A 72089-nucleotide genomic window follows, 5' to 3' on the forward strand; every position below is an offset into this window, starting at 1 on the left:
ATCTAACTGATTTGGATATATATATGTGCATTGTGTATTGTGTATTGTGTCTCTGTCAGTGCAAATATTCCCTTTACTTAGTAGCAAAATACTAGTTAGTTTTGAACTGACATACTACAAAAATAGCAGCTATTGCATAAACTAGTTAGTTTTAAGAGTTTGTTTGTTGTGGCACTAAGGCAAATGATCTGAAAATAAAATTGATCATTTGTGATCAAGGAAACTCCTATTCTCATGGGAACAAAATGCAAAGCTAGGAAAGGAAAAAAGGTTGCCGATAAAAACTACTTCATTATCTTCATTCTAATTTTTCTGTTGATGAATTTAAAAAGAAAATTCATATAAACCTTTTTAATTTCTTCCTCGGTGATTCTTCCATCTGCATCTTTATCAACCCTGCATTATTCCAAATGAAGGTTAACATACTTAATGGTGGGAATTAAAGAAAATACCAACCAATTTCTTTTCCTAGTTCTAAAATTAAGTAAAGAGGTAATGAATTAGTTACATATCAAAGACGGTTCTGAGCCTGGAATCAAAACTCTGGTCAGAAATCTGGTCCCAAAAGTCCTTCAATTGAGCCTTATTAATTGAATCCCCATGGATATCCCTCCTCCTAGCCAAAGAATCAAAAAGTACAACAGCATGCCTCAGATTCCTTGCTCATCCCTAAATACAAACAATTCAACAAATTTGAACCATAGTTATCCAAATACTTCCTAAAAGAAAACTACTCAGAACAAGTCCTTATTTCACTCACTCACACACACACACACAAATAATTTCACAAACACTTAGAAAGCAACAACAAAAAAATAGTACAGATTTGTTATGAACTCTTCAATTTCAATTATTACCTATACATTTTCCAAAGAGAAAACGATGAAGCCATCCATCAGTTGAAGCAGAACATTTTCCAGGTGATTCATGCATTATTTAAGGGATCAGACTTTCACAGTCATATTTTATTTTATTTTGAGTTCATCAAGAATCCAACAAATTTAGCTTGAGACCTAATAATAAGAATTGAAACTACACAGTACTTGAAACTATTAATTAGTATAAATGGAAATCAATTACAGATTAAGGTTGAACTTACTCACCCAAAAAAGTTGAGAACCTCGACTATTTGATCTGCTAGGTCGTCAACAGAAAGAATTGGATAATCTGGAACAATCTCAGGAGCTCCCAACTGCAACAACTCTTGAACAAAGTACAAGATGATAAGAAAGCAAGAACTTAAAATATTATCAATGAAGGAATTTATAACAGTGAGGAGATATATACATCAAGTAACACTGTAAAACAATCAAACACAGCTTAACATGATGGAAGCAGGAAATGAATGCTTAATTTACAAAAGTTGAAGAAACTGGGATCAAAGAACTTCAAAATCAAGAGGAGTAACATATTAAACCTTTTTTCTCAACCTTGTGCCTGCCATTCATGGCACTTTCCTGAAACAAAGATCACAAAAATATCAACAAGAGAATTTCAAGTCAGAGAAAATCGAGTAATCCAATGTCAATCATATAACACACATTGAAGCACCGAAGCAAATCCTTGGCCTGTTCCGCATCATGATCCTCGGCCAGAGTAGTCCATAAACCAACAACCCCTTAACCCAACAGCCACAGTACCTGAAAACCTGAAAATAATTGGGAAACATCAAAACCAAAAACAAATTAAAAATAGAACATGATGCTTCTTAATTAAAAAACAAATAATCGCAGATCCCTAATCAGAAGTTCCAATCATCAAAATCCCTAATCAGAACAATAATCAAAATCCCTAATCAGAAGTTCCAATCATCAAAATCCCTAATCAGAAAAATAATTATTTACCTGAGCTTGAGCAGAGGTCAAAGAAGAGAAGAAGAAGAAGACTAGCGGCAGAGAAGAAGAGGGCGACTGAGGACAACACCGTCGTGACCGAGACAGGAAAACTAATCGTCGTCGTTGAGGGTAAGAGAAACGCCGTCGCACTTCGCGTTCGTTGTCGCTGAGGGTCGTCAACTCGTCATCATCGAGAGGAGAGAAGTAGCGCAGCACCATCGTGACTCTGAGGTTGGTGAGTGGTGACGGAAGCCATGACGGTGGCTGGTGAGAGACAAATAGAGGGTTGAGAGGAAAAGGGTGATGGCAGATGGTGAGAGGCACAGCAGAGAGAGGGCTGAGAGAGGAAAGATGGTGACACCGTTCGTAAGCCGTGAGGGGGACCGAGGGTGCGCTGCGTCTTGTGGTGCTGAGAGAAGAAGGCTGTGTGCAGACCCTAGAGTGTGGTATGTGATTTGGTGAAAAGGATACAAAAAATTACTAAGTGTTTGTGAGTTGTGTTAAATTTTTTTGCACTAGATACATTAGGCATCACTTTTAAAATGCACCCAAAACTTAACAAATAGGCTACCCTCTAAAAGCGTCTCCTTTGATACGAAAAGTGAACCTATGGATATCAACCTACGGCTACGCTTTATAAGTGATTTCTATAATACCTAAGGCTACACTTTTTAAATGATGCCACAATTGTGTATCCTTTTTTCTTATAAAAAGGCAACACGGAGAAAAGCGTAGCCTATTCATAGAATAGGCTACGCTTTTCAAATGTAGTTTAAAAAAAGTGTGGCTGAATGGGTATTTTTCTTGTAGTGTAAGCTTGCTCAGCTTTTGAGGAGGAAAGAATTTATCCAAGAAAGCCGTGACCAGCTTATCCCAAGAGTCCAGGCTATCCTTAGGTTGTGAATCCAACCATATTCTAGCTCTGTCTCTTACAGCAAAAGGGAAAAGCATGAGTCTGTAGACTTCATGATCAACTCCATTTGTCTTAACAGTCTCACAAATCTGCAAGAACTCAGTTAAAAACTAGTAAGGATCTTCAGATGGAAGTCCATAAAACTTGCAGTTCTGTTGCATTAAAGCAACTAGTTGAGGCTTAAGCTCAAAATTATTGGCTCCAATGGCAGGAATGGAGATGCTTCTTCCATCAAATTTGGACGTTGGCTTTGTGAAGTCACCAAGCATTCTCCTTGCATTATTATTATTTTCGGCTGCCATCTCCTTCTCTTGCTCTAATATTTCTGAAAGGTTACCTTTAGATTGTTGTAACTTAGCTTCTCTTAATTTTCTCTTCAGAGTCCTTTTAGGTTCTGGATCAATTTCAACAAGAGTGCCTTTTTCCTTGTTCCTGCTCATATGAAAGAGAAGAAAACAAGAAAGGAAGAGGAATCCTCTATGTCACAGTATAGAGATTCCTTTATGTTAGTAGAAAAAGAAAGGGGAGAAGAATGTAGAAGAGTGGGTTCGGATATTTAGATGGAGAGAAGTGAAGAGAAGTGTTAGTAATTTAAATAATTAAATAGAATAAATGAGAAGGGATAGAAAAATTTGAAATTAATTTTAAGAAGGGGTTAGTAACTTTTGAAAATTAAAGATAAGATATAATTAAAATTGAAATTTAGAACAAAAAGAGTTATTGAAAAAGAGGTGAGATATTTTCGAAAATTAGAGAGGAAAAAGTAGTTAGGTGGTTTTGAAAAAGATAAGAAACAAACAAAAAGTCAAATAGTTAGTTGAAAAAGATATTAAAATCAAATTTTAAAAAGATAAGAAGATAAGAAGTTAGATAGGATATTTTAAAATCAAATTTTGAAAAAGTTAAAATTTTGAAAAAGATAAGATATAAAAGATAAGATACGATATGGTTGAAAAAGATTTAAAATTAAATTTAAAATTAATTACTTAACTAACAAGAAACTTAAAAAGATAAGATTCTAGATTTTAAAGATTAAACCTTTCTTAACAAGAAAGTAACAAACTTCGAATTTTTGAATCAATCATATTACTTGTTAGTGTAATTTCGAAAATTTGATATAAAGATAAGAAAAAGATTTTGAAAATAATTTGAAAAAGATTTTTGAAAATTTTCGAAAAACAAAGATAAAATTGAAAAGATATGATTTTTGAAAAAGATTTTGAAAAGATAAGATTTTTAAAATTTGAAAATTTGACTTGACTTATGGGAAACAACTAATTTTTAAAAATTTTTGACTAAGTCAACTCAAATTTTCGAAAATTAGGAGAGAAATAAGGAAAAGATATTTTTTTTATTTTTGATTTTTGAATTTTTTATGATGAAAGAGAAAAACATAAAAATGACCCAAAACATGAAAATTTTGGATCAAAACACAAGATGCATGCAAGAACACTATGAATGTCAAGATGAACACCAAGAACACTTTGAAGATCATGATGAACATCAAGAACATATTTTTGAAAAATTTTTGATGCAAAGAAAACATGCACGTCACCAAACTTAGAAATTTTTAATGCATGGATTCTAACAAACGAAAAATGCACATGAAAAACAACAAACAACACAAAACAAGAAAACATCAAGATCAAACAAGAAGACTTGCCAAGAACATCTTGAAGATCATGAAGAACACTATGAATGCATGGAATTTTCGAAAAATGCAAGAAAAAATTTTAAAAGCATGCAATTGACACCAAACTTAAAAATTGACTCAAGACTCAAACAAGAAACACAAAATATTTTTGATTTTTATGATTTTATTAATTTTTTTGGATTTTTATTAATTTCTTTTTTCGAAAATAAAGTTTGGAAAAACGAAAAAGAAAAGAAAAATTTTGAAAAAGATTTTTGAAAAGAAAATTACCTAATCTGAGCAACAAAATGAACCGTCAGTTGTCCACACTCGAACAATCCCCGGCAACGGCGCCAAAAACTTAGTGGACGAAATTGTGACCCTCTTTGTATTTGCATGAGATTTATTAAATGGCTATTGGCTATGTGTGGACACAACTCCGTTCAACTTAACCAGCAAGTGTACTGGGTCATCCAAGTAATACCTTACGTGAGTAAGGGTCGATCCCATAGAGATTGTTGGTATGAAGCAAGCTATGGTCACCTTGTATTTGTTAGTTAGGCAGATTAAATTGGTTTATGATGAGTTCGAAAATTAATAATAAACAAAAAATAAAATAAGATAGAAATACTTATGTAAATTAATGGTGGGAATTTCAGATAGGCGTGTGGAGATGCTAGAATCCTCTCGAATCTCTACTTTCTTATTACATTCATCCAATCCTTCTTACTCCTTTCCATGGTAAGCTGTATGTAGGGCATCACCATCTTCAATGGCTACTTTTTATCCTCTCGGGAAAATGGTCCTATGCGCTGTCACTGCATGGCTAATCGTCTGCAGGCATCACCCTTGTTGATGGCTACATCCCATCCTCTCAGTGAAAATGGTCCAAATGCTCTGTCACGGCACGGCTAATCATCTGTCGGTTCTCAATCAGGTTGGAATAGAATCCCTTGATTCTTTTGCGTCTGTCACTAACGCCCAGCCTTCAGGAGTTTGAAGCTCGCCACAGTCATTCAATACCGGAATCCTACTCGGAATACCACAGACAAAGTTAGACTTTCCGGATTCCCGGGATCCTACTCGGAATACCACAGACAAGGTTAGACTTTCTGGATCCCCATGAATGCCGCCATCTATCTAGCTTATACCATGAAGATTCTGTTGGAGAATCTAAGAGATATGCGCCCGGCCTAAAGTAGAACGGAAGTGGTTGTCAGTCACGCGCGTTCATAGGTGAGAATGATGATGAGTGTCACGGATCATCACATTCATCAAGTTGAAGTGCAACGTATATCTTGGAATAAGAATAAAAGAGAATTGAATATAAAGTAATGGTAATTGTATTGAAACTTGAGGTACAGCAGAGCTCCACACCCTTAATCTATGGTGTGCAGAAACTCCACCGTTGAAAATATATAAGTGAAAGGTTCAGGCATGGCCGAATGGCCAGCCCCCATGGTCTAAGGACTATGCACCCCCAGATGTTCCTTAGATCTAAAGTGATCAAAAGATGTCTAATACAATAGTTAAAAGTCCTATATATACTAGACTAGCTACTAGGGTTTACATGAGTAAGTAATTGATGCATAAATCCACTTTCGGGGCCCACTTGGTGTATGCTTGGGCTGAGCTTGATCTATCCACGAGCTGAGGCTTTTCTTGGAGTTGAACGCCGAGTTCTAGCGTGGTTCTGGCGTTCAACTCCGGGTTATGACGTGTTTCTGGCGTTTAACTCCAGACAGCAGCATGTACTTGGCGTTGAGCGCCACTTTACGTCGTGAATTCCCGAATAAAGTATGGACTATTATATATTGCTCGAAAGCTCTGAATGTCTACTTTCCAACGCCATTGAGAGCGCGCCATTTGAAGTTCTATAGCTCCAAAAAATTCATTTTGAGTGCAGGGAGGTCAGATTCCAACAGCATCAGCAGTCCTTTTGTCAGCCTTTTTCAGAGTTTTGCTCAAGTCCCTCAATTTCAGCCAGAAATTACCTGAAATCACAGAAAAACACACAAACTCATAGTAAAGTCCAGAAATGTGAATTTAACATAAAAACTAATGAAAACATCCCTAAAAGTAGCTTGAACTTACTAAAAACTACCTAAAAATAATGCCAAAAAGCGTATAAATTATCCGCTCATCACTGCTCCATTATCTGTTTCTACCATTCCCTCTGTTGATTCATCCAATTTGTTAGCAATTTCTCTTGCCAATCCATTCTCTGAGATTGAAGTTGCAGTTGTTGTTCTTGTCCTTCCATGTATAGCCTTAACAAATCATCAATGGCTCCTCGGATGTGACCCAAGTTGATGTCGGTTGGGTCATGATATCCTTCTTGATGATATTTCGTGGGTTGGGGTTCTTCTTGGAGTGGCTCTTCCTCTTGTGCCTCTTCTGATGTCCTCTTTCTTAGATGGGGTCTTTTCTGATGTTGAGCTGGAGTCACATGAGTTATGCATTGGAGTGTAAGTGATCTCCCAAGACCTAGCCAAGTTGGATTGCTATCCTCAAAGACTACCTTGGCTTTGTTGCATAATCTAAGGATGGTGCTGGGGTACCAAAGTCTGGCACCTGAATCCTTTTTCTCGGTTGATTCTTGGATTCCTTCAGCTATAATTTCGTGCACGTTGATGCTTCCACCCTTTATCAAGCAATGTACCATGGTAGCTCGAGTGATATTGACCTCAGAATTATTTGCTGCTGGAAGGATAGATCGTCTCACAAGCTCAAACCAGGCTTTGGCTTCCGGGATGAGATCTCCTCTCCTGATGAACCGGGGTCTCTTATCTGCATACCTTTCCCAATCAGACCCCACAATGCATATATCCTCTTGACGTTTGATGATGCCATGAGTGAGAATTGAATATTAGAGGCTAAGGGGTTGAAGATGGAGTTCAGTTGGGTTGAAGTAGAATAAGTCTTGAAGAAATGAGTTTTGAAGGGGGAACAGAAGAGGCGAGCACATAAGGTGCACGTTAAGTGTGTATGGCCGAGAGAAAGGAGTGGAAGGAAAAGAATGGGGATACAGGTTGTGTACGGATGGGGTTTATATATAGGGATGGCAATTGTTGAATGGTGTAGATTGATGGTGTTGTTTTGATAGTGGACGGTTGGGGTTTTGAGATTGGATTATCACATGGATCACCTCTTTTATGAGGGTCTTGGTTCGGTCTCCAAAGTCATTCATTCCCCATGTTGCATGGCAACACCTCCAAGGACATTCCCTTATGAAGACAAGTGTAAAATTCCCTTGGTGTAGTGGCCGAATCTCCTTGTATTAATTGTCCTATCAATTCCCATCAATGTCCTTTTTGATTCCCTATATATGACAAAGAGAGAATGTGAATATTATTTGTACAATTGGTGGAAAAAGTGTGAACTATTAAAATGTTTCTTTTTCTTTTTCTCTTTTTTTTTTCTATTAGCTAAATGCTTTCCATGAAAACAATTTAATTAAGCATTAGACTCCCCATGCATGCACGTTGGTACACTAAACTTGTTTGCAATCATATGGTGCAACAAGTTTGGGGAATAAACTTTCCTCATAAGGTGTGTTCAGACCACACTTGGTGTGCTTTGAACACCAAACTTATCATGTACTATACGTTGCATGTGGAGGAAATTAATGTCAGTTGTCACAATTAATTTGAAATTCCATGGAAATTTCCTTATTGCTATTGTTATTAGAATTTTAAAGAAGAGAGGGTTATAGAACATGGGTTGCCTCCCATGAAGCGCTTCTTTAGCGTCACTAGCTTGACATTTGGTTCTTTGTCAAGGTGGTTGATAGTGCTTGAAGTCCTCTCCTCTTGCAGTATGTTTGCCTCCAGTGAACTTGTTGAAAAGTTCATCTCCTAAAGGGAGATCTTCTGTAGGTATCTTTTTGCTTTTCCATCTCCTTGGAACTCTTTCCCTTGTTTCCATTGATGTTTTCTTGTTTTCTTTGGATTCTTTCTCCAGGGGATTCTTGTTATTGGTCCTGCATGACTCTGGTGGGTCTGGTTCCTCTTGGATCACCTTTGAACATGGTTCTTCCTGACTTTGTGGCTTCTCAACCAATGGGGCTTCCAATTGTGTTGTTTGTGCTTCCTCGTTTGGCTCTTCTATCATCTTGTTGTCCTTGTGATCTGCTCCTTGTGAGAGGTTGTAGACATTGAAAGCGAGCTGCTCATCATGTATTCTCAGCACTAACTCTCCTCGTTCTACATCTATGAGTGCTCTAGCTGTGGCTAGAAAGGGTCTTCCCAGAATGATGGGATAGATAGGATTCTCATCCATTTCCAAAACAACAAAATCTGTGGGAAGATAGTAGCTCCCAACCTTCACCAGCACATTTTCAACTACTCCTACTGCTTGTTTTTGGGTTTTGTCCGCCAATCTGATAATTACATCAGTAGGAGTTAGTTCATTAATTTGGAGCTTCTTCATGAGAGAGAGAGAGAGGCATTAAGTTGATGCTTGCTCCCAAGTCACAAAGTCCTTTGTCAATCCTTGTTTCTCCTATGGCACAAGGAATGTGGAAGCTTCCTGGATCCTCCTTCTTTGTGGGTGGTCCTGGTTGAATGAGAGCACTACAATCTCTATTCATCTTGATTGTTTGTCCACCCTTCAATGGATTTTTTCTGGCTAGTAGCTCTTTTATATACTTGATGTAGAAGGGCATCTGTTGGAGGGCTTTAATGAAGGGTATATTTACATCTAAAGATGCAAACATATCAAGAAACCTTGAGTATATTCTCCCTGCTACACCACCTTTAAGCCTGTGGGGAAAGGGTGCATATGGGTTCAATGCCTCCTTTTTCTTTAGCTCTTCCTTAGATGTTAGTAGAGTTGCACAGCTTCCTTCCTCTTGGTTTTCCTGTTGGTGATTTTGGAGGTGTTCTACTCCATTCATACTTCCCTCATTACTTGTGGTTATCATTTTGCATTCTTCCCATCTCACTTTCTTTGGTTCTCCTATTGGATTCTTCTCTGTATCACTGGAGAATCCATCATTGGGTTTGGGAATTTATTGAGATAGATAGCCTACTTGTGACTCCAATCTCTTGATGTTTTCTCCTTGATTCTTGATGTTGGTTCTCACTTCTTCCTGAAACACCTTGTTGTCTTGGACTTCTCTGCACATGTTTTCAAGTAGAGCCTCAATCTTTGAAAGCCTATCATCTGTGGATGATGGTGGGTTGAGATTAGGTGGTTGAGAAGGTTGGTTAGGTGGACGTTGGTAATATCTCTGTGAGGTGTTTTGATGGGTGGCATTGTTGTTGGAGTTGAAGTTGGAACGTCTCGGATCTTGTCCTTGGTCTTGTTGGTTTCCCCATCCAAAGTTGGGGTGATTTCTCCATCCAGAGTTGTATGTTTTAGAGTATGGATCATGGACTTGTCTAGGTGAATTTCCCACATAGTTGGCTTGCTCCCAGTCACCTTCTTCTCCTATGTTTACTCCTTCATGAGTTGGTGATGAGGTGATGGCTGCTGCAACTTGGTTCTCTTCCACCTTCTTGGTAAGATCTGCTAGCTGCTTGGTGATCATCTTGTTTTGGGCTAACAGTGCATCCATGTGGTTCAGCTCCATTACTCCTCTAGTGTTACTTCTTTCAGAGGCATAGAAGTAGTCATTCTCAGCAACTATTTCAATGACATCTATGGCTTCTTCAACGGTTTTCTTCTTGTTTAAAGAACCTCCTGATGAATGATCTACAGCCTTCTTTGACTCATAGGAAAGACCTTCATAGAAGATGTGAAGTTGAACCCACTCATTAAACATCTCTGGTGGGCATCTCCTTGTCAAGTCTTTGAATCTCTCTCGTGCTTCATAAAGTGTCTCACCATCTAGTTGCCTGAAAGTCTGCACCTCAGTTCTTAGCCTATTAATCTTTTGAGCAGGATAAAATCTTGCTAAAAACTTGTTCACTACCTCCTCCCAATCTGTCAGGCTTTCTTTTGGGAAGGATTCAAGCCACTTTGTTGCCTTGTCCCTGAGTGAAAAGGGGAACAAAAGCAACCTATAGACATCCGGGTGGACTCCATTTGTCTTCACTGTGTCACAAATCCTCAAGAAGGTGGTCAAGTGTTGGTTAGGGTCTTCTTGAGCACCTCCTCCAAATAAGCAATTATTTTGCACCAAAGTGATGAGCTGAGGTTTTAGCTCAAAATTGTTGGCATGAATGGTGGGTTTCTGAATGCTGCTTCCATAGTTTCCTGGATTAGGGTTGATATAGGATCCTAAGACCCTCCTTTCATGCACAACCCGGTTTGCATGGCCTTCTCTGGCATGATTATGAGCTTCTTCTTCATGATTGTTCTCCAAATTCTCTTCCATGTTGGGTTCAAAATACTCTTCCTCTTCCTCAGCACCAACAATTCTTTTTCCTCTTGCTTCTCTTTTTCGTCTCCAAAGGGTTCTCTCAGGCTCTGAATCAAAGGATGTTGAGATTCCTTCTCTTCTCCCTGTCATACAACAAACAGAATACACAACAGGAGATATAGTGAAGACAATTTTTGTTAGAATCATTGTTAGTGTGAGTGATGCAATTTATCAAACAGTTAGTGGGTTAGTGAGCTGAATTATGATAAACTAAGAAAAGAGAACAGAAAATAGAGAGGGAATAGGGGGTGAGGAAGAAATTAAAAGCAAACTAAGGTAAATTATTGAATATAGAAAAGAATAACAGAAAGAAAAAAATGCTCAATCTAGTGATCTTCTAGCTTAATCATTGTTGATTCAAAATCAATCCCCGGCAACGGTGCCATAAACTTGATGCATGGAAACTCGTCTCTCAACAAATCTCCCTTCAGCAAGTATACCGAATTATCGTCAAGTAAAACTCACTATAGAGTGAGGTCGAATCCCACAAGGATTGATTGGTCAAACAACTTTAGTTAGAAGAATATGTTAGTTGAGCTAAACAAAATTTAGATTGAGATGCAGAAAGTTAAATGACTAGAAAATAAATAGCAGAAATTAAAGTGTAGAATCTTAAATAGGGAGTTGGGGTAGTGCTCATAAAAGTAAATAGCAGAAATTAAAGTGAATGGGTAAGATCAGAAATGGGGAGATCATTGGGTTTAGGAGATGTTGCAATTCTCCGGATCAAGTTCATTCTCATCTCTTCCTCAATCAATGCATTCATTGATCTCCTTGGCAATCTTAAGTGATTGAATTCCAATTCCTTGGCAATCCAATCTCTCAAATCTTGATCAATAGCCAATTCCTTGGTCAATTGCTCATGAGAAGAGATGAAGTATGGTCACTGATTATACCATATACATTTCCCAACTCAAGTATTGAGGGGATTATAGTCACATATCCATCCTAACCCAAATTGGTCCAGCATGAGAAAGCAATTCTAGCATGATCTCTTCCTTCCTTTTCCAAGGTTCCGAAGAGATCCAATTATGGAGAGTTTCTTTTCCAAGATAACTAACCAATTGAATTAAGATTGAAAGCTTTCTAGTAAAATCAAGAGAAAAGATAGAAGAAGAAGAATGAAAACTAATATTGATCCATCAAATTACAGCAGAGCTCCCTAACCCAATGAAAGGGGTTTAGTTGTTCATAGCTCTAGGAAACAAAAATGGCAGAAAAGAATAATCCATGCTAGAAGTACAGAAAAGTAAATATGCAGAGAGTAGTTCTCCAAAGTGCAAAAAGTAAAGTCCTTAGCTAGTTCAAAACTACTTCTATATATACTACTCTTCATGATCTTCTAGTGAGTTCTTCAAGTCTTGGATGTGTGCTTTGGACCTTGAGTTGAAGCAATTCTCATATGTAGTGGGCCCATCTTGCAGAAAAATGTGAATTTAGGCTCAGGAACTTAGTGAGATTAATTGTGGAATACATTTCTGGGTGCGAGAACGTTAGTGGCATTCACCTTTTCCACTAACGTTCCACCCTTATATGCCCACGTTATTCACAACGTTAGAAGTCTTAAAATGACTTCTAACGTTCCTTCTCAATTCTAGGCCAACGTTAATGGGACTCGCTTTTCCCATTAACGTTGGCTTGTGCCCCTTTTCACAAACGTTAATGGGAATCACTTTTCCCATTAACGTTGCTTGCCTTTTTTCCAATACGTTAGGTCTCACGTTAGCTTGGCTAACGTAGCTCTTAACGTGGGCACCTATCACCTTCGAGAGCGTTAGTGACACTCACCTTTGTCACTAACGCTCTAATTGCCTTAAGTCCCTACATTAGAACCCACGTTAACTAAGTTAACGTGGTTCTTAACATAGTAATGAAGCATTCTTCCAACGTTAGTGACAAAAGTGAGTGTCACTAACGTTGACTCTTTGAACCCCACTCCACGTTAACTTTCACGTTAACAATCTTAACATGAGAGTTAACGTAGGCAATGCAATTGATCCAACGTTAGTGACAAAAGTGAGTGTCACTAACGTTGGCCTTATTGATCCTCATCCACGTTAGAGTTCACGTCAACTTAGTTAACGTGACTCTTAACGTGGGGCATTGCCTAGTTTCCCAATGTTAGTGGTGTTTACTTTTACCACTAACATTGAGGAGAAACGTTATTGGAGTTCACGTTTCTCATTAACGTGGAGTCCCCTTTTTCTTCTACGTTAAGTACCACGTTAACTTAGTTAACGTGGTTCTTAACGTAGGCTATGAATGGCTTCGCACGCGTTATTGGTGATCACTTTTCTCATTAACGTTGCAAGCCAATTGCCATCTCACGTTAGTAGTCACGTTAACTAAGTTAACGTGAGTGCTAACGTGATTCTTCCATGCTTCATTTGTCCTGAAATCAAGCAATTAAAGTGCATCAAAGCTCTAGCCAAAATCATGAGATTATGCATCATTAAAATGTCATGTAATTCTGGCAAAAATCCCATGAAATCATGCAAAATTCACAATAGTTGCTTGAATGAAGGTGTAAGTGTATTTTCACCCAAAACTTGCCTTGTTTACTAGGAAAATGCATGAAACTACCCTAAAATAGTAAAGAAATGGCTAGTAAAACTGGCCTAGATGCCCTGGCATCAGTTGGTCCCTCATAACTATCAATATGTAGTTTGTAGACAAGGATGGTGATATCAATTTTCATATCTTAGCAAAGAGTACTTTTTCATTATTTTATTAGTTTATTGTCATTTACTTTCTTGTTATTTACTTTTCTTGCCAAATACAAATCAAACCTCATTGTTCTTAACAGCCAATAATTGAACACTTCATTATAATTCCTTGTGAAACGATCCAAGGTTTGAATACTTCGGTTAATTTTCATTGGGGTTTGTACTTGTGACATCCAATATATTAAAATTTGAGGTGAGAATTATTTGTTGGTTTGGAGCTATGCTTACATCGAAGTAATTCTTTTCTATAAGAGAAATTCGAGACCAAACAATAATTCTTCACTATCAAATTTTTGGCGCTGATGGCCGGAATTCACCCCCGATATAAAAATGATGAATTTGTTCTTTTGGCAAGCGCACCAAAATTATCATCAAGTAATAACCCTCCAATTTGGCTTGGCGCGCCATGCCTAGCTCTCAAGTGGCACACCCACATGTGTTGATACCCTTGGCGTTCCACGCCTTCAATCCCAACTGGCACGCCCAAGGTCTTCTCAAGCTTTGGTTAGCCCGACGTGCCACGCCTTCGAGCCCAAGTGGCACGCCCAGACTTTTGTTGGGTATTTGTTAGCTTGGCGTGCCATGCCTTCGATCCCAAGTGGCACGCCCAGACCTTTGTCTTCCTCTTATCCCTTCTAGAAAGTTGAACTAGTGTGGCACGTCCAGGGTTTGGCGTGCCACGCCCCTTGTATGTGTTTTACTCCCTCTTCTGAAAAATAGAGCAGGCGTGCCACGCCCAGTGTGTAGCATGCCACGCCCAGTGTTCTTCATGCTCTAATAGCTGGCGTGCCACGCCCAGCATTCAAGTGGCACTCCCAGATGATCAATGAGGGTTGGCGTGCCACGCCTTGGTATTCAAGTGGCAAGTGGCACGCCTAAATGAGGATGAGAACCTGGCGTGCCACGTCTTCGATTTCAAGTGGCACGCCTAGCTTTTCTTGCCCTTTTTAGCATTGGCGTTCCACGCCTGGATGCTCAAGTGGCACGCCCAAGTGATGGTTGGGAGCTGGCGTGCCACGCCTTCGATATCAAGTAGCACGCCCAGCTTTACTTGGCTTTCTCTAGCATTGGCATGCCACGCTTGGGTCTTCAAGTGGCACACCCATAATGGTTGATGGTCCTGGCTTACCACGCCCAGCTCCTGGTATGGGGCGCCCCTCTTGTGGCTTCTAGCATTGCTCTTTGGAAAACTATACTAGCGTACCAGTCCCAGCACCTGGCGTGCCACGCCCCTCTTGTAATTTCTAGCATTTCTCTCTGGAAAACTGTACCAGCGTGCCACGCCCAGCTCCTGGCGTGCCACGCCCATGTACTTTAATGGCGTTTGCTCTAAGTGGCACGCCAGTTTCACACGCCCAGCTCTGTTTTGTTGCTTTTTTCCCTTTTTGTTGCACTTTTCACCTGAAATTCAACACTAACCCATTTCAAAGCAATGTACCATAATATTCATCAATTAGCTCATGAATTGCAATGATCAAATGAGTTTATGCTTTTTTATGGCCCTTTTTGGACAAGAAAAAAGGGTAAATGATGCAAGTCATCACAATACCAAACTTAAGCTTTGCTTGTCCCAAGCAAATCAATGTGAGTAGTCTTTTATTGAATAGAGACTTGACCTTAGAGAAAAGCATTCACTATCAAGATAGGGTTAAGTCTTAACTCATGCATGAACCTTAATGATTGATGTCACAATGAACTCCTAGACTCTTGAGGATTCTTCCAAGCAATTGCCTTAGGTTCCCTTTCTATTGATTGTCAACTTGAAGTAGCAATGATTATTTCTTCTTCTTTGGTTGTTCTTTCATTTACAATTCTCTTTTTTTTTTTCTTTATTGACCACGACTCTAAATGTTTTATCTCAAGACCACCCTTTAAGTTACGCTTTCAATTAGCACTCCCAAACCAGTTGGCTTTAGGGTACTAGGTATTGAAACACTCCTAAGAATTTACTTCCCAGGTCTCTTTTCTTGACACATCTTCACCACAAGCATCTACTAGGATATCTAAATCTTTTGATCTTATTTAGGTTTCTTTCCATCCCAGTAGTTGATGCTCAGAGCCTTGGGTCTTTGTTGCTTACTACTTCTTGGCTTTATGGATTTTCAAGGGACACCCTTAGCGTCTACTTGTTATACCCTTCAAGTCTAATTGCTTATCATGGCTTAAAAAATTTTCTAGTTCATACAGAGTCCTATATTCAAGTCCTTATCTCCTTATATTGAATGATCTTACATTGTCTTAGCCTCTTTTACTATTTGTTTTTGCACAGCTCACAATAAACTCTTATGGAAACAAATTATTCTTTTATTGATGATTATGGGACTTCAAACATCATTGCACTTTCTTTCTTGAAAATATAAAGGACTCATAAAAGACTTCAGGACATAAGGAAAATAAGCATTAAACATAAACTATCCTAACATTGCAGCTTATTATTGAACAAAAATTTAAAACATGAAGAAAACTAAACAGAATTTCAGAATTATGAGAATGTCAACCATGGGACTTAACAACCTTTGAACAACTTCAGTTCATTAGCCCTTTTCCCTTGTCCTTCTTTTTGGAAGGGGAGGAGTCATCACCATTCTTCTTGGAGGATCCCTCTTGTGCCTTTGTGTCCTTGGGCTTCCAAAATCCCAGCCTTCTCATGTAGGATTTTACATTTTCTTTATGCTGGTATGCAATTTCTTCTTGCCTTGCACTGAGTTCCTCCATCTTTTGCATGTATATTGGGTAGTTAGGATTCAGGTTGGCTACTGCATTACACAGATAGCTCAACTTTGTTTGTGTATAGCCATCATATTGTCCTCTTGCTATGGTTCTAGCTTCATAGAGATGCCTAAACTTAGCAAGGTTCACTAGTTGGTTCTGTTGTTATTCCATGATTATTCCGAGGCTACCTTGCATTTCACCCCAATTGATCTGGTCTTGTTGCTCCTTCAATTGCTCCATACTTTCTTGGAGTTGTTGTATGTTCTCATTCATGTGGTCCCATTGTTGTTGTTGCTGTTTGAGTTGGTTGACATCCTCTCTCAGGTGGTGTATGTCTCCTTTCATTTGGTGTATGTCTCCTTGCAATTATTCCCAATTGACGCCTTTAGGAAATTGTTGGTAATGGTGGTACAGTGGTTGTTGAAGTGCTAGGTGAAGTGGTTGATCTTCAGCCTCTTCTTCTTGTTGTGGTTGCCCTTGTGGCACATGAGTATGAGCTCTATGCTCCCTGGCCCTTTGAAGTGGGTTAACAGCTACCACTTTGGCCATCTTCTTGGCGGTTATGGGCTTCTCTTGTTCCACCATGACTTCATCAATAATCTTCTCAACCCCTGCTTCATCACATAGCCTTTGGATTATGCTGGGGAATGCCAATCTTGAGCTATCTTTAGTACTTTTTAGTATTTTGTTGATGTTATTGGCAATCATCTCCCCAATATTGACATTTTCTCCCTTCATTATGCTGTATATGAGCACAGCTCTTTCTTTAGTTACCTCTGAAGTGTTGGATGTGGGAATTAGAGACCTTCTCACAAAGTCTAACCACCTTCTAGCTTGGGGGCTTAAATCTATTCTCCTCAGCTGGTTGGGTCTCCCATCCTTGTTATTGATCCATTGTACATTTAACACGCAGATCTCATTGAGGATTTCATCAAATCCTGGGTCCTGTTGCTTTATTCTCTCTTTATAGCTCTGGGTGGAGCTTGTTTGCTTCACCATTAACATTTTGTCTATGTTTGAGGGGCTGTAATCAATGGCCTTCCCCCTAACATAGCTCAGATAGCCATAAGGTTGCCTTGGTTGGGGCACTGCATTGGCATAGAATTCTCTGACCAAGCTCTCCACCACCTTCCTTGGTGGGTTGCACAAGAGTGCCCATCCTCTGTTGTCAATTTCCCGGTTGGTCTCTGGATGCTCATTTCTACCAAGTTGGAAGACAACTTCGGGAATGATTTGCTTCTCACTCACCCAACCATAAAATTGGTTTTGGTTGAATGATGAGAGGAACTTGTATTCATTGTAGCTTGTAGAGGATCCCGAAGTTAGTTCTTTGGTCTTTCTCTTCTTTGATGATGATGCTCTTGGTGGTGCCATTGGGTGAGAAAAAAATGTGAAGGGTTAAAGAAATTGAAAGAAAGGGTAGAGAATAGGGAGCAAAGCAAGGGTTTGCTCCACAACACCAAACTTAGGAGTTGATTGTCCCTAATCAAGTAGAAGAAAAGAGAAAGAAAAGAGAGAAGGGGAGGTTCTTTCGCATGTGAACTTTGGGGGAGTTGAAGTGTGAAGAGTGGTAGAAAGTGTATAGCTTTTATAGTGATGAGAGGTAAAGGCTCGAAGAGGGCTTATAGTGGCGCCTAGCGTGGGAAGAGGTGCCAACCCTTCTTTTCTTTTGATTCTCTGCATGTGTTGAGTTTTAAAGTGCAAGTACACTTTGACTCCTTTCTTGATGAGTTATCAATCATGTGGGCCCCATCCTCTCTCCTGAAAGTGAAAACCGAAACACCATGAGTGAAAAGAACCCCTTTATATTCCTTTTCATAACATATAATTGAAATGCATTTGATGAGTGTCCCTTGGGAAACCAAACTTAATTTCCTTGCATCTAATTAATTGGGTTTATCATTGGGTATTTAATGTGTTCATAAAGGTGAATTAAATTCACTTCTTTCACATTTTTTAACTCCTTCTGAACACATTAAGGTGACCTTATATGCATAGCCAATTTATTTAATGCATTCAGACTAAAAACATGTTGGGCTTACTATGTGGACAGCATATGGTGGTGGCCACACCAAACTTAATCTCTGGGCTTACACTCAAAATTAATTCATTCAAAGGTTTGTAAGCCTAAATTAAGTGGGTTAGTGGCCACACCAAACTTAGCCTTTTAGCTAGTTCCCAGCCCAATCACTCATCATCAATAAGTGTGTTTATCAATTTGCATTTTTAGAAACAGGAAAAAAAGAAAACAGATTGAAGAATTACAAACTATCAAACATTGGAACTGATATTTAAACTACCTAATCTACCACTTACAATCTACTTTTAGCGAGCAAGGGAAATAAAAGTATCAAACTGAAACTTAAACTATCTAAATTGGCAATTTTTAAAGCTACTTCTAGAAAGCAAAAGATCAAAAGCATATAGAGTGTTGGGGTGCCTCCCAACTAATGCTTCTTTATCATCACTAGCTTGATGTTCTTCCCTCTTCAGCTGAGGTTGTAGCTCACTCTCTGCTCATCTAGTGAGCCTCCCAAGTAGTGCTTGAGTCTATGGCCATTCACAGTAAAAGTTCTCTGTGTTTTGTCTTCCATGAGCTCTACATGACCATAGGGGAAGACCTTTAGGATGGTAAAGGGTCCAGACCATCGAGACTTAAGCTTCCCTGGGAAGAACTTGAGTCTTGTGTTGTATAGCAACACTTTCTGGCCTTTTGTGAATTCTCTCCTTGCTATCTTTTGATCATGCCATTTCTTTGTGTTTTCCTTGTAAATCTTAGCATTCTCATAAACTCGGTTTCTAAATTCTTCCAGCTCATTGAGTTACACTAGCCTTCTTTCTCCAGCAGCTTGATCATCGAAGTTCAATATTTTTAGAGCCCAAAATGCTCTATGTTCAAGCTCCACTGGCAAGTGACAAGCCTTTCCAAACACCAATTGGTATGGAGACATCCCAATAGGTGTCTTGAAGGCTGTCCTATAGGCCCACAATGCATCATCCAGCAGTTTGGACCATTCTTTTCTTGAATTACCAACAGTCCTTTCAAGGATTCTTTTGAGTTCTCTATTTGATATCTCAGCTTGCCCGTTGGTCTGTGGATGGTATGGGGTTGCTACTTTGTACTTGTCTCCATACTTGAACAGGAGTGCCTCAAGTTGTTTGTTGTAGAAGTGTGTCCCTCTGGTGTGCGAAATTGTGATCACTACTTTTCACCAACTCAAATAATCCCTAGTAATGGCCCCAAGAACTTGGTGCTCAATACCATGGCATAAACACAACTTTGCACAACTAACCAGCAAGTGCACTGGGTCGTCCAAGTAATAAACCTTACGCGAGTAAGGGTCGATCCCACGGAGATTGTTGGTATGAAGCAAGCTATGGTCACCTTGTAAATCTTAGTCAGGCAGACTCAAATGGGTATAGTGATATACGAATAAAGCATAAAGATAAAGATAGAGGTACTTATGTAATTCATTGGTAGGAACTTCAGATAAGCGTATGAAGATGCCTTCCCTTCCGTCTCTCTGCTTTCCTACTGTCTTCATCCAATCCTTCTTACTCCTTTCCATGGCAAGCTTATGTAGGGTTTCACCGTTGTCAGTGGCTACCTCCCATCCTCTCAGTGAAAACGTTCCTATGCTCTGTCACAGCATATGGCTAATCATCTGTCAGTTCTCGGTCAGGCCGGAATAGAATCCATTGATTCTTTTGCGTCTGTCACTAACGCCCCGCCTGCTAGGAGTTTGAAGCACGTCACAGTCATTCAATCATTGAATCCTACTCAGAATACCACAGACAAGGTTAGACCTTCCGGATTCTCTTGAATGCCGCCATCAGTTCTCGCCTATACCACGAAGATTCCGGTTAAAGAATCCAAGAGATAAACACTAGAGCCTTGGTTGCTTGTAGAACAGAGTGGTTGTCAGTCACTTTGTTCATAGGTGAGAATGATGATGAGTGTCACGGATCATCACATTCATCAAGTTGAAGAACAAGTGATATCTTGGACATAGAACAAGCGGAATTGAATAGAAGAACAATAGTAATTGCATTAATACTCGAGGTACAGCAGAGCTCCACACCTTAATCTATGGTGTGTAGAAACTCCACCGTTGAAAATACATAAGAACAAGGTCTAGGCATGGCTGAATGGCCAGCCTCCCCAAAGAGGGTTCAATCATCAAAGCATGATTGAAAGATTCCAATACAATAGTAAAAGGTCCTACTTATAGAAAACTAGTAGCCTAAGGTTTACAGAGATGAGTAAATGACATAAAAATCCACTTCCGGGCCCACTTGGTGTGTGCTTGGGCTGAGCAATGAAGCATTTTCGTGTAGACTCTTCCTGGAGTTAAACGCCAGCTTTTATGCCAGTTTGGGCGTTTAACTCCCATTTTGGTGCCAGTTCCGGCGTTTAACGCTGGGATTTCTGAGGGTGACTTTGAACGCCGATTTGGGCCATCAAATCTTGGGCAAAGTATGGACTATCATATATTGCTGGAAAGCCCAGGATGTCTACGTTCCAACGCCGTTGAGAGCGCGCCAATTGGGCTTCTATAGCTCCAGAAAATCCACTTCGAGTGCAGAGAGGTCAGAATCCAACAGCATCTGCAGTCCTTTTCAGTCTCTGGATCAGATTTTTGCTCAGGTCCCTCAATTTCAGCCAGAAAATACCTGAAATCACAGAAAAACACACAAACTCATAGTAAAGTCCAGAAAAGTGAATTTTAACTAAAAACTAATAAAAATATACTAAAAACTAACTAGATCATACTAAAAACATACTAAAAACAATGCCAAAAAGCGTACAAATTATCCGCTCATCACAACACCAAACTTAAATTGTTGCACCCTTGAGATGAATCTTTCCATCTCCCATGACTCGGAGGTGGAAGCTTTTGCCTTCCCTTTCCTCTTTCTAGAGGTTTCTCCGGCCTTGGATGCCATAAATGGTTATGGAAAAACGAAAAAGCAACGCTTTTACCACACCAAACTTAAAAGGTTTGCTCGTCCTCGAGCAAAAGGAAGAAAGAAGAGAGTAGAAGAAGAAGAAATGAGGAAGAAGGGAATGGCTTTTGTGTTCGGCCAAAGAGGGGGAGAAGTGGTGTTTAGGTTGTGTGAAAATGAAGGGGTGAAGAAGGGTATATATAGGGGAGGGGTAAGGGTAAGGTTCGGTCAAGTGAGGGTGGGTTTGGGAGGGAAAGTGGTTTGAATTTGAATGGTGGGGTTTTATGAAGGATGGATGTGAGTGGTGAAGAGGAAGATGGGATTTGATAGGTGAAGGGTTTTTGGGGAAGAGGTGTTGAGGTGATTGGTGAATGGGTGAAGAAGAGAGAGAGTGGTGGGGTTGGTGGGGATCCTGTGGGGTCCACAGATCCTGTGGTGTCAAGGAAAAGTCATCCCTGCACCAAATGGCAAGCAAAATCACGTTTTGAGCCAATTCTGGCGTTAAACGCCGGGCTGGTGCCCATTTCTGGCGTTTAACGCCAGGTTCTTGCCCTTTTCTGGCGTTTAACGCCAGTCTGGTGCCCCTTTCTGGCGTTAAACGCCCAGAATGGTGCCAGACTGGGCGTTAAACGCCCACCTGCTAGCCTTACTGGCGTTTAAACGCCAGTAAGTTCTTCCTCCAGGGTGTGCTATTTTTCTTCCTGTTTTTCATTCTGTTTTTGCTTTTTTCAATTGATTTTGTGACTTCTCATGATCATCAACCTACAAAATAAAATAAAATAACAAAGGAAAATATGTAAAATATAACATTGGGTTGCCTCCCAACAAGCGCTTCTTTAATGTCAGTAGCTTGACAGAGGGCTCTCATGGAGCCTCACATTTTCTCAGAGCAATATTGGAACCTCCCAACACCAAACTTAGAGTTTGAATGTGGGGGTTCAACACCAAACTTAGAGTTTGGTTGTGGCCTCCCAACACCAAACTTAGAGTTTGACGGTGGGGGCTCTGTTTGACTCTGATTTGAGAGAAGCTCTTCATGCTTCCTCTCCATGGTGACAGAGGGATATCCTTGAGCCTTAAACACAAAGGATTCTTCATTCACTTGAATGATCAGTTCGCCTCTATCAACATCAATCACAGCCTTTGCTGTGGCTAGGAAGGGTCTGCCAAGGATGATGGTTTCATCCATGCACTTCCCAGTCTCTAGGACTATAAAATCATCAGGGATGTAATGGTTTTCAATCTTCACCAAAACATCCTCTACAAGTCCATGAGCTTGTTTTCTTGAGTTGTCTGCCATCTCTAATGAGATTCTTGCAGCTTGCACCTCAAAGATCCCTAGCTTCTCCATTATAGAGAGAGGCATGAGGTTTACACTTGACCCTAAGTCACACAGAGCCTTCTTGAAGGTCATGGTGCCTATGGTACAAGGTATTGAAAACTTCCCAGGATCTTGTCTCTTTTGAGGTAATTTCTGCCTAGACAAGTCTTCTAGTTCTTTGGTGAGCAAAGGAGGTTCATTCTCCCAAGTCTCATTTCCAAATAACTTGTCATTTAGCTTCATGATTGCTCCAAGGTATTTAGCAACTTGCTCTTCAGTAACATACTAATCCTCTTCAGAGGAAGAATACTCATCAGAGCTCATGAAAGGCAGAAGTAAGTCCAATGGAATCTCTATGATCTCATTTTGAGCCTCAGATTCCCATGGTTCCTCATTAGGGAACTCATTGGAGGCAAGTGCACGCCCAGTGAGGTCTTCCTCAGTGGCGTTCACTTCCTCTCCTTCCTCTCCAAATTCGGCCATGTTGATGGCCTTGCACTCTCCTTTTGGATTTTCTTCTGTATTGCTTGGAAGAGTACTAAGAGGGAGTTCAGTAACTTTCTTGCTCAGCTGTCCCACTTGTGCCTCCAAATTCCTAATGGAGGACCTTGTTTCAGTCATGAAACTTTGAGTGGTTTTGATTAGATCAGAGACCATAGTTTCTAAGTCAGAGGGGTTCTGCTTAGAATTCTCTGTCTGTTGCTGAGAAGATGATGGAAAAGGCTTGCCATTGCTAAACCTGTTTCTACCACCATTATTGTTGTTGAAACCTTGTTGAGGTCTCTCTTGATTCTTCCATGAGAAATTTGGGTGATTTCTCCATGAAGAATTATAGGTGTTTCCATAGGGTTCTCCTAGGTAATTCACCTCTTCCATTGAAGGGTTCTCAGGATCATAGGCTTCTTCTTCAGATGAAGCTTCCTTAGTACTGCTTGGTGCATTTTGCATTCCAGACAGACTTTGGGAGATCAAATTGACTTGTTGAGTCAATATCTTGTTCTGAGCCAGAATGGCATTCAGAGTATCAATCTCAAGAACTCCTTTCTTCTGATTTGCCCCATTGTTCACAGGATTCCTTTCAGAAGTGTACATGAATTGGTTATTTGCAACCATTTCAATCAGCTCTTGAGCTTCTGTAGGCGTCTTCTTCAAATGAAGAGATCCTCCAGCAGAGCTATCCAGAGACATCTTGGATAGTTCAGAGAGACCATCATAGAAAATACCTATGATGCTCCATTCAGAAAGCATGTCAGAAGGACATTTTCTGATCAATTGTTTGTATCTTTCCCAAGCTTCATAGAGGGATTCTCCATCCTTCTGTCTGAAGGTTTGGACTTCCACTCTAAGCTTACTCAATTTTTGAGGTGGAAAGAACTTTGCTAAGAAGGCATTGACTAGCTTTTCCCATAAGTCCAGGCTTTCTTTAGGTTGTGAGTCCAACCATGTCCTAGCTCTGTCTCTTACAGCACAAGGGAATAGCATAAGTCTGTAGACCTCAGGGTCTACCCCATTAGTCTTGACAGTGTCACAGATTTGCAAGAATTCAGCTAAGAACTGATGAGGATCTTCCAATGGAAGTCCATGAAACTTGCAATTCTGTTGCATTAGAGAAACTAATTGAGGCTTAAGCTCAAAGTTGTTTGCTCTAATGGCAGGGATAGAGATGCTTCTCCCATAGAAGTCGGGAGTAGGTGCAGTAAAGTCACCCAGCACCTTCCTTGCATTGTTTGCATTGTTGTTGTTTTCGGCTGCCATGTCTTCTTCTTCTTTGAAGATTTCTGTTAGGTCCTCTATAGAGAATTGTGCCTTAGCTTCTCTTAGCTTTCGCTTCAAGGTCCTTTCAGGTTCAGGGTCAGCTTCAACAAGAATGCCTTTGTCTCTGCTCCTGCTCATATGAAAGAGAAGAGAACAAGAAAATGTGGAATCCTCTATGTCACAGTATAGAGATTCCTTGAGGTGTCAGAAGAACAGAAAAATAGAAGAAAGAGGTAGAAGAATTCGAACTTAATCAGATAGAGTTCGAATTGTGCATTGAGAAAGAGTGGTACTCTATAAATAGAAGGATGTGAGAAGAGAGGAGGAGCTTTTTCGAAAATTAAGTTAAAGAATTTGAAAACATTTTGAAAAACACTAATTAATTTTCGAAAATAAGAGTGGGAAAGAAATCAAGTGATTTTTGAAAAAGATTTTGAAATTAGAAATCAAAAAGATTTGATTGAAAACTATTTTGAAAAAGATGTGGTTAAGAAGATATGATTGGTTTTAAAAAAAATATGTTATTGAGAAGATATGATTTGAAAACAATTTTAAAAAGATTTGATTTTAAAAATTAATAACTTGGCTATCAAGAAAAGATATGATTCAAACATTAAACCTTTCTCAACAGAAAAGGCAACATACTTGAAATGTTGAATCAAATCATTAATTGATAGCAAGTATCTTTGAAAAAGGAAAGGAATTGATTTTGAAAACATTTGATTGAAAAGATATGATTTGAAAAAGATTTGATTTTGAAAAACTTTGAAAACTTGAAAAAAATTGATTTGAAAACAAAATCCTCCCCCTTGTGCCATCCTGGCGTTAAACGCCCAGAATGGTGCACATTCTGGCGTTTAACGCCCAATGCACTACCTTTTTGGGCGTTAAACGCCCAACCAGGCACCCTGGCTGGCGTTTAAACGCCAGTCTGTCCTTCTTCACTGGGCGTTTTGAACGCCCAGCTTTTTCTGTGTAATTCCTCTGCTGCATGTTCTGAATCTTCAGTTCCCTGTACTATTGACTTGAAAATAGAACCAAGATCAAATAAACAATGCATTGCAAGACACCAAACTTAAAATTAGACACTAGACTCAAACAAGAAACATAAAATATTTTTTGGTTTTTATGATTTTGAAATTTTTTTTGTGCTTTTTTCGAAAATTATATGAAAATAGAAAATAAAGGTTTCAGAATTCTTAGTTTGGATTCCAGGAATCATTGCAATGCTAGTCTAAGACTCCGGTCCAGGAATTATACATGGCTTCACAGCCAGCCAAGCTTTCAAAGAAAGCTTCGGTCCAAAACACTAGACATGGCCAATGGCCAGCCAAGATTGATAGAGATCAACAAGCTCTTGTGATGATCAGTTGAAACCTCGGTCCAATAAGATTAGACATGGCTTCTCAGCCAGCCAGATTTCAACAGATTATCATGAAACACTAGAATTCATTCTTAAGAACTCTGAAAAAAAAAATACCTAATCTAAGCAACAAGATGAACCGTCAGTTGTCCATACACAAAACAATCCCCGGCAACGGCGCCAAAAACTTGGTGTGCGAAATTGTGATCACTACTTTTCACAACTCAAATAATTCCTAGTAATGGCCCCAAGAACTTGGTGCTCAATACCATGGCATAAACACAACTTTGCACAACTAACCAGCAAGTGCACTGGGTCGTCCAAGTAATAAACCTTACGCGAGTAAGGGTCGATCCCACGGAGATTGTTGGTATGAAGCAAGCTATGGTCACCTTGTAAATCTTAGTCAGGCAGACTCAAATGGGTATAGTGATATACGAATAAAGCATAAAGATAAAGATAGAGGTACTTATGTAATTCATTGGTAGGAACTTCAGATAAGCGTATGAAGATGCCTTCCCTTCCGTCTCTCTACTTTCCTACTGTCTTCATCCAATCCTTCTTACTCCTTTCCATGGCAAGCTTATGTAGGGTTTCACCGTTGTCAGTGGCTACCTCCCATCCTCTCAGTGAAAACGTTCCTATGCTCTGTCACAGCATATGGCTAATCATCTGTCGGTTCTCGGTCAGGCTGGAATAGAATCCATTGATTCTTTTGCGTCTGTCACTAACGTCCCGCCTGCTAGGAGTTTGAAGCACGTCACAGTCATTCAATCATTGAATCCTACTCAGAATACCACAGACAAGGTTAGACCTTCCGGATTCTCTTGAATGCCGCCATCAGTTCTCGCCTATACCACGAAGATTCCGGTTAAAGAATCCAAGAGATAAACACTAGAGCCTTGGTTGCTTGTAGAACAGAGTGGTTGTCAGTCACTTTGTTCATAGGTGAGAATGATGATGAGTGTCACGGATCATCACATTCATCAAGTTGAAGAACAAGTGATATCTTGGACAAAGAACAAGCGGAATTGAATAGAAGAACAATAGTAATTGCATTAATACTCGAGGTACAGCAGAGCTCCACACCTTAATCTATGGTGTGTAGAAACTCCACCGTTAAAAATACATAAGAACAAGGTCTAGGCATGGCCGAATGGCCAGCCTCCCCAAAGAGGGTTCAATCATCAAAGCATGATCGAATGATTCCAATACAATAGTAAAAGGTCCTACTTATAGAAAACTAGTAGCCTAAGGTTTACAGAGATGAGTAAATGACATAAAAATCCACTTCCGGGCCCACTTGGTGTGTGCTTGGGCTGAGCAATGAAGCATTTTCGTGTAGAGACTCTTCCTGGAGTTAAACGCCAGCTTTTATGCCAGTTTGGGCGTTTAACTCCCATTTTGGTGCCAGTTCCAGCGTTTAACGCTAGAATTTCTGAGGGTGACTTTGAACGCCGGTTTGGGCCATCAAATCTTGGGCAAAGTATGGACTATCATATATTGCTGGAAAGCCCAGGATGTCTACTTTCCAACGCCGTTGAGAGCGCGCCAATTGGTTTTCTGTAGCTCCAGAAAATCCACTTCGAGGGCAGGGAGGTCAGAATCCAACAGCATCTGCAGTCCTTTTCAGTCTCTGGATCAGATTTTTGCTCAGGTCCCTCAATTTCAGCCAGAAAATACCTGAAATCACAGAAAAACACACAAACTCATAGTAAAGTCCAGAAAAGTGAATTTTAACTAAAAACTAATAAAAATATACTAAAAACTAACTAGATCATACTAAAAACATACTAAAAACAATGCCAAAAAGCGTACAAATTATCCGCTCATCACCCTCCATCACTAATAAGGGCTCTAGGAACTCCAAACCGGCTGAAGATATTTTTTCTTAAGAAGCTTATCACAACCTTGTTGTCATTTGTTGTTGTGGTTATGGCTTCTACCCACTTTGACACATAGTCTACAGCCACTAGTATATAATTGTTTGAGTAGGAGGATGGGAATGGTCCCATAAAATCAATGTCCCATACATCAAACAATTCCAATTCCATTATAAACCTTTGTGGCATCTCATATTTGGAGCACCTTGGCTGCAGTTCTTTCTCCACTACAATGGCCTCCATATGCGGATCCACGGCATTGCCACAACACTTCTTGTCCTTTCTCTTGTGAGATACACCTCCTCAAGATTCCATCAACACCCTTTTTGAACAACTAGGGTTCATTCTAAATGTAGTGTTTAGCATTATTGATTAGTTTCCTCTTCATGTGCTTATTGATGTTGGTAGGCAGCTCCCCAATAGCCTTGAAGTTTGCTATGTCAGCAAACCAAAGGCTCTCTTTAATCATCATCAACTGCTCATCAGGAAAACTTTCATTCACTTTAAATTGTTGTGCTTCATCCTCTTCATGTGGGATTCTTGATAAATGATCAGCCACTTTGTTCTCTGCTCCACTTCAATCCTTAATCTCTATGTTGAACTCTTAAAGTAGCAAGACCCTCCTTATCAACCTAGGCTTGGATTCTTACTTAGTCAATAGATATTTGAGGGCTGCATGATCAGTGAAAACAGTAACCTTTGAGCCAATAAGATATGATCTAAACTTGTCAAAAGCAAAGACTATGGCTAAAAGTTCTTTCTTTGTGGTGGTGTAGTTCCTTTGATTCTCATTGAGGACTTTGCTAGCATAGTAGATAACATGTACTAACTTGTCTTTTCTTTGTCCTAGAATAGCACCAATAGCGAAATCAGATACATCACACATCAATTCAAAGGGTAGATCCCATCTAGGTGGTGCTATAATAGGTGCAGAGAAAAGTCTATTTTTAAGTTCATCAAAGGCTAACACACACTCTCTATAAAAAACAAAGGGAGTATTTGAGACAAGTAGGTTGCTAAGGGGTTTGGCAATCTTTGAAAAATCTTTTATAAACCTCCTATATAACCCAGTATGTCCCAAAAAATCTTTTGATTGCCTTGACATTGCAAGGTGGAGGCAACTTCTCAATTACTTCCACCTTTTCCTTGTCTACTTCTATGCCATTTATAGAGATCTTATGACCAAGAACCACCCCTCTAGTTACCATAAAATGGCACTTCTCCCAGTTTAAAATCAGGTTGGTTTCTTGGCACCTCTTTAGCACCATGGCAAGATGATGTAGGCAATCAGAATATGAATCCCCAAACATAGAGAAGTCGTCTATAAACACTTCTATGAACTTCTCAATCATGTCTGAAAAGATTGAGAGCATGCACCTTTGGAATGTTGCAGGTGCATTGCACAATCCAAAGGGCATTCTCCTATAAGCAAAGACTCCATAGGGACAAGTAAAAGAGATTTTCTCCTGATCCTTTGGGTCTATAACTATTTGGTTATAGCCATAGTAGCCGCCCAGGAAGCAGTAGTATTCATGTCCTGCAAGTATTTCAAGCATCTGGTCCATGAAAGGTAGGGGAAAGTGGTCTTTCCGGGTGGCTTCATTAAGTTTTCTATAGTCAATGTACATGCACCATCCGGTTACTGTTCTTGTAGGTATTAGTTCATTCTTCTCATTTGGTACAACAGTGATCCCCCCTTCTTAGGAACCACTTGGACAGGGCTCACTCAAGTGCTGTCTGAAATAGGGTAAATCACCCCTGCTTGCCATAGTTTCAACACCTCCTTTTGGACGACCTCATTCATTGTTGGGTTCAGCCTTCTCTATTGCTGTCTTGAGGGCTTTGCACCTTCCTCAAGTAGGATCTTGTGCATGCACATTGAAGGACTGATTCCCTTTAGATTCGCAAGTGTCCAACCTATAGCATCCTTATGTTGTTTCAACACTTGGATTACTCCTCTTCTTGTTCCTCATTCAGGTTTGAGTTAATGATTACTGGGTATGTATTATTATCACCTAAGTAAGCATATTTCAAACTTGGGGGTAGAATCTTCAGTTCCAACTTTGGTGCCTCCAATTCCATCTTGCCAGGCATTGCCATCATGACTGATTTGTCTATAGCCTCTAGTGGTAGCTCACCACATGAGACTTGTTGATCTTGCTCTTGGGTTTCTTCATATTATTCTTCCTCTAGGACTCCTTAAACCAAGTTTTCAATTGTATCTACCATCATGCATTCACCAATGGCTTCCTTGGGGTAGCTCATTGCCTTGAAGACATTGAAAACCATCTTCTCTTCATGTTATCTCAAGACTATCTCCCCTTATTGAACATCAATTATAGCTCCAGCAGTAGCTAGGAATGGCCTTCCTAGGATGATTGATGTGCTAGCTTCTTCCTCCATGTCAAGCACAACAAAATCAGCTGGGAAGATGAATTCCCCCACTTTCACTAATAGATTTTCCACCACACCATGGGGAAATTTAAACGTTCTGTCAGCCAATTGGAGTGCCATTTTTGTTGGCTTGGCTTCCTCTATTCTCATTCTTTTCATCATGGCCAAAGACATGAGGTTTATGCTTGCTCTGAGATCACATAATGCCTTCTCAATGTTCATATCCCCAATGATACAGGGGATTTGGAAACTCCTAGGGTCTTTCAATTTTTGGGGGAGCTTCTTTTGTATTATAGCACTGTACTCTTCAGTAAGTACCATAGTTTCTTTCTCACCCCAGTTTCTTTTCGTTGTCATAAGTTCCTTTAAGAACTTGGCATAGAGCGGCATTTGCTCTAGTGCCTCAGCAAAGGGTATGTTGATCTGGAGCTTTCTGAAAATTTCTAGGAATCTATAGAACTGGCTGTCTTTCCCATCCTTCCTCAGCCTTTGTGGATAGGGTGCTTGTGGCACATAAGGCTTCAGAACTTGCTTTGGTGAGGAAGGTGCAGAGGTCTTTTCTTCCTTTTTGCTTTCAGGTTCCATTGCAATTTCTTCTTCTTGGTGGCTTTGACTTGGGGTTGTTTCTTCTACAACCATTCTACTTCTTAGTGTTATGGCCTTGAACTCTCCCCTTGGGTTAGCCAGGGTGTCACTAGGAAAGGTATGTGTGGACAAAAGTATTTGCTTAGATAAGCTCCCTAATTGTGCCTCTAACTTTGAAATCGCTGCCCCTTGATTCGATGTTGGATTTGACCTCTTCCTAGTTAGCATTTATCTTTTTGTCAGCCTGTAGCTGTCTTTCCAGGATAGTGGAGATAGTTCTGGTAAGTTGTGGTGACAATTATGCTATGGCTGCCTCTAATTTTGAGAAACTGCTGATGGTTTCACATGGTTGCATGGTGGAGGTTGATGTATCTTGGTGGTGCGTGTTGTATGTTTGCTGTGTAGGGTGATATGATGTGTTTTGTGAGTTATTGTAGGGTCTGTTGTTGCTTGATTAGTGGTTGGGGTTGTGGTTGTTGTAATGATTGGAGTGATATGGTTTGTGGTCTTGTTGGTTTCCCCACCCAAAATTTGGATGGTTCTTCCAAACTTGATTGTATGTTTTAGAGTTTGGATCATATGGTGGTCTAGATGTGTTGTTTATATAATTTGCCTGCTCCCATTCACATTCAGCTTCTAGTGCATCTTCTTCTTGTGGTGGTGCTTGAACTTGGACAACTGAGACATGGCTTGCCTCCACCTTCTTTGTTAAGGCTGCTAATTGTGCTGCGATTGCCTTGTTTGTACTAACAAGGCATCCATAGAGTTGAGTTCCAGCACTCCTCTCTTTTGAGTTCTTTCTAAAGCATAGAAGTACTCATTTTCGGCTACAGTCTCAATAACATCTAGGGCCTCTTCAGTAGTTTTCTTCTTGTTGAGTGAACCCCATGAAGAGTGGTCCACAACTTTCTTTGCTTCATATGATAGCCCTTCATAGAAGATGTGTAGTTGAACCCATTCGTTGAACATATCCGGAGGGCACTTCCTTGTCAAGTCATTGAACCTCTCCCAGGCCTCATAAAATGTTTCACTATCTTGTTGCCTGAAGGTCTGCACCTAGGTTCTCAACCTATTGACTCTCTGTGGAGGGTAGAATCTTGCTAGAAATTTATTCACAACCTCCTCCCAAGTGGTCAAGCCCTCTTTGGGGAATGTCTCCAACCACTTTGCTGCCTTATCTCTAAGTAAGAAAGGGAACAAGAGTAGCTTGTAGGTGTCAGGGTGTACACCGTCGGATTTTACAGTGTCGCATATCCTCAAGAATGTAGTGAGATGTTGGTTTGGGTCCTCTTGGGCACCCCTTCCATATGAACAATTATTCTGAACAAGTGTGATGAGTTGAGGTTTCAACTCAAAGTTGTTAGCATGGATTGTTGGCTTCAGAATGCTGCTACCACAGTTTCCTGGATTTGGGTTGATGTAGGAGCCTAAGACTCTCCTCTCTTGCTCAACAAGATTGCCAGCTTCCTCTCCAATAGGGTTATGCACCTCTTTCTTCATAGTAGTTCTCAATTCTTCCTCCACTACTTCCTCTCCAACTATGCCTTTGCCTCTTGCTTCCCTCCTTAATCTAAGGAAGGTCCTCTCAGGTTCACTATAGAAGGAGGATGAAGTTTTTCCCCTTCTACCTGTCATACACTTAACAAATAGCTAGCAGATGACAAGTGAAGTAAAAAATCTTGTTAAGGTTAGTGGTTAGCTTGGTTGATGCAATTGATCAAACAATTAATATGGCAGTAAGAAGACTGGAAATATGAACAGTGAGTAACAAAAATGACTAAAGCAAAAAAAAACAAAATAAGAAAGAAGGAAAAAGAAACTGAAAAGGAAATAACAAGGTAATTAAAATGCTTAATCTAGCTCCCCAATCAATTTAGTAATTATCAAATTCAAACCAATTCCCGGCAACGGCGCCATAAAACTTGATGCCTGGAATTCACCCCCCATATAAAAATGATGAATCCGTTTTTTTGGCAAGCGCACCAAAATTATCGTCAAGTAATAACCCACAGTGGAGTGGGATCATATCCACAGAGATTGGTAGATTTGAACAATTTTAATCAATTGGTGAATTAGTCAAGCTGAGAATATAGAGTATGATTGCAGAATTATAAATGAGCAGGTAGATAAATGACTCAAAAGTAAAGAGAAGTAGTAAAGTGCATAAAAGGAAATAACAGTAATGTAAAGTGCATAATTATAAATGACTTAATTGTAAATAGGAATGGGGATTGACAAAATTGTAAAGAAAGCTATAAAGAATGTGGAAGATAAGAATAGGGAAATTCATTGAGATTGGGAGATATTGTTCTCTTTGGATTAAATCCAGCTCATCTCATCTTCAATCATGCAACTCATTGACCTCTTTGCAATCATGATTGATTGAGCCCCAATCCCTTGGTGACTCAATCTCTCAAATCTTGATAATCAGCCTATTCCTCAGTCCAATTGCTCATGAAGAGAGATATACTTGGTTCCTGATTATACCACACATCCATGTAGATCCAAAATAGAAGGTGGATTATATGTCACCATATCCAATCACCAAAACCCAGATCTACTCATATGTGAGAAGGGATTTCAAGCATGGTTCCATGTTTCCTTTTCCAAGGTTCCCATGAAACCCATTTTGCATTCAACCTCTTTCCCAAGATGATTGAACACTAGCATTAAAATGAAATTCCTTCTAGCAAATCAAATAGAAGATGAAGAGAAGAAAAAATTCACTATCATTAATCCATTAAGTACAACAGAGATCCCTCTCTCAATTTGAGGAAATTTAGCTACTCATAGCTTAGAGAAAACTACAAGAGATGGAAGAGATGATGTAAAAGTAAATCTAACTCTACTTTAACAAACTACTACCCAACCCTTTTCTCAAAACTCTCATGGGTTATTTATACTACTCCTAACACAAGAATAAAGAAAATACAAAAGAGGAAAAGAAAATTACAATTGAGGAAAAGAAAATTACAATTGAGGGAAAGAAAACCCAATAAATGTGACCTTCTAGCTTGGCGTGTGATAGGCGCTTGAGTGGCATGCCATGCCCAGCCTCCAATTTGGCTTGGCGCGCCACACCCAGCTCTCAAGTGGCACGACCCCATGTGTTGATACCCTTGGCATGCCACACCTTCGATCCCAAGTGGCACGCCCAAGGTCTTCTCAAGCTTTGGTTAGCCCGGCGTGCCATGCCTTCGAGCCCAAGTGGCACGCTCAGGCTTTTGTTGTGTCTTTGTTAGCCTGGCGTGCCACGCCTTCGATCCCAAGTGGCACGCCAAGGCCTTTGTCTTCCTCTTATCACTTCTGGAAAGTTGGACTAGCATGACACACCCAGGGTCTGGCGTGCCATGCCCCCTGTATGTGTTTCACTCCCTCTTCTAAAAAATAGAGCAGCCGTGCCATGCCCAGTGTGTAGCGTGCCATGCCCAGTGTTCTTCATGCTCCAGTGGCTAGCGTGCCCCATCCAGCATGCAAGTGGCATGCCCAGATGATCAATGAGGGTGGCGTGCCACGCCTTGGTATTCAAGTGGCATGCCTAAGTGAGGATGAGAGCCTGGCGCGCCACGCCTTCGATTTCAAGTGGCACGCCCAGCTTTTCTTGCCCTTTTCTAGCATTGGCGTGCCACGCCTGGATGCTCAAGTGGCACGCCTAAGTGATGGTTGGGAGCTGGCGTGCCACGCCTTCGATATCAAGTGGTACGACCAGCTTTACTTGGCCTTCTATAGCATTAGCGTGCCACGCCTGGGTCTTCAAATGGCACGCCTAAGCGATAGTTGGGAGCTGGCGTGCCACGCCTTCGATATAAAATGGAATGCCCAGTGATGAGACCATATTTGATGAGATATTTTGACTTGATTCAGATGGATTTCATCACATAAACTCACACTTAAGCACCAAAATAGCATATTTTTTGTGTTTGATCCCTAAATTGTGCCTAAATGTGAAAACAAACATTTTTGTGCTTAAATTGAGCAATTCAATTCCACTTCTATGACATTCGATGCCATGACATATTTGTTGGGTGATTTTAGGTCCTAGAGGCAAGTTTGGCAAGGCAAAAGCGGAAGGAAGCATGTACAAAGGGAGAAAACATGAAGTAAACAAAGGAGAAGCACTCATCCAAGCGTGCGTACGCACAACCTTTCGTGCGTACGCACAAGAAGGAAATCAGCATGCGTGTGTACGCACAACCACCTGTGTGTACGCACGTGAAAATTCGGCAAAGTGTGCGGACGAACACACCTGTGCGTACGTACAGGTACCAACGCATGCCTCCATTAAAAAGTCACGTGCTGCGCGGTTTTGGGGGTCTTTAGGCCCATTTTTAAAGTGCTAAAGGCTGGTTGAGAGGCTACATTAAGGGCATATCAAAACATAACAAAGGGAGCTATCTTAGAATAGGAAAAACACATAGTAAGAGTAGGAGTAGTATAGAGTAGGAAATTCTCTCTTAGGGTTTTAATTAGCGTTTGTAGAATTTTATAGTTCAAGTTTTGCTTTTGGATTTTGCTATTTCATTGTAAGTATTTCTTTAATTACTCTTTTATTACATTACTTGTTCTACATTTCCTTACACTTTAATTTTCTTTGTTAATATTTACTTTGCTTTGCAATTTTGGATTTCTAGTTGTTTAATTTGATGTTTGATGGTTTTTATATGTTTTTTGAGTTGCTTTTATTGATTTTGATCATTTATGGTTCATGGCTTTTGCCATTTTCCCAATTTTGCCATATTTTATGTTTCTGCCCTCTATGTGTTTGATGAAATGCCAATTTTGATTATGGTGTAACTTTCACCCCTTGGCTTGGGGAAAATTAGTTTATGGATTACTAGAGCTATAATGTCAAACATTTAGTGATAATTCTTGGATTGTTAGTTGTTATTGTTTCCACTAACGCTAGCTTTTTACTAAGGTAATTAGTAAGTTAGCTAGTATTTGGGGATTAATAACAATTACGCTCACTTGACTTATCCTTCGATGTTAAGGGTTGACTTAGTGAGATTAATCCATCATAATTATCATAGTTGTGGTTCTGGTAAGGAAAGGATTCCATAACTTATCCCAAGTCAAGGTTTCATTTATGTTTTGAATCACATTTTCATCATTTTATAGTCTTACTTGTCTATATTACATATTTACTTCTCTTATTCCTTTATTACTTCAGTAATTGCAATTTTGGCTAGTTCTTTTATCTCTTTATTTGTTTGCTTCCTTATTATTGAAAACCCCTTTTAATCTTTACAACCAATTTTGTATGCACTTGTTGTCACTAGTTCCTAGGGGGAACGACCGGGGAGTCTAAATACTCTCGGTTTCTATTTGTTTTGATTCGTGACATCTTTAGGATTATAATTTGATTGAGAGGATTCATTGCCGGTTCGGACTATACTTACAACGGAAATCTATTTAATTCCGAATTGGTATAATTCTCTCTTATCAAATTTTTGGCACCGTTGCCGGGGTGCTACCGACATGAGTGCTATGATTTTGGTTGCTGTTAATATGTGAATAGTCTAAATAGATACTTTTTGGTTGTTTGTTTACTTTTGTTGGTAATTATGATTTTTGTTTATTTTGTTAATTGATGTCTTTAGCTTTTATTTTCAATTTTCTCTATAGGTTATAACCCTCTTGGTTTGGAGTTTGGTTGTGATTATTTTGTAGGGTTTGATAGCTTCAATTTTGGATTGCATCATGGGTTTGGAGCATCAATTTTGGGAGGAGCAACCTCCTCCATATTACAATGAACCATATTTTCCCCAATATGTATACCCAACCCAAGGATATGGTGGATTTCACTATGACTATACCCCTGTACCACCATATGCCTATGACCAATACCCCCAACATAACCCTCAATTACTGTATTTTCAATCACCACACCACCACTATCATACACCTTCTTACACACCACTTCAAGATACTCATCAACATGAACTACCTCCCACACATCCAACACTCTTCCCAACCAATAAACCTTCCTTCTTACCTAATTGTGAAGCTTTTCCACCCTTGACCCAAGGCCATCAAGACCTTCAAGCCTTTCTCCAAGAGCAAGAAGGATTCCGAAGGACACAAGGGCAATTTGTGGCAACCATAGCCGAAGCAGTAAACCACTTAGTCCTCCTACGCTTATTCGATCAAGACACTTCTCTTGAAGAGTGTGAAGGATCAACTAAAGAGTAGAGTAAAGAGGAGAGCATGGAGTCACAAGGAAAGAAGAAGGGTTTGAGCTTGAAGTGCAACAAAAGGGAGAGAGTGAAGTATGTGAACTGAAGGAGAGAAAGGAGGAGTTGAGGGAGATTGATCAAGATGAGGATTCCATCATAAATGATTTGTTGTCCTCCTTGGTCAATCTCCTCAATGATCTTAATGAGCCTCTTCCCTTTGAGTTTGAGAGAGACATGGAGGTAGACTTCTCAAAACCTCCTTGTTATGATGTGAGTGATGGGGAAGAGGACGAAGAGGAAGTTGGTGAGGAAGGAGTTGACAACCAAGAACATATTGAGTAGGTGGCAATTTCCCCATTGAGCTTTATTAGCCACCACCAATATGCTATCTTGGAGACGGACTACTAACTCAAGGTCCTTCTTGGGTTGGTACATGGTGGAGGAAGAAGTGTTGGTTGCCAAGCAAGTTCAAGGTTCTTCAAGAAAATCAATTCAAGACTTGGAGCTCAAGCATGGTGTGAAGCACAATTGAGTGGTTTCCGGAGAGTGTTGGGTTATCTCAAGGGCCATTTGAGAGTTTGTTCATCTGGCTTGGAGCATAGTGATCAACAAGAAGACGAGCGGGAGCCTAGAATATGGGATCCTGGAGGACCTTTAAAGACCAAGCCTGGATGGAGATTCAAGGAGGAATGGAAACACAAGCCACTCTAACAAGAGTCTCCTTTACAAGTCCAACTTAAGGACTATAAACCAAAGTGCTAGGTGGGAGACACTCCACCATGGTAACATTGTTCTTACCCTTTTCTTGTTTACAGTCTTGGTTTATTGCATGCTTGCATGTATTAGTTAGCCTAGGATTAGTTTAATTTTGGGTTTGGTAGGTTAATTTTCATATGGATCATGATTTTGTGATGTTTTGAATGTTTTGGGGTAGAAATGTTGATTGAGCTAAGGCATAACACCTTAGAAATGAAAGAAAAAAATTATGCAAAACTAGGCATCTGTGCGTACGCATGCTGTTGTGCATGCGCATACAACTGTGAGTTTCGCGACCTGTGCAAGCGCACAAGCCTGTGCGCCCGCACACTCTTTGTATTGCCCTCTGTTCGCAACACCAACACGGTCTGTGCGTGGGCGCACCCTTGTTTTCATTGGTCTATGCGTACGCACCATCATGTACATACGCACGCATGTTGCTTATCGCGCCCACTGTGCGGCCGCACAAGCTTGTGCGTCCGCACGACAACTTGCAACCACTCTGGTGGGAGCATTGGCATAGCATGTGCACATAAACCCCTACCCTTTTCGCTCTTGTGCTTGCGCACGGACCTGTGTGCGCGTGCACACACGATCCCTTAAAAAAGAGAGGGTTTTGTGCGTCCGCACACTTAGGTGCGCACACACACATCTTATTTCCCTCTCTATTCGGAGCACTCGCATGCCTTGTGCGAGCGCACACGCCCCCTGTTTTACCTTTTTGTGCGTACGCACACGTACCTGTGCGTGTGCACAAGTGCTGTTTTGGGCAACATGCCTATTCCACCCTAAATAAGCCCTAACACACTTCCCACCCTTCCATCCCTCTATTTTCTTGTTTTTTTCATGTTTCTCTACTTGTTTTACTTAGTTTTCATTGCATTGCTTTTTGGTTTTAGTAATTATATTATTTTTACATTAGTTGTTATTAAATAAGTTGCAAGTGTTTGTTTGATGTTGATTGGGTTGCTTCTTGATTTGATTTCACCAATGCACTTATTCTTTGCTTTGATATGCTAGTGCCTAGCGGATCCGATAATCCTTGTTTTCATTGTACCACTAGAAAAAAAATTAATGTAAGTGCATTGGATTACGTGAATTGAGTGAAAATTTACTTGCTCATCATGATTTCCATTTTAAATTCATCACATGACCGGTACTTGCTCCTTGTTAATGCTTTGCATTTGTTTGAGTGACTTACCTTGTTTTATATCAAGCTTTTCACTTTTTGTAACAGGTACCTTCGCCATGTGACTTTTTCCTTATGTTTCATGATGAATAAGTGGTCTCCTTTTCATTACTGAATTAGTTATTGTTTATTCTGATATCCTATACCAATTTTTCACTTTCATTTGCACAATTTGAAATAACCAATATCAAATACCCAATTCAGTTTTGTGGTTACCTAGGATTGTGTTTGCCTTAAATTTTACTTCTTATTTACTTGCAACCTAGGCCATCTAATTGAGGAACATATGCTATTACTTTTGATTGTGTGGATGCCATTTTAACCGGTCGTTGTGTGTTCCAACCGCGCGCATAATTAGAATACACACATGGCTAATTTTTTTTACCATACCACACTTCTATGAAAACCTCCTCAATTAGATGCTTATTTACTTACCCCTTTACCTTTTTGTGCTACTTGCTCAATGATTCCTAATTATACTTTATTCATTCTTTTTTGAGGAATGAGACACGAAGGCAAAGAGCCGATAGAGGAGGAGGACACTGAGGATGGAGATGCCAAGAAGGCGTTGAACTTGACAATTTCCATGCAACCCAAGCTCCTTGGTGCACGAAATTATGATCATCAATGGCACCATCAACATGGTACGCTCAATTGCAATCTCAACTCTTTATCATAACTTCGCACAACTAACCAGCAAGTGCACTGGGTCGTCCAAGTAATAAACCTTACGTGAGTAAGGGTCGATCCCACGGAGATTGTTGGTATGAAGCAATCTATGGTCACCTTGTAAATCTCAGTCAGGCAGATTCAAATGGTTATGGATGATTTATGAATAAAGCATAAAATAAAGATAGAGATACTTATGTAATTCATTGGTGAGAATTTCAGATAAGCGAATGGAGATGCTTTGTCCCTTCCGTCTCTCTGCTTTGCTACTGTCTTCATCCAATCCTTCTTACTCCTTTCCATGGCAAGCTGTATGTTGGGCATCACCTTTGTCATTGGCTACAGTTCCGTCCTTTCAGTGAAAATGTTCAACGCGCTCTGTCACAGCATGGCTATTCAGCTGTCGATTCTCGATCATGTCGGAATAGAATCCAGTGATTCGTTTGCGTCTGTCACTAACGCCCTACAATCGCGAGTTTGAAGCTCGTCACAGTCATTCAATCCTTAAATCCTACTCAGAATACCACAGACAAGGTTTAGACCTTCCGGATTCTCTTGAATGCCGCCATCAATTCTAGCTTATACCACGAAGATTCCGATTAAGGGATCCAAGAGATATCCACTCAATCTGAGATAGAACAGAGGTGGTTGTCAGGCACACGTTCATAAGTGAGAATGATGATGAGTGTCACGGATCATCACATTCATCAAGTTGAGGAATAAGTGATATCTTAAAACAAGAATAAGCCGAATTCAATAGAAGAACAATAGTAATTGCATTAATACTCGAGGTACAGCAGAGCTCCACACCTTAATCTATGGTGTGTAGAAACTCCACCGTTGAAAATACATGAGAACAAGGTCTAGGCATGGCCGTGAGGTCAGCCCCATGATCTAAGATAGCATAAGACTACTCAAAGATAGCTATCCCGATGAGAATACAATAGTAAAAGGTCCTATTTGTAAAGAACTAGTAGCTTAGGGTTTACAAAGATGAGTAAATGACATAAAAATCCAATTCCGGGCCCACTTGGTGTGTGCTTGGGCTGAGCATTGAAGCTTCTATATGTAGATACGTTTCTTGGAGTTAAATGCCAGATTTTGTGCCAGTTTGGGCGTTTAACTGCCATTCTTGTGCCAGTTCTGGTGTTTAACGCCGGGCAGTCTTGAGCTGATTTGGAACGCCAGTTTGGGCCATCAAATATTAGGCAAAGTATGAACTATTATACATCTCTGGAAAGCCCAGGATGTCTACTTTCCAACGCAATTGAGAACGCGCCAATTGGGCTTCTGTAGCTCCAGAAAATCCACTTCGAGTGCAGGGAGGTCAGAATCCAACAGCATCTGTAGTCCTTTTCAGCCTCTGAATCAGATTTTTGCTCAGATCCCTCAATTTCAGCCAGAAAATACCTGAAATCACAAAAAAAACACACAAACTCATAGTAAAGTCCAGAAAAGTGAATTTTAACTAAAAACTAATAAAAATATAATAAAAACTAACTAAAACATACTAAAAACATACTAAAAACAATGCCAAAAAGCGTATAAATTATCCGCTCATCACTCCTACATCCACCAACTGGAGGTGGAGCTCTTCAGAGATATTTCCCCCCAGATCGTGTTCATGCACGGAGGAGAATGCAAATGTTTAAGGGAGGATTCACCATTTTTGGGGAGTAACTTTCTTTTCTGAACACTTTTCACTTTCTTTATTTTTGTTTTCTTTTATTATGTTTCTTGTAGATACTTGGAGTGTTTTTAACTGTTGCATTGATTTTTCTTTTGGTATATATATCTTAGTTTATTTCTAGTTATTGTATTTGGCATTTTTGCTTTTGTATGGTATATATTTTATATATATAGAAGTTGTGATTGGATGTTGTGAATAGCATAGTGCCTAGTTCAATTTTGTCCTAATTATTCCTGTTAATTTTGGGAAATATTAGTAGAGAAAAAAGATGTATTTTTGGGTATTCATTGAAAACCTGGAAAATGGGGCACATTCATGTATCAATTTGCTTTAACCATGTGCAATTGTCATAGAAAAAAAAGAAAAAAAAAGAAAAGATAAATGAAAAAAGAATTAATTAATTAATAATAATAATAATAAGAGAGGACAAAGGTTGCCCCAAAGAAAAGAAAAAAAATAAACAAATAAGGAATGCATATGTGTTTTGAATAGAAACTAAGGCATGAATGTGTGTGAAAAGAAGTAATGGGTGGTTAGGATGCATTTTTGTGATTTGGTTGATGAAAGTTGAGTTGGACACTTGAGCTAATCAAAGATCCAATTCCTTAGTCCACTTAGCCATGTTTATCCTACCTTAACCCTAACCTCATTACAACCCCCTAAAGACCTCATGTTACTTGCACTCATGCATCACATATTTGTTGATTGTTAGATGAAAAGCAAATCCTTGAAAGCATGATTGGGAGGAGGCTTGAGTGATTAAACCCTAGACACCAAGTGTTGAGAGTGTATACACACCTAGTGAGGGTTCGATCACTCAACTGTGTTTCCATATCTCTTATCATGAATTCTTGCAAGTTGCTTCATTTTGATGAGTTAAATCAATTCTCTAGATTGTGATTGCATTGAGTTACTTCTTTGCTTAGCCCTATATATCTATACTCTTGCTTGAAAAATTGTTTGTTTGTTTTAACTAATTTAATAGGATACTATATATATATATATATATATATATATATATATATATATATATATTATAAATGCATGTTGGTAGTAGCATTCAATAAGTTGTTTCCCTTTTTATCATTTTCCTTGTTAGCTTAGCATGAGGACATGCTACTGTTTAAGTGTGGGAGAATTGATGAGTCCATATTTGATGAGATATTTTGACTTGATTTGGATGGATTTTATCACACAAACTCACACTTAAGCTCCAAAATACCATACTTTTGTGTTTGATCCCTAAATTGTGCCTAAAAGTTAAAACAAGCATTTTTGTGCTTAAATTGAGCAATTTAATTCCACTTCTATACCATTCGATGCTATCACATATTTGTTGAGTGATTTTAGGTCCTAGAGGCAAGTTTGGCAAGGCAAAAGTGGAAGGAAGCATGTATAAAGGGAGAAAACATGAACAAAACAAAGGAGAAGCACTCAGCCATGCGTGCATACGCACAACCTTTCGTGCGTACGCACAAGAAGAAAATTAGCATGCGTGCGTATGCACAAGTGGAAATTTGGCAAAGTGTGTGAACGCACACACCTGTGCATACGCACAGGTACCAGCGCATGCCTCCATTAAAAAGTCTTGTGCTGCGCGGTTTTGGGGGTCTTTAGGCCCATTTTTGAAGTGCTAAAGGCTGGTTGAGAGGCTATATTAAGGGCATATCAACACATAACAAAGGGAGCCATCTTAGAATAGGAAAAACACATAGTAGGAGTAGGAGTAGTATAGAGTAGGAAATTCTCTCTTAGGGCTTTAATTAGGGTTTGTAGAATTTTATAGTTCAAGTTTTGCTTTTGGATTTTGCTATTTCATTGTAAGTATTTCTTTAATTCCTCTTTTATTACATTACTTGTTCTACATTTCCTTACACATTAATTTTCTTTGTCAATATTTACTTTGCTTTGCAATTTTTTATTTCTAGTTGTTTAATTTGATGTTTGATGGTTTTTATATGTTTGTTGAGTTGCTTTTATTGATTTTGATCATTTATGGTTCATAGCTTTTACTATTTTCCCAATTTTGTCATATTTTATGTTTATGCCCTCTTTGTGTTTGATGAAATGCCAATTTTGATTATGGTGTAACTTCCACCCCTTGGCTTGGGGAAAATAAGTTTATGGATTACTAGAGCCATAATGTCCAACATTTAGTGATAATTCTTGGATTGTTAGTTGTTATTGTTTCCACTAACGTTAGCCTTTTACTAAGGTAACTAGTAAGTTAGCTAGGATTTAGGGATTAATAACAATTATGCTCACTTGACTTATCCTTCGATGTTAAGGGTTGACTTAGTGAGATTGATCCATCATAATTATCATAGTTGTGGTTAGGGTAAGGAAAGGATTCTATAACTCATCCCAAGACAAGGTTTTATTTATGTTTTGAATCGCATTTTCATCATTTTATAATCTTACTTGTCTCTATTACATACTTACTTCCTTTATTTCTTTATTACTTCATTAATTGCAATTTTGGCTAGTTCTTTTATCTCTTTGTTTGTTTGCTTCCTTATTATTGAAAACCCCTTTTGATCTTCACAACCAATTTTGTATGCACTTGTTGTCACTAGTTCCTAGGAAGAACGACCCGGGAGTTTAAATACTCTTGGTTTCTATTTGCTTTGATTTGTGACATCTTTAGGATTATAATTTGATTGAGAGGATTCATTGCCGGTTCGGACTATACTTACAACGGAAATCTATTTAATTCCGATTTGGTATGATTCTCTCTTATCACCCAGCTTTATTTGGCCTTCTCTAGCATTGGCGTACGACGCCTTCGACATCAAGTGACATGCCCACAATGGTTGATGGGCCTGGCGTGCCATGCCCAGCTCCTGGCGTGCCACACCCCTCTTGTGACTTCTAGCATTGCTCTCTGGAAAACTGTACCAGCGTGCCACGCCCAACTCCTGGCGTGCCACGCCCCTCTTGTGGCTTCTAGCATTGCTTTCTAGAAAATTGTACCAACGTGTCATGCCCAGCTCCTGGTGTGCCACGCCCATGTACTTTCTTGGCGTTTACTCCAAGTAGGACGCCAGTTTCACACGCACAGGTCTGTTTTGTTGTTTTCTTCCCTTTTTGTTGCACTTTTCACCTGAAATTCAGCACTAACCCATTTCAAAGCAATGTACCATAATATTCATCAATTAGCTCATGAATTGCAATGATCAAATGAGTTTATGCTCTTTTATGGCCCTTTTTGGACAAGAAAAATGGGTAAATGATGCAAGTCATCAGGCGCCGTTGCCGGGGATGTTTGATAAACCCCAATTTTGTCGTTTATCTTGTGTTGAATTTAAGGGATTTTATAAACTTTTCTCACATTTATTCAATGAAATAGCATGGATTTGAGAATATCTCCTAATCTGTGCTTGAGAGTAAAAACATGCATTTTAGGCCTTAAAATTGCTAGTTTTAATTCACTTTATATCCATTCGATGACATGATATAATTGTTAAGTGATTTCAGGATTAGAAGGCAAAGATTGGATTGAAGGAATGAAGAAAAAGCATGCAAAAATGGAGAATTCATGAAGAAATGAGGATTTGCTGAACTCAAAGCCACGCGCACGCTCACCCATGCGTACGCGTGAGATGGAGATTCGCCAGCGACGCGCACGCGTCACCCCACGCACATGCGTGGAAGAGAATTTTGCAAGTGACGCTTATGCGTGACCTATGCGTACGCGTGACAAGCGGCACGTGACCTCACTAAAGGAAATACGCTGGGGGCAATTTTTGAGCTGACGGAGGCCCAAATCCAATTCATTTCTGATGCTTCTGAACCCATGGATTGCAAGGGAATGAAGTGGGAGAAGCCATAGTGTAGTTTTCATCATGTTGTAGGTTAGAATTCTAGAGAGAGAAGCTCTCCCTTCTATCTAGAATTTAAGGTAGTTTAGGTTTAATTTTCATAGATCCAACTTTAAATTCTTATTTTGATTTAGTTTTCCCTTTTAATTTCTAGTTGTTACATCTTTACTCTTCTAGTTTTACTTTTCTTTTCCTTTATTTCGTAGCTTTTCCTTTCAATACAATTTTATGTTTCCATGCCTTTTTATGTTTATCTTCATTGCTATTGTTGATTTCTTGCCTATGTTAGTTTTGGGTTCCATTAATTCTTGCATTTTGTGATGTTTACTTTTATTGCATTCTAGGTGTTTGATGAAATGTGTCCACTAGTTTTTGAGTAGTTATCTTTACTCTTGGCCTAGGCTAAGGGAATGAATGACCTTGAGTCGTTGGGTCTCAAAGAATTGGTGATTCGAGAACCCTTAGTGGTCAATTTGATAAGCTTTGACACTAACCTACTACTAAGTCAATTAGTAGCTAGGTTAGGACTTATGGATTGATGCTAATCAAGTGATGCACGGGAAACTTGTCTCTCAACAAATCTCCCTTCGGAAAGTATACCGAATTGTCCTCAAGTAATAACTCACAAAAGAGTGAGGTCAAATCCCACAGAGATTAACGGATTAAGCAATCAATGGTTAATTGATTATCCTAGTTAGACGAATCATATTGGAGTGATAAGTAACAAGGAAACGTAAATGACATAAAAGTAAAGAAAGCAATAAAGTGCAAAAAAGTAAAATGGCAAGAAAAGTAAATGTAAGAACTAAAAATAAAATGAACATTGATGACAAGTCACCATGTCATGTTTTTCTATGCTTTTTCATACAAGAAATAGATGATTTGTGCTTAAATATTGAATGCTTTTGTGCTTAAATGGTATATTTTCTTGATCTTTTAATTTTATAAATCTTGTAGGAAATAAGAAGAAAAAGAAGCAAACAAGCACAAAATAAGCTAAAAAGGAGAAAAAAAGAGCTTTGGGAAACACTTTGAAGTAGGAGCACACTTTGGAGGCTTAGGCCACGCTTTTAAAAGCGTGGCCCATGACCAAATTAAAGAAAAAAAGGCAATCAGCATACAATGCTGCGCTCACATAGTGAGCTGAGCATTACCCTGATGCAATTTCAACTTGGAAGCAAAATTTTGGCTAAGTTAAAATCTGGGCGCTCACAGCATGACCATGCCTTCTTCAAAGGGCTATAACTTGAGCTACAGATGTCCGATTGATGTGCTTCCAGTTGCGTTGGAAAGCTGACATTCAGAGCTTTCCAACGATGTATGGCAACCTATATTTGGCATAAAATTGAGGCACGAGTGAAATGCATCTTTATGAGCCAAAAATAAGCAAAAATAGACCAAAGTGCAACCACCAAGATTCGATGAGGAAGCCTCACTCCAAGGCAAAGAGGCGCTTCTAATAGCACTCACTTGGAGAGCACAGCGCTCACTTGGTGAGCATTGTCATGCTCTCTTCAAGAAAATGCAAGAAAAATTGCTCCCCAAATGCTTCCACCAAGGCTTGAACACAGATACCTCACTAAGGAAGCAAGGATGCTGCGCTCAACTTGTGAGCTGAGCACTCCCCTGGTGCCTTCCCCAACATTGCACACTACAAAGGATCCACACACAAGGCCTCAATGCTTAGCTCAACTTGTGAGCTGAGCATCCTCCTGGGAGCATTGTCACCTATGGGCCAAAATTCAACTAAAATTCTATTTAAATTCAATTCCTCTCCAAATTGAATCATGGCCAACCAAACCCATTTCTCCTCAAATCCAAAGCAAGCAAAGCCCACATCATCACTCAAAGGCACAAGAACAAGCTAGAATTAAGATTTTCATTAAATTTGTTTTTAATTTCATTTTCATTTTCACTTTGTAAAGCCTATATAAAGGCATCAATTCCATCTCATTAGGGGAGCACCCATTAGAGAATATTGGAGGGCAGCTCCATTAGAAAACTCTCTCTCTTAGTTTTCATTTTCTATTTTAAATCTTGGGTGGAGAATTGAAGGAATTCTGTTTCATTCTCCCTTTGAGATTTCTCTTTGTTTTGCTTGTCTGCATAATTTCAGTGAATTGTGATTTGACTCAAGGCTCTCTTTACTTCTTCGGCAATCTCTATTTTAATTCTCTGCAACTTTTCTCTTGTTGGATCAAGGAAGGACTTGAGATCTAGACTTGTTTTCTAGTCTCCTCCACCCCTGAGATCTTCAACATTCTTTTAATTGCTGCAATTTAGCACCAGTCATTTTCTGTTTTTAATTCTTCAAGTAATTTTACTTTCCTGTTTGAGATTTGCTATCATTTCCTTTTGCTGCAAGTTAAAATTCAATTTACATTGAGTTTTCTTTTGATCTTTAGTTCCCATTGCTTTCTGTTGTCATTGCTTTCAATTTACTTTCGTGTGATTTTAATTTCCTGCAAGTTTCCCTTTCTGAAATTTACATTTGAGTTGCTGTGAGCTTGATTTAAATTTTCCTGCACTTTAAGCTTCCTGTTACTTGTTCTCAAGATCTCCTTGATTGCTTACTTCATTGCTCTCTTTAATTTCAGCACCCAACCCCTTTACATTTGATGCAATTTACATTTCTTGTCATTTAAGTTTCTGCAATTTACATTTCTTTCTCTTTAAGTTACTTGCCAATTTATATTCTGCAACTTTAAATTCATTGCCATTTACTTTCTGTTGGCTACAATTTCACACAATTCACTTCAATGTTAGCTTGACTAAACTAATCACCTACTAAAGTTGCTTGATCCATCAATCCCTGTGGGATCGACCTCAGTCTAAGTGAGTTTTACTACTTGATACGACCCGGTACACTTGCTGGTGAGTTTTAGGTGTTTTGGAAATTCGTTTTTCCACAAAAATACCCATCAAGTTTTTGGCGCCGTTGCCGGGGATTGAAATAGATCGACAATGATTAAGTGGGTGAGAAGTCTAGATCAAGCATTTTCTTTGCTTTTGCTCTCTGTCTTAAATTGATAGCAAGGTGTTTGAGCTATTGCCTCACTAAGAAATTCTTTCTCTGTGACATGAATTTCAAATTTCATTGATGTTTACAAAATACAAATTGAGTTCAACTCATCTTATGGTCAAACAAAATTTTATGGGATATCACCCACCATCACCAATCTCTAATGGTGGTTGGGAATATCACCAAGAAAATACAAATTCTAAGCACTCCAATCCATGGAGATTTGCTTCACAGACACAAGATGAGCAAGAAAACCATATGGGGTATTTCCCTCCACCACAAAATGATGCAAGTCATAATTCCAATGGTGGCTGGGAAAGGAATTCTAATGCTCCATATGATATTCATCCAAAGATATCATCACTTGACCATGCTTCAATAAAAAACCCCTTTCAAAACTTACCACTCACACAAACTTCCAATAGCCAAAGAATCTCAAAGCTTGAGTCCATGCTCAAAAGATTTACGGAGGAGAAAGAGAAGTACCAGAAAGAACAAGAGAACTCCCTCAAAAATATGGAAGTGCAGTTAGGCCAATTGTCGAATGAATGTAAGGAGAAAATGGAAAAACAAAAACAAAAGGTCCCTGTGTCAAGTGAAATTGCAATGAAGGATGAGGGACATGAGCCAAGGATTTTACATTCACAAACGCTACTTGAGGTGACAAAGGAACATGAACACTCACAACCCTCACAGATTTCCCTTGAATCTGTGATCGAAAAATATAAAGAGGAGATGAAGAAATCTTGGAAAGAACAACAAACCTCCTCCATAAAAGAACTATTAAGTCAAATGTTGGGTGCAAAGAAAGGAGTGGAGGAGCAAGAAAGTGAGGAAGTCATTCCAGAAAATTTACACTCAAGTGAAGCAGAGAAGTACATAGAAGAAAAGCTCATGGAACCACCAATTCAAAAAGCTCTGGATGAATACGAAACTCCAATAATCACACAGCAACCAAGTCTTGAATCCAAAGAAGTGACGGCAACTAGCAAGAATACCAATTCTGTCCCTAATCCAGCAAGCAAGATCAATCAAGCCATTTGCAAAAGGAAGCTTGCTGTGGAAAGGCCAAGACAAGGGACACTAGATGAATCTTTTCCTCCTTTGAGGTCATTCCTCTTAACAAACTGGAAGAAGAGGAAGAAAGTGAAGAACAACATGTCAAGCTAATGACACTAAAAGAGCACTTGTTGGGAGGTAACCCAACCGTAGGTAACATTTCTTCTCTGCTTTGTTTTCTTTCTTTGCTTTGTTTAAATTCAATAAATTGGCATATGATTACTGATGAGCGGATAATTTATACGCTTTTTGGCATTGTTTTTAGTATGTTTTTAGTATAATCTAGTTAGTTTTTAGTATATTTTTATTAGTTTTTAGCTAAAATTCACTTTTTTGGACTTTACTATGAGTTTGTGTATTTTTCTGTGATTTCAGGTATTTTCTGGCTGAAATTGAGGGTCCTGAGCAAAAATCTGATTCAGAGACTGAAAAGGAATGTAGATGCTGTTGGATTCTGACCTCCCTGCACTCAAAGTAGATTTTCTGGAGCTACAGAAGCCCAATTGGCGCGCTCTCAACGGCATTGGAAAGTAGACATTCTGGGCTTTCCAGCAATTTATAATAGTCCATACTTTGCCCGAGATTTGATGGCCCAAACCGGCGTTGCAAATCAGCCTCAGAATTTCCAGCGTTTAACGCTGGAACTGGCATAAAAATTGGAGTTAAACGCCCAAACTGGCATGAAAGCTGGCGTTTAACTCCAGAAAAGGTCTCTACACATGAAAGCTTCAATGCTCAGTCCAAGCACACACTAAGTGGACCCAGAAGTGGATTTTTACGTCATTTACTCATTTCTGTATACCCTAGGTTACTAGTTCACTATTAATAGGATCTTTTGACATTGTATCTCTACCTCATGACACTTTACACGTTTCTTTGTGTACTTCTTACAGCATGAGTCTCTAAACCCCATGGTTGGGGGTGAGGAGCTCTGCTGTGTCTTGATGGATTAATGCAATTACTACTGTTTCTTATTCAATCATGCTTGCTTCCGTTCTAAGATATCACTTGTTCTTAACCCGGATGAATGTGATGACCCGTGACACTCATCATATTCTCAACTATGAACGCGTGCCTGACAACCACCTCCGTTCTACTTTAGATTGAGTAGATATCTCTTGGATTCTTTAATCAGAATCTTCGTGGTATAAGCTAGAATTGATGGCGGCATTCAAGAGAATCCGGAAGGTCTAAACCTTGTCTGTGGTATTCTGAGTAGGATTCAATGATTGAATGACTGTGACGAGCTTCAAACTCCTGAGGGCGGGGCGTTAATGACAGACGCAAAAGAATCATTGGATTCTATTCCGGACTGATTGAGAACCGACAGATGGATAGCCGTGCCGTGACAGGGTGCGTTGAACATTTCCACTGAAAGGATGGGAGGTAGCCATTGACAACGGTGAAACCCTACATACAGCTTGCCATGGAAGGAGCCTTGCGTGTTTGATGAAGAAGACAGTAGGAAAGCAGAGATTCAGAAGATGGAGCATCTCCAAAACCTCAACCTGTTCCCCATTACTGCAAAACAAGTACTTATTTCATGTTCTTTTACTTTTCACAATCAACCCTGATAATCTTTGATATCCTGACTAAGATTTACAAGATAACCATAGCTTGCTTCAAGCCGACAATCTCCGTGGGATCGACCCTTACTCACGTAAGGTATTACTTGGACGACCCAGTGCACTTGCTGGTTAGTTGTGCGGGATTGCAAAAGTGTGATTGCAATTTCGTGCACCAGTTACATTCTAAGTTTGGTGTTGCCTTGCAACAAATTGTTTTCAATCTTTTTGGATAATTGCATCAAATCAAAAATGAAAGTGACACACCAAGATTCTAAGTTTGGTGTGCCACTTATTTTCTATGCAATTCATTCAAGCAACACTACTTGTCTGCATAATCATAATGCCTCTGCAGTTTTATTTTTTTTCTTTTCTTTTAATTTGACACTGTTTCATTCTACTTTCTTTAGTCATTTTTCTGTTTTTAAATGCTTTCATTTTAGTTTGCTTATTTACTGTGTTTGTTAATACATTACCAAGAGAGCTTTATTCATGACAGATTCTTGGCTTGGTGATTGTACTTAACAAATAATAGTTTCACCTGCTTAGTTTTAATTCAAATAAATTGACATATGATTGCATTCTAAGTTTGGTGTTGCTATGCAACAAAATTTGGTTCCAATTCTTACAAGATACTTGCATAGATTCCAAGTGAAAGTGTCACACTAAGCTTGGTGTGCCACTTATCTTTTATGCAATGTATTGTGCACACCTCCTTATATATGCAATCAAAAATGTCTCTGTCTCTTGTGCCTTGATTGTTATCTTTAATTTTGCTTGCTTAAAACACATGTGCTACTAACATTTCATTGTATAAGACATTCATGATCCATCTTAGCCCCATAGCCATTGTTCTAATTATTGCTTGAGGATGAGCAAGCATTTTGAGTTTGGCAAGGGAAAGAGGAAGAATAGAGGAAAAAGGACAACAATAATGAAGATGAACTACAAGGTTGTAGAGTTTCTTTTCTTCTCATTTGTTTTCAGCACTCTAAATTATATGATTGTCTTTATCTCTCTGTTTGCATGTGTAGTATGACTAAGCATAGCTTGAATCTTGATTTGTAACATGTTGATGTGGCATTATAACTACCAACTTGAATTCTGTGATTTCAAAAGCAGTAAAGCATCATGATCATACAAGTATTGGAAAGCTAGTATGATTAATTGTTGCTCAATTGCATTAGATTTTATTTAATTGAAGTTTTCATCTAGGACATTTTGTGAAATCTTTTGAAAATCATGAAAACCTTGAAGAAACAAATACAATTAAAGCAAAAAAAAAGAAAAAGGGAAAGAATAAGAAAGCTGAAGGCTCTGAGTACCAATGGCAATTTATTTGCTAAGTGCTTGTGGTGTTTATGTATCAAGCCAAATGCTTGAAAACAAAACACTTAGAAGTCAAGGTTAGGCTCAAAGTGCAAAAGCACTCCCTCAAAGCTCAAGGCTCTGAGCATCAATGATTAGAGAGTTAAGAAAAGAAACAAAGGAGCTTAATGAAGTCCTCTAATTAAATGCTTGTGGTGCTTATTATCAAGTGGTAATACTTGAAAACAAAGCATTTAGAAGTCGTAGTTTTGTTATCAACTCATGGGGCAAAGCACCCAAAAGGAGAAGCTAATAAGAAAATCAAAAGCTTGTTTCAAGGAAGAAATATAAGAGGAAGATTTCATAAATTGAGCTAGATAGAAGCATCAATTATTTACATCTCTTTTGTGATTGTAACATGCTTAGAAAACTAGCTAACCATGAACATTGAGTTGCTATTCTTCTTACCTTGGATTGTCAATCTTTAATGCATGATTCTTTTCTTGCTTGAGGACAAGCAAGGTTTAAGTTTGGTGTTGTGATGACATGTCACCATGTCATGTTTTTCTATGCTTTTTCATACAAGAAATAGATTATTTGTGCTTAAATATTGAATGCTTTTGTGCTTAAATGGTATATTTTCTTGATCTTTTAATTTTATAAATCTTGTAGGAAATAAGAAGAAAAAGAAGCAAAGAAGCACAAAATAAGCTAAAAAGGAGAAAAAAAGAGCTTTGGGAAACACTTTGAAGTTGGAGCACACTTTGGAGGCTTAGGCCACGCTTTTAAAAGCGTGGCTGGTGGACGAAATTGTGATCACATGTTCTTTATACTTTGATGAGTTTACTCTTAGGGCACTGTTTATTTTCACAACTCCGTTCAACTAGCCAGCAAGTGTACTGGGTCGTCCAAGTAATACCTTACGTGAGTAAGGGTCGAATCCACAGAGATTGTTGGTATGAAGCAAGCTATGGTCACCTTGTAAATCTCAGTTAGGCAGATTAAAATTGGATTATGGGTTTTCGAAAATTAATAAAAAGAAATAATAAAAGGGATAGAATACTTATGTAGATTCATTGGCATAGGAATTTCAGTTAAGTATATGAAGATGCTGTATGGCTCAGGGACGCCTGCTTTCCCACTGCTTCTACTCAATCCTTCTTACTCCTTTCCATGGCAAGCTTTGTATAGGGGTTCACCATCAGCGGTGGCTACTTTCAATCCTCTCGGGAAAATATCCTATGCGGCTGTCACTCGCACAGCTAATCATCTGGAGGCATCACCCATGGTTGATGGCTACATCCCATCCTCGCAGTGAAAACTAATGCTCACGCACTCTGTCACAGTACGGCTAATCACTGGTTGGTTCCCGCGCCTACTGGAATAGAATCCCTTGATTCTTTTGCGTCTGTCACTAACGCCCAGCACTTGCAAGTTTGAAGCACGTCACAGTCATTCATTACCGGAATCCTACTCGGAATACCACAGACAAGGTGAGACTTTCCGGATTCCCAGGATCCTACTCGGAATACCACAGACAAGGTGAGACTTTCCGGATCCTCATAAATGCCGCCATCTATCTAGCTTATACCACGAAGATTCTGTTGGGGAATCTAAGAGATACACATTCAAGCTCTGTTGCATGTAGAACGGAAGTGGTTGTCAATCACGCGCGTTCATAAGTGAGAATGATAATGAGGGTTATCTGACTCATCACATTCATCATGTTCTTGGGTGCGAATGAATATCTTGGAATAATAATAAGAGAGATTTGAATAAAAGAAAATAGAACTTCATTAATACTTGAGGTACAGCAGAGCTCCACACCCTTAATCTATGGTGTGCAGAAACTCCACCGTTGAAAATACATAAGTGAAAGAGGTTCAGGCATGGCCGAATGGCCAGCCCCCTAAAACGTGATCAATAGCCTCTTAGGATGAAGAATAAAACAAAACTGAGGCCAAAGATTACTAATACATTAGTAAATCATCCTATTTATAATAAACTAGCTCCTAGGGTTTACATGAGTAAGTAATTGATGCATAAATCCACTTCCGGGGCCCACTTGGTGTATGCTTGGGCTGAGCTTGATCAATACACGAGCTAAGGCTTCTCTTGGAGTTGAACTTAGAGTTATGACGTGTTTTGGGCGTTCAACTCCGGATCATGACGTTTTTCTGGCGTTTAACTCCAGACAGCAGCATGTACTTGGCGTTTAACGCCAAGTTACGTCCTCATTTTTCGAATAAAGTATGGACTATTATATATTTCTAGAAAGCCCTGGATGTCTACTTTCCAACGCCGTTGAGAGCGCGCCATTTGGAGTTCTGTAGCTCCAGAAAATCCATTTCGAGTGCAGGGAGGTCAGAATCCAACAGCATCAGCAGTCCTTTTGTCAGCCTTTTTCAGAGTTTTGCTCAAATCCCTCAATTTCAGCCAGAATTTACCTGAAATCATAGAAAAACACACAAACTCATAGTAAAGTCCAGAAATGTGAATTTAACATAAAAACTAATGAAAACATCCCTAAAAGTAGCTTGAACTTGCTAAAAACTACCTAAAAACAATGCCAAAAAGCGTATAAATTATCCGCTCATCACAACACCAAACTTAAATTGTTGGTTGTCCCCAAGCAACTGAAAATCAAATAGGATAAAAAGAAGAGAATATACTATAAATTCAGAAATATCACTGAATATTAATTATAATTAAATGAGCGGGACTTGTAGCTTTTTGCTTCTGAACAGTTTTGGCATCTCACTTTTTTCCTTTGTAGTTTAGAGGGATTGGCGTCTCTGGGGAACTTAGAATTTGGGATAGTGTTATTGACTTTCTTAGTTAAGCATGTTGATTCTTGAACACAGCTACTTATGAGTCTTGGCCGTGGCCCTAAGCACTTTGTTTTCCAGTATTACCACCGGATACATAAATGCCACAGACACATAACTGGGTGAACCTTTTCAGATTGTGACTCAGCTTTGCTAGAGTCCCCAGTTAGTGGTGTCCAGAGCTCTTAAGCACACTCTTTTGCCTTGGATCACGACTTTAACCACTCAGTTTCAAGCTTTTCACTTGGACCTTCATGACACAAGCACATGGTTAGGGACAGCTTGGTTTAGCCGCTTAGGCCTGGATTTATTTCCTTGGGCCCTCCTATCCATTGATGCTCAAAACCTTGGATCCTTTTTACCCTTGCCTTTTGGTTTTAAGGGCTATTGGCTTTTTCTACTGTTCCTTCTCTTTTTTTTTTTCACTGCTTTTTCTTGCTTCAAGAATCAATTTCATGATTTTTCAGATCATCAATAACATTTCTCTTTGTTCATCATTCTTTCAAGAGCCAACAATTTTTAACACTCATAAACAATAATATCAAAAGACATATGCACTGTTCAATCATTCATTCAGAAAACAACAAGCATTGTCACCACATCAATATAATTAAACTAAATTCAATAATAATTTCGAAAATTATGTACTTCTTGTTCTTTTGAATTAAAACATTTTTAGATAAACATAATAATTAAAAACCGAAAACAAAAAGAAATGAAGAACAAGGAATGAATCCACCTTTAGTGGCGTCTTCTTCTTGAAGGACCAATGATGTTCTTCAACTCTTCTATGTCCCTTCCTTGCCTTTGTTGCTCCTCCCTCATTGCTCTTTGATCTTCTCTTATTTCTTGGAGAATGATGGAGTGTTCATGATGTTCCACCCTTAGTTGTTCAACATTATGGCTCAAATCTTCTAAGGAGGTGTTGAGTTGCTCCCAATAGTTGTTGGGAGGAAAGTGCATTCCTTGAGGCATTTGTTGATGATGAACTTCCTCATGTTCTTCTTGAGGACCGTGAGGAACTTCTCTTGATTGCTCCATCCTTTTCATGGTGATGGGCTTGTCTTCTTCAATGGAGACATTTCCATCTATGATAACTCCAGCTGAGTAACATAGATGGCAAATAAGGTGAGGGAAGGCTAGCCGTGCCATGTATGAAGGCTTGTCAGCTATTTTGTAGAGTTCATTGGAGATGACTTCATGAACTTCCACTTCCTCTCCAATCATGATGCTATGAATCATGATGGCCCGATCCACAGTAACTTCAGATCGGTTGCTTGTAGGGATGATGGATCTTTGGATGAACTCCAACCATCCTCTAGCTACAGGCTTGAGGTCCAGTCTTCTTAGTTGGACTGGCTTGCCTTTGGAGTCTATTCTCCATTGGGCGCCTTCCACACAAATGTCCCTAAGGACTTGGTCCAACCTTTGATTAAAGTTGACCCTTCTTGTGTAGGGCGTTCATCACCTTGCATCATGGGTAAGTGAAACGCCAACCTCACATTTTCCGGACTAAAATCCAAGTATTTCCCCCTAACCATTGTGAGATAATTCTTTGGGCTTGGGTTCATACCTTGGTCATGGTTCCTAGTGATCCATGCATTGACATAGAACTCTTGAACCATTAATATTCCGACTTGTTGCATGGGGTTGGTTATGACTTCCCACCCTCTTCTTTGGATCTCATGTCGGATTTCCGGATACTCATTCTTTTTGAGCTTGAAAGGGACCTCAGGGATCACCTTCTTCTTTGCCACAACATCATAGAAGTGGTCTTGATGGCTCTTGGAAATGAATCTTTCCATCTCCCATGACTCGGATGTGGAAGCTTTTGCTTTCCCTTTCCCTTTTCTTGAGGAACTCCGGCCTTAGGTGCCATTGGTAATGGAAAAACAAAAAAAAGCTTATGCTTTTACCACACCAAACTTAAAATTTGCTCGTCCTCGAGCAAGAAAGAAAAGAAGAGTAGAAGAAGAAGAAGAGAATATGGTAGAGAGGGGGAAAGGTAGGTTCGGCTATGTGGGAGAAGAAGGGGTTATTGTTGTGTGAAAATGAAGAAGAATGGAAGTGTATTTATAGGGAGAGGGAGGGTGGGAGTTCGGCCATTTTGGGTGGGAATGGGTGGGAAATTGAATTTGAATTTTATGAGGGTAGGTGGGGTTTATGGGGAAGAGGAGGTTCATGTGAATGGTGAATGGGTTACTTGGGAAGAGGAGTTGAGGTGATTGGTGATGGGTGTTAGGAAGGGTGACATGGAGAATGAGATTTGGATTAGGAGAGTGTGATTAGGATTAAAAGAAATGTGGTAGTTGGGGATCCTGTAGGGTCCACAGATCCTGAGGTGAGGATCCTGTGGGGTCCACAGATCCTGAGGTGAAAACAAATACCATTCCTTCACCATATAGGCATGTAACATGCCTTCATTCAACATTCTGGCGTTCAAACGCCCATTGATGCACGTTCTGGGCGTTCAACGCCCATGTAATGCATGTTTCTAGCGTTGAACGCCAGTTTCATGCTTGTTTCTGGCGTTCAGCGCTAGTTTGTCCTCTCTGTGCACCATCCTGGCGTTTAACGCCAGGTTGTTGCTTGTTTTGGGCGTTCAACGCCAGAATGGTGCTCTGTTCTGGCGTTGAACGCCAGACAGATGCATCTTACTGGCGTTGAACGCCAGTCTGCGCTACCTGCAGGGTAAAAATTTTTTTTCTTCTGTTTTTGACTCTGTTTTTAATTTGTTTGATTTTTTTCGTGACTCCTCATGATCATGTACCTAATAAAACACAAAAATAACAAAGAAACAAAATAAAATAAAATTAGATAAATAAAATTGGGTTGCCTCCCAACAAGCGCTTCTTTAATGTCAATAGCTTGACAGTGGCTCTCATGGAGCCACAAAGTGACCAGGTCAATGTTGTGGAGTCCCAACACCAAACTTAGAGTTTGGATATGGGGTTTGAACACCAAACTTAGAGTTTGGTTGTGGCCTCACAACACCAAACTTAGAGTTTGACTGTGTGGGCTCTTCTTGACTCTGAACTGAGAGAAGCTCTTCATGCTTACTCTCTTTTGTCACAGAGGGATGGCCATGTGCTTGAAACACAAGGTAGTCCCCATTCAATTGAAGGACTAACTCACCTCTGTTGACATCTATTACAGCTCCTGCTGTGGCTAGGAAAGGTCTTCCTAGGATGATGCATTCATCATCTTCCTTCCTAGTGTCTAGGATTATGAAACCAGTAGGGATGTAAAGGCCTTCAACCTTTACTAGCACGTCCTCTACTATTCCATAAGCTTATCTCAATGACTTGTCTGCCAGTTGTAATGAGAACAAGGCAGGTTGTACCTCAATGATCCCCAGCTTCTCCATTAAAGAGAGTGGCATAAGATTTATCCCTGACCCAAGATCACATAGAGCTTTTTCAAAGCTCATGGTGCCAATGGTGCAAGGTATTAAGAACTTGCCAGAATCTTGTTTCTTTTGAGGTAGAGTTCTCTGAATCCAAGTGTCTAGCTCACTAATGAGCAAGGGAGGATCACTTTCCCGAGTCTCATTATCAAACAGCTTGGCATTCAGTTTCATGATAGCTCCTAAGTATTGGGAAACTTGCTCTCCAGTCACATCTTCATTCTCTTCAGAGGATGAATATTCTTCAAAGCTCATGAATGGCAGAAGGAGATTCAAAGGAATCTCTATGGTCTCTAGATGAGCCTCAGATTCCTCAGGATCCTCAATAGGAAACTCCTTCTTGCTTGATGGACGTCCCAGGAGGTCTTCCTCACTAGGATTTTCGTCCTCCTCCTCCTTTGTGCATTCGGCCATATTGACTATGTCAATGGCCTTGCACTCTCCCTTTGGATTTTCTTCTGTATTGCTTGGGAGAATACTGGGAGGAGTTTCAATAACTTTCTTACTCACCTGGCCCACTTGTGCTTCCAAATTTCTAATGGAGGATCTTGTTTCATTCATGAAACTGAAAGTGGCTTTTGACAGATCAGAGACTATATTGGCTAAGTTAGAATTGTTTTGTTCAGAGTTCTCTGTCTGTTGCTGAGAAGATGATGGATATGGCTTACTATTGTTCAGCCTAGTACGTCCACCATTGTTAAAACCTTGTTGAGGTTTTTGTTGATCCTTCCAGGAGAAATTTGGATGATTTCTCCATGATGAGTTATAGGTGTTTCCATAAGGTTCACCCATGTAATTAACCTCTGCCATGGCAGGGTTCTCAGGATCATAAGCTTCTTCAGAAGCTGCCTCTCTAGTACTGTTGGATGCATGTTGCAATCCGTTCAGATTTTGAGAGATCATATTGACCTGTTGAGTCAACACTTTGTTCTGAGCCAATATGGCATTCAGAGCATCAATTTCAAGAACTCCTTTCTTCGGAGGTACCCCATTGTTCACGGAATTCCTCTCAGAAGTATACATGAACTGGTTGTTTGCAACCATGTCAATGAGTTCTTGAGCCTCTCCAGGCGTTTTCTTCAGGTGAATAGATCCACCTGCAGAATGATCCAATGACATTTTCGAAAATTCAGAGAGACCATAATAGAATATATCTAATATGGTCCATTCTGAAAACATGTCAGATGGACATCTTTTGGTCAGCTGCTTGTATCTTTCCCAAGCTTCATAGAGGGATTCACCATCTTTTTGTTTGAAGGTTTGAACATCCACTCTCAGCTTGCTCAGCTTTTGAGGAGGAAAGAACTTATCCAAGAATGCAGTGACAAGCTTATCCCATAAGTCCAGGCTGTCCTTGGGTTGTGAATCCAACCATACTCTAGCTCTGTCTCTTACAGCAAAAGGGAAAAGCATGAGTCTGTAGACTTCAGGATCAACTCCATTTGTCTTTACAGTCTCACAGATCTGCAAGAACTCAGTTAAAAACTGATAGGGATCTTCAGATGGAAGTCCATAAAACTTGCAGTTTTGTTGCATTAAAGCAACTAGTTGAGGCTTAAGCTCAAAGTTGTTGGCTCCAATGGCAGGAATGGAGATGCTTCTTCCATCAAACTTGGACGTTGGCTTTGTGAAGTCACCAAGCATTCTCCTTTCATTATTATTATTATTTTTGTCTGCCATCTCTTTCTCTTGTTCGAAAATTTCTAGAAGGTTTCTTCTGGATTGTTGCAATTTAGCTTCTCTTAATTTTCTCTTCAGAGTTCTTTCAGGTTCTGGATCAATTTCAACAAGAGTGCCTTTATCCTTGTTCCTGCTCATATGAAAGAGAAGAAAACAAGAAAAGAAGAGGAATCCTCTATGTCACAGTATAGAGATTCCTTTATGTTAGTAGAAAAAGAAAGGGGTAGAAGAATGAAGAATGGATTCGGATTTTTGGATGAGGAGAGGTGAAGAGAAGTGTTAGTAATTAAATAATTAAATAGAAGAAGAAAAGAGAAGGGAGAATTCGAAAATAATTTTGAAAAAGAGGTTAGTAATTTTCGAAAATTAGAAATAAAATGTAATTAAAATTAAACATGAAATAATTAATTAATTAAAAAGAACTTTTGAAAAAGAGAGAGATATTTTCGAAAATAGAAGAGAGAAAAGTAGTTAGGTGGTTTTGAAAAAGATAAGAAACAAACAAGAAGTTAGTTAGTTGATTGAAAAAGATTTGAAATCAAATTTGAAAAAGATAAGAAGATAATAAGTTAGATAAGATATTTTGAAACCAAATTTTGAAAAAGATAAAATTTTTGAAAAAGATCAAATAAAAGATAAAAAAGATTTAATTCAAAAATTTTGAAATTATTTACTTCACTAACAAGAAACTACAAGATAAGATTCTAGAACTTAAAGATTGAACCTTTCTTAACAAGAAAGTAACAAACTTCAAATTTTTGAACCAATCACATTAATTATTAGTGAATTTTCGAAAATTAGATATAAAAGATAAGAAAAAGATTTTGAAAATATTTTGAAAAAGATTTTTGAAATTTTTCGAAAATTATAAAAAAAATGAAAAGATATGATTTTTGAAAAAGATTTTGAAAAGATAAGATTTTTAAAATTGAAATTTTGACTTGACTTGTAAGAAACAACTAATTTTAAAAATTTTTTGACCAAGTCAACCCAAAATTTCGAAAATTTGGAGGGAAATAAGGAAAAGATATTTTTTTGATTTTTTTGAATTTTTAATTATGAGAGAGAAAAACAACAAAAATGCTCAATGCATGAAATTTTTAGATCAAAACAATGAATGCATGCAAGAATGCTATGAATGTCAAGATGAACACCAAGAACACTTTGAAGATCATGATGAACATCAAGAACACAATTTTGAAAAATTTTTTATGCAAAGAAAACATGCAAGACACCAAACTTAGAAATCTTTAATGCATGGAAAATATGAATGCAAAAATGCACATGAAAAACAAGAAACAACACAAAACAAAAAATCATCAAGATCAAACAAGTGGACTTATCAAGAACAACTTGAAGATCATGAAGAACACTATGAATGTATGGGATTTTCGAAAAAAATGCAAGAAAAATTTTAAAAGCATGCAATTGACACCAAACTTAAAAATTAACACAAGACTCAAACAAGAAACACAAAATATTTTTGATTTTTATGAATTTCTAAATTTTTTTTAATAAATTTTTTTCGAAAATAAAATTTATAAAAACGAAAAATAAAAGAAAAATTTTTGAAAAAGATTTTTGAAAAGAAAATTACCTAATCTGAGCAACAAGATGAACCGTCAATTGTCCATACTCGAACAATCCCCAGCAACAGCGCCAAAAACTTGGTGTTGTTGCCGGATTAAAAACTTGGCACCATTGTGGTCTGGAAACAATTGTGAAATTGTTGTTCGAAATTGATTGCATCCCCGGCAACGGCGCCAAAAACTTGGTGGACGAAATTGTGATCACATGTTCTTTATACTTTGATGAGTTTACTCTTAGGGCACTGTTTATTTTCACAACTCCGTTCAACTAGCCAGCAAGTGTACTGGGTCGTCCAAGTAATACCTTACGTGAGTAAGGGTCGAATCCACAGAGATTGTTGGTATGAAGCAAGCTATGGTCACCTTGTAAATCTCAGTTAGGCAGATTAAAATTGGATTATGGGTTTTCGAAAATTAATAAAAAGAAATAATAAAAGGGATAGAATACTTATGTAGATTCATTGGCATAGGAATTTCAGTTAAGTATATGAAGATGCTGTATGGCTCAGGGACGCCTGCTTTCCCACTGCTTCTACTCAATCCTTCTTACTCCTTTCCATGGCAAGCTTTGTATAGGGGTTCACCATCAGCGGTGGCTACTTTCAATCCTCTCGGGAAAATATCCTATGCGGCTGTCACTCGCACAGCTAATCATCTGGAGGCATCACCCATGGTTGATGGCTACATCCCATCCTCGCAGTGAAAACTAATGCTCACGCACTCTGTCACAGTACGGCTAATCACTGGTTGGTTCCCGCGCCTACTGGAATAGAATCCCTTGATTCTTTTGCGTCTGTCACTAACGCCCAGCACTTGCAAGTTTGAAGCACGTCACAGTCATTCATTACCGGAATCCTACTCGGAATACCACAGACAAGGTGAGACTTTCCGGATTCCCAGGATCCTACTCGGAATACCACAGACAAGGTGAGACTTTCCGGATCCTCATAAATGCCGCCATCTATCTAGCTTATACCACGAAGATTCTGTTGGGGAATCTAAGAGATACACATTCAAGCTCTGTTGCATGTAGAACGGAAGTGGTTGTCAATCACGCGCGTTCATAAGTGAGAATGATAATGAGGGTTATCTGACTCATCACATTCATCATGTTCTTGGGTGCGAATGAATATCTTGGAATAAGAATAAGAGAGATTTGAATAAAAGAAAATAGAACTTCATTAATACTTGAGGTACAGCAGAGCTCCACACCCTTAATCTATGGTGTGCAGAAACTCCACCGTTGAAAATACATAAGTGAAAGAGGTTCAGGCATGGCCGAATGGCCAGCCCCCTAAAACGTGATCAATAGCCTCTTAGGATGAAGAATAAAACAAAACTGAGGCCAAAGATTACTAATACATTAGTAAATCATCCTATTTATAATAAACTAGCTCCTAGGGTTTACATGAGTAAGTAATTGATGCATAAATCCACTTCCGGGGCCCACTTGGTGTATGCTTGGGCTGAGCTTGATCAATACACGAGCTAAGGCTTCTCTTGGAGTTGAACTTAGAGTTATGACGTGTTTTGGGCGTTCAACTCCGGATCATGACGTTTTTCTGGCGTTTAACTCCAGACAGCAGCATGTACTTGGCGTTTAACGCCAAGTTACGTCCTCATTCTTCGAATAAAGTATGGACTATTATATATTGCTAGAAAGCCCTGGATGTCTACTTTCCAACGCCGTTGAGAACGCGCCATTTGGAGTTCGGTAGCTCCAGAAAATCCATTTCGAGTGCAGGGAGGTCAGAATCCAACAGCATCAGCAGTCCTTTTGTCAGCCTTTTTCAGAGTTTTGCTCAAATCCCTCAATTTCAGCCAGAATTTACCTGAAATCATAGAAAAACACACAAACTCATAGTAAAGTCCAGAAATGTGAATTTAACATAGAAACTAATGAAAACATCCCTAAAAGTAGCTTGAACTTGCTAAAAACTACCTAAAAACAATGCCAAAAAGCGTATAAATTATCCGCTCATCAGTGGCCCATGACCAAATTAAAGAAAAAAAGGCAATCAGCATACAATGCTGTGCTCACTTAGTGAGCTGAGCATTACCCTGATGCAATTTCAACTTGGAAGCAAAATTTTTGCTAAGTTAAAATCTGGGCGCTCACAGCATGACCATGCCTTCTTCAAAGGGCTATAACTTGAGCTACAGATGTTCGATTGATGTGCTTCTAGTTGCGTTGGAAGGCTGACATTCAGAGCTTTCCAACGATGTATGGAACCTATATTTGGCATAAAATTGAGGCACGAGTGAAATGCATTTTTAAGAGCCAAAAACAAGCAAAAATAGACCAAAGTGCAACCACCAAGATTCGAAGAGGGAGCCTCACTCCAAGGCAAAGAGGTGCTTCTAATAGCGCTCACTTGGAGAGCACAGCGCTCACTTGGTGAGCATTGTCGTGCTCTCTTCAAGAAAATGCAAGAAAAATTGCTCCCCAAATGCTTCCACCAAGGCTTGAACACGGATACCTCACTAAGGAAGCAAGGATGCTGCGCTCAACTTGTGAGCTGAGCACTCCCCTGGTGCCTTCCCCAACATTGCACGCTACAAACGATCCACACACAAGGCCTCAATGCTCAGCTTAACTAGTGAGCTGAGCATCCTCCTGGGAGCATTGTCACCCATGGGCCAAAATTCAACTAAAATTCTATTTAAATTCAATTCCTCTCCAAATTGAATCAAGGCCAACCAAACTCATTTCTCCTCAAATCCAAAGCAAGCAAAGCCCACATCATCACTCAAAGGCACAAGAACAAGCTAGAATTAAGATTTTCATTAAATTTGTTTTTAATTTCATTTTCATTTTCACTTTGTAAAGCCTATATAAAGGCATCAATTCCATCTCATTAGGGGAGCACCCATTAGAGAATATTGGAGGGAAGCTCCATTAGAAAACTCTCTCTCTTAGTTTTCATTTTCTATTTTAAATCTTGGGTGGAGAATTGAAGGAATTCTGTTTCATTCTCCCTTTGAGATTTCTCTTTGTTTTGCTTGTCTACATAATTTCAGTGAATTATGATTTGACTCAAGACTCTCTTTACTTCTTCGGCAATCTCTATTTTAATTCGCTGCAACTTTTCTCTTGTTGGATCAAGGAAGGACTTGAGATCTAGACTTGTTTTCTAGTCTCCTCCACCCCTGAGATCTTCAACATTCTTTTAATTGCTGCAATTTAGCACCAGTCATTTTCTGTTTTTAATTCTTCAAGTAATTTTACTTTCCTGTTTGAGATTTGCTATAATTTCCTTTTGCTGCAAGTTAAAATTCAATTTACATGGAGTTTGCTTTTGATCTTTGGTTTCCATTGCTTTCTGTTGTCATTGCTTTCAATTTACTTTCGTGTGATTTTAATTTCCTGCAAGTTTCCCTTTCTGAAATTACATTTGAGTTGCTGTGAGCTTGATTTAAATTTTCATGCACTTTAAGCTTCCTGTTACTTGTTCTCAAGATCTCCTTTATTGCTTGCTTCATTGCTCTCTTTAATTTCCAGCACCCAACCCCCTTTACATTTGATGCAATTTACATTTCTTGTCATTTAAGTTTTTGCAATTTACATTTCTTTTTGTATAAGTTACTTGCCAATTTACATTATGCAACTTTAAATTCATTGCCATTTACTTTCTGTTGGCTACAATTTCACACAATTCACTTCAATGTTAGCTTGACTAAACTAATCACCCCCTAAAGTTGCTTGATCCATCAATCCCTGTGGGATCGACCTCACTCTAAGTGAGTTTTACTACTTGATACGACCCGGTACACTTGCCGGTGAGTTTTAGGTGTTTTGGAAGTTTGTTTTTCCACAAAAATACCCATCAAACATTGGGATCAAGAGATATTGCAATCCTCCGGATCAAGTTCATTTTCATCTCTTCTCAAATCAATGCATTCATTGATCTCCTTGGCAATCTTAAGTGATTGGATCCCTATTCCTTGGCAATCCAATCTCTCTAAGCTTGAACAATTTCCCAATTCCTTGATTTAATTGCACATGGGAAGAGATGAAGTTTGGTCACTGATTATACCACACACATTAATAGATCAAAGTATTGGTAGGATTAAATGTCACAATATCCATCCAACCCCCAACCTAATCCAATGTGAGAGAGCATTTCTAGCATGATTTCCTCATTCCTCTTCCAAGGTTCAGAGGAAACCCAAGTATGAGCAATTTCTATTCCGAGACAATTACCCAATTGGATGAAGATCAAAAGCTCTCTAGTAAAATCAAGAGAAAAGAAAGAAGAAGAAGAATAAAAACTACAATTGATCCATTAAATCACAATAGAGCTCTCTAACCTAGTGAAAAGAGTTAGTTGATCATTACTCTACCCAAAATAGAAAAGAAAGAAAGTGCAGAAAAATAAAGATGAAAGTTAAAACTGAAAATGAAATACAAAGTTCATAAATAAAAATTACAACTAAAACGAAACTACTCCTATGGACGAAAAGAAGAGAAAAGGAAGAAGAGTGGCTGAGGTGAGGGGTCCGAAGACCCACTCCCCTTGGAGTGTTCCAATTCACAAAAATTCGAATTGGTCTTCACTCTCTCCCCTTCCTTCAATTTCCCCTTCTCCTTTTCTGAATGTTTTGAATGTAAAGACTAAGGCCTTTATATAGGCTCTCCTAAATTACAAAATTAAAAGCAAATTACAATTAAATGGAAATTCCTATTCTAGATGCTTTTTGTGGCCTTGATTGGTTGACAATTGTGGGCTTGCTTGCTTGAGCTTTGAAGTGGACTTGAGAGAGAAGTAAATCAAGTTGAGGTCCAGGTGCAGCGTTAGTGCTGCCGTTAGCCACACTAACGCTACAAGTGTGGCGTTAGTGCTAAAGTTATTGTGGCTAACGTTGCACTTGCTACCCAGTTGGTGTTTTTGGGGTTAAAAGATGCCTCTTTTTTGTGCTTCAATTTCATGCTCACTATAGACTATTATACATCTTTGGAAATCTCTAAATGTCAGATTTCTAACGCAACCAGAATCACCTCAATTGGACCTCTGTAACTCAAGTTATGCTCCTTTGAAGTGGACATGGTCGCTGGCATAGTCGCTAGCGTTACTGGAAAAAGTGAGTCACAATAACGCTAGCGATTAAGGGCTTAATATTGCCAGGTTTTGGAGCTCAAACTTAATGTCCACCCCATACTATTATATATTGTTGGAAAGCCCTGGATGTCTACTTTTCAAAGCTTTTAGAAGCGCATCATTTGGAGCTCTACAGCTCGAGTTACACTTCTTGGAAGGTGAAGAGGTCAGCTGGCCTTACTACAGGTTGATACTATGTTCATCTTTGCACTTTCGGGGCAGGTTTTCTCCCTCAAATTTAGTGTCCACCATGTAGTGCCATATATGCTTGGAAAGCTCTGGAATCCTACTTTCCAATTCTTTTGGAATCACCTCATTTGAAGCTTTGTGGCTCAAGTTATTCTTGTTTGAAGAAGGCATGGTCAGGCTGCCAAGTGAGGCTTTTGCCCACGTTAACTACAACGTTAATGTAGTTAACATGGCCATTAACGTGTGTCTTTTTGCTTTGCAAACGTTAGTGGAGATCACCTTTTCCACTAACATTGGCATCTCCCTTTCCTTCCACGTTAATGTAACTAACGTGGAAGCTAACGTAGGCCTTTTTTGCTTCGTAAACGTTAGTGGCGTTCACTTTTACCACTAACGTTCCATGCTCTCCTTCTTCAAGGTTAATGCCACTAACTTTCTCACTAACGTTGGGGCTTCTCTTTTCTTCCACGTTAATGGCCACGTTAGTGGCACTAAGGTAGCCACTAACGTGGCTCTTCTCTGCTTCTTGTTACCTGAAATCAATCAAACAAAGTGCATCAAAATCTTGCTCTTAATCATGGGATCATGTATCATCCAATTTATCATTCAATTCATGCATAATTCTCATGAAATCATTCAAAATTCACAATGTTTGCTTGAATCATGGTATGATTGCATTTTCAACCAAATACTTGTTTATTTCCTAAGAAAATGCATGAAACCAACCTAAAGCATACAAAAAATGGCTAGTAAAACTAGCCAAGATGCCCTGGCATCACAACACCAAACTTAAATCTTGCTTGTCCCCAAGCAAGAAAAGAACTATGCACAAAGAATTCTCTTAATTGGAATGTATTGAAGAATTGCTTATGATGCCTTAGTGGGTGAAGTGAATAAGTGACAGTGGGGTGAACTCTAATTTGTATGCTTATGCAAGGATTCCAGTGCTCATTAGTCCTCACATTTTGGAAGTCTTAGATCTTAGGACTTTCATTCAAATAATATTATGGAAGTCTCTTTATAGATTGTCCCCTTAAAGCAGCACTTATTTTCTAGCATTTTTCTTTCTTTTTGGGATTTGGCCTCGACTCTAGGTGTCATGTATCAAAGCAGCTTTTTAAGATAAGCTTTCAATCAATACTCCCAAACCAGTTATTCAAAGGTATTAGGTGTTGAAGCACCCCTTAGGATTTATGGTGCACGAAATTGAAAATCACAATTCTTGACAATTCCGCACAACTAACCAGCAAGTGCACTGGGTCGTCCAAGTAATACCTTACGTGAGTAAGGGTCGATCCCACGGAGATTATTGGTTTGAAGCAAGCTATGTTTATTTTATTAATCTTAGTCAGGATGCCAGTAAGGTTATTTGGATTTAATTGTAAGAAGTAAAAGTGTTTGGAATAAGTAATTGTTACTTTATTGATGGAGAATATGTTGGAATTTTGGAGATGCTTTGTCCTCTGAATTCCTGCAATGTAATATTCAACTCAATTGTTTGTAAAGTTCCATCCATGGCAAGCTGTATGTAGGGTGTCACCATTGTGAGTGGCTACTTCCCATCCTCTCAGTGAAAACGGTCCAGATGCTCTGTCACAGCACGGCTAATCAGCTGTTGGTTCTCGATCATGTTGGAATAGGATCCATTGATCCTTTTGCGTTTGTCATCACGCCCAGCAATCGCGGGTTTGAAGCTCGTCACAACCATCCAATCCTTGAATCCTACTCGGAATACCACAGACAAGGTTTAGACTTTCCGGACCCTCAAGAGTGGCCGCCATCAGTTCTAGCTTATACCACGAAGATTCTGATTAAGGAAGCTAAGAGACGCTCATTCAATCTGATGTAGAACGGAAGTATTTGTTAGGTACACGTTCATGGATTGAGGGAGGTGATGAGTGTCACGGATCATCACCTCCTTCACAATTAAGCGCGAATGAACATCTTAGATAGGAACACACACACGTTTGAATGAAATAGAAAAAATTGCATTAATTCATTAAGACGCTGCAGAGCTCCTCACCCCCAACAATGGACTTTAGAGACTCATGCCGTCAAAGTGTATAAAATTCAGATCTGAAAATGTCATGAGGTACAAAGTTAATCTCTAAAAGTTGTTTAAATAGTAAACTAGTAACCTAGGTTTACAGAAAATGAGTAAACTATGATAGATGATGCAGAAATCCACTTCTGGGGCCCACTTGGTGTGTGCTGGGGCTGAGACTTAAGCTTCTCACGTGCCTGGGGCTGTTTTGGGCGTTCAACGCCAGGTTGTAACCTGTTTCTGGCGTTGAACTCCAGCTTGTAACCTGTTTCTGGCGCTGGACGCCAGACAGCAGCATGATACTGGCGTTGAACGCCAGTTTACGTCGTCTATCTTCGCGCAAAGTATAGACTATTATATATTGCTGGAAAGCCCTGGATGTCTACTTTCCAACGCCGTTGAGAGCGTGCCAATTGGACTCCAGTAGCTCTAGAAAATCCATTTCGAGTGTAGGGAGGTCAGAATCCAACAGCATCAGCAGTCCTTTTTCAGCCTAACTCAGATTTTTGCTCAGCTCCCTCAATTTCAGCCAGAAAATATCTGAAATCATAGAAAAACACACAAACTCATAGTAATGTCCAGAAATATGATTTTTGCCTAAAAACTAATAATATTTGACTAAAAACTAATTAAAACATACTAAAATCTACATGAAATTACCCCCAAAAAGTGTATAAAATATCCGCTCATCACAACACCAAACTTGAATTGTTTCTTGTCCTCAAGCAACTAGATGAATAAAAGAGGATAAAAAGAAATCAAGAAGCAATAATATCTCAGAGTTTTAAGTGAAGCTCAGATTCTAATTAGATGAGCGGGGCTAGTAGCTTTTTGCTTCCAAACAGTTTTGGCATCTCACTTTATCTTTTGAAATTCAGAATGATTGGCATCCATAGGAACTCAGAATTCAGATAGTATTATTGATTTTCCTAGTTAAGTATGTTGATTCTTGAACACAGCTTCTTTTATGAGTCTTGGCCGTGGCCCTAAGCACTTTGTGTTCCAGTATTACCACCGGATACACAAATGCCACAGACACATGACTGGGTGAACCTTTTTAGATTGTGACTCAGCTTTGCTAGAGTCCCCAGTTAGAGGTGTCCAGAGCTCTTAAGCACACTCTTTTTGCTTTGGATCACGACTTTAACCACTCAGTCTCAAGTTTTTCACTTGGACCTGCATGCCACAAGCACATGGTTAGGGATAGCTTTGTTTAGCCGCTTAGGCCTGGAACTATTTCCTTGGCCCCTTCTATCCACTGATACTCAAAGCCTTGGATCCTTTTCTTAATCCAATGATTCCTTGTAATTTTTTTTGTTGTTTTTTTTTTCACTGCTTTTTCTTGCTTCAAGAATCAAATTCATGATTTTTCAGATCATCAATAATATTTTTCGTGTTCCTCATTCTTTCAGGAGCCAATATTCATAGAATTCAAGATAAAAATTATGCACTGTTCAAGCATTCATTCAGAGAACAAAAAGTATTGCCACCATATATAGTTAATTATAATTTTTATTATTAAGAACTCGAAAAAATAAATTACTTCTTTATTCTAATTATCTACTATTTTATTGATGTCTGATGATGATGAGAAAAATAAATTATATCTTAATTGGGAATAAAACCAGAATAGATATACTAATTACTACTACTACTACTATATATATCTCCTAAGGTAAATTTCTATAATAACACTATCACAGAGTTAAAGCTAAAATTAGAACTCAACAACCTGTGTTTTGAGAAGTAGATGTTCCTCTAATCTGTGGGGTGCTTGGTCCTTCAAGGATTAATTTCTGGCGCTTCAGCTCCCTTAAATCACGCCCTTGCTCTTCTTGTTCCTTAAGCAGTTTGCAAAGCATGCTACTTTGATTGTTCTGTTCTTCCTTTATTTGGTTCATAGCTTCTTGCAATTTGGAAATAGATGCCTCAAGATGTTCCCAATATTCGAATTGAGGAAGTTTCGGGAGGACTTCCTGTGCTCTCCTCTTGATTGGATCATCCTGCAACTGTTGTCTGTCCATTGATATTCTAGTGATTGGCCTCTCAACTGACATATACTCTGTTATTCCCATCTTCACTCCAGCATCTCTGCAGAGCATAGAAATTAAGCTTGGATAGGCCAATCTGGCATCCTTGGAATTCCTGTTTGCTATTTTGTATAGTTCACACGAGATCATTTGATGGACTTCAACTTCTTTTCCCAGCATGATGCAGTGAATCATCACTGCTCTTTTAATAGTAACTTCAGAACGGTTGCTGGTGGGCAATATAGAATGCCCAATGAAATTCAGCCAGCCTCTGGCTACTGGTTTGAGATCTTCTCTTTTGAGTTGATTTGGGATGCCAGTCGTGCTGGTGGTCCATCTGGCTTCAGGGATGCATATATCCTCTAGAATCTTGTCCAAGCCTTTATTTACCCTCATCATTCTCCTATTAAAGGAGTCTGGGTCATCTTTCAGTTGAGGAAGCTTAAAGATCTTCCTGATTTTGTCAGGATGGGTATGAACAATCTTTCCTCTCACTAAGGTCCGATGGTCATAGAGGGCAGCTCCAATTATTCTTTGCCTGTCTGTCTGCCATAGATTAGCATAGAACTCCTGAACCATGTTCCTTCCCACTTTCGTTTCAGGATTAGCTAGGATTTCCCAGTTCCTATTTCGAATTTATTCTTGGATCTCCGGATATTCATCTTCTTTCAGATCGAACTTGACTTCCGGGATCACTGATCTTAGACTCATTATTTTGTAGTAATGGTCTGAATGTTCTTTAGTTAAGAACTTCCCTTGATTCTAAAGTGGCTTTGGAATATTCTCTTTCTTGCCTCTTGGGTTGGGTTGTTTTCCTTTAGGGGCCATGATCAAAGTGAGTATGTTTTTGTGATCACGGATAAGCACACCAAACTTAGAGGTTTGCTTGTCCTCAAGCAAAAGCAGAGAGAGAAGAGGGATAGGAGGAGAGCAAGTGTGGAATGGTGGATGATGAGAGGGGCGCCGAAAGTGAATATAAAAGGAGGGGGGGTGGGTATTCGAAAATAAGAAAAAGATATAAGATAAGAGATATGATTTATAAAAGATAAATATGATAAGAAAAGGATATAATTTAAAAAGATCAGAAATAAATCTGAATTTTTAATTTGAAAAAGATTTTAAAAGATAATTAAATTTTGAAAAACTTAAAAAAAAAAGAGTTGGATTGGATTAGAAATCATCTGTCATTATGGATGAAGATGCATGTAAAATCTTTGAAAAAGGGATTTCAGAAATTAGGGATTTTAGAAATTAGGATTAAAATTTTTGGAATTGAAGGATGATATTTGGAAACATGTTTATGCAAGAAATCATGAATTGAAACATAAAAATTAGAAAATTTTTGAAGAAAAATGAATTTTACCTCCTCCCTACCATCCTGGCGTTAAACGCCCAACTGCTGCATGTTTTGGGCGTTTAACGCCCAATTGTTGCTTCTCATGGGCGTTCAACGCCCAGCTGTTGCTTCTTTCTGGCGTTGAACGCCAGGAAGTCCTTTGTCACTGGGCATTTTTTTGAACGCCCAGGACGCTATC

The 72089-nt window shown here is 39.2% G+C and overlaps 1 protein-coding gene and 1 non-coding gene across 2 annotated transcripts; one reads left to right on the forward strand and one right to left on the reverse strand.

Moving 5' to 3' along the window:
• The first annotated feature begins 23696 nt into the window (after positions 1-23696).
• LOC130953857 (small nucleolar RNA R71) lies at positions 23697-23804 on the forward strand. Its single transcript, XR_009076018.1, has one exon. It is a non-coding gene; the product is annotated as a small nucleolar RNA R71 (small nucleolar RNA).
• Positions 23805-29777: 5973 nt separating this feature from the next.
• On the reverse strand, positions 29778-30434 carry LOC130949661 (uncharacterized). The gene has a single exon (XM_057878319.1). The coding sequence runs from the start codon at positions 30432-30434 to the stop codon at positions 29778-29780; it is 657 nt and encodes a 218-aa protein (XP_057734302.1).
• Positions 30435-72089: the final 41655 nt, after the last annotated feature.

The sequence above is a fragment of the Arachis stenosperma genome, chromosome 9, assembly GCF_014773155.1.
Source record: "Arachis stenosperma cultivar V10309 chromosome 9, arast.V10309.gnm1.PFL2, whole genome shotgun sequence".
In the NCBI taxonomy this organism is placed as follows: Eukaryota; Viridiplantae; Streptophyta; class Magnoliopsida; order Fabales; family Fabaceae; genus Arachis; species Arachis stenosperma.

Bases quoted from the DNA above. Each gene is read 5' to 3' on its own strand.
- LOC130949661 (XM_057878319.1), bottom strand. From the start codon at position 30,434: ATGGAACCTGAAAGCAAAAAGGAAGAAAAGACCTCTGCACCTTCCTCA.